General features: G+C 46.7%; 3 protein-coding genes across 5 annotated transcripts; 2 read left to right on the top strand and 1 right to left on the bottom strand.

Moving 5' to 3' along the window:
- Positions 1-40,790: 40,790 nt before the first annotated feature.
- On the top strand, positions 40,791-44,660 carry l(3)87Df (cytochrome c oxidase assembly factor COX20 lethal (3) 87Df). 2 transcript variants are annotated; one of them, XM_084584029.1, is made up of 5 exons: positions 40,791-40,992; positions 41,148-41,190; positions 41,299-41,407; positions 42,560-42,623; positions 44,463-44,660. In XM_084584029.1, exons 1-5 carry the CDS (start codon positions 40,973-40,975, stop codon positions 44,596-44,598), a joined length of 372 nt encoding a protein of 123 aa, XP_084440155.1. In that variant the 5' UTR covers positions 40,791-40,972; the 3' UTR covers positions 44,599-44,660. The 2 variants fall into 2 exon arrangements, with proteins under 2 accessions (XP_084440155.1, XP_084440156.1); XM_084584030.1 differs by lacking the exon at positions 41,148-41,190.
- A 65-nt stretch (positions 44,661-44,725) lies between these two features.
- On the bottom strand, positions 44,726-55,771 carry LOC146172941 (G patch domain-containing protein 11). 2 transcript variants are annotated; one of them, XM_084584027.1, is made up of 6 exons: positions 55,641-55,771; positions 54,596-54,831; positions 53,741-53,976; positions 51,258-51,461; positions 46,730-46,811; positions 44,726-44,854 (listed from the first exon to the last, which is right to left on the bottom strand). In XM_084584027.1, the coding sequence occupies exons 1-6, from the start codon at positions 55,658-55,660 to the stop codon at positions 44,793-44,795; spliced, it is 840 nt and encodes a 279-aa protein (XP_084440153.1). In that variant the 5' UTR covers positions 55,661-55,771; the 3' UTR covers positions 44,726-44,792. The 2 variants fall into 2 exon arrangements, with proteins under 2 accessions (XP_084440153.1, XP_084440152.1); XM_084584026.1 differs by lacking the exon at positions 55,641-55,771 and adding an exon at positions 55,370-55,585.
- Positions 55,772-55,830: 59 nt separating this feature from the next.
- Positions 55,831-57,614, top strand: LOC146172940 (proteasome assembly chaperone 1-like). Its single transcript, XM_084584028.1, has one exon. It carries the CDS (start codon positions 55,863-55,865, stop codon positions 56,682-56,684), a length of 822 nt encoding a protein of 273 aa, XP_084440154.1. The 5' UTR covers positions 55,831-55,862; the 3' UTR covers positions 56,685-57,614.
- Positions 57,615-69,075: the final 11,461 nt, after the last annotated feature.

Below are 69,075 nucleotides of genomic sequence, written 5' to 3'. Positions count from 1 at the left end.
AGAATTTGCAGCAAGGTGGTCATCTTCACATTAGAAGCGTAGGCAATAGCAGCAAAGCACCAAAAAAAGTGACCAGAGTGGCAGGCTTTTTAGGGCGGCCCTGCTTGTCCGTGCTTGCGCACACAGCATGTGTGGCCCAACTTTATTTTTCTTTCAACTGGCACGAAGGCACCGTGCGTGATCTCCAAACTTAAAAACCTCCATGTACAGCGTAGAAGGCCGCTGTGGTCATGTTTCCAGGAAGCCGACGCAAAAGAGACACAAAAGCACCTTTTATCCCGACCCTTGAAATCAAGATTATATAAAGACTGTTTCACTTTCTGTTTTAGTTTGACAACGCACTCATCGTATAAGCAGCGCAGTTCACGATATGATGCTTCGGCGTCTGCAGATAATCTCAAGAGTTGAGAATGACGTACTCGATGGCAACTAGTCGAAAGAAGGTTACAGTGCAATTAGTTTTTTATGGTCACAGCAAAACCATGGTCATTACTTGTTATCGCCATTGATGATTGCTTTTAAACATCTTACTAGCTAAAATGAGCCAGCAATGCTATGAACAACATGCCACGGGTTAAGCCGTGTTAAACGCTTAGTTAGCATTATGATCTCTTTGTGGAAACATTAATAAGACAAGCGGAGTGGCAGACGTTCGTTATACATTGGAGAAGCCGTTGCGGAAATTATCCTGCAATACTACCCAAGTGAAACACCTCAGAATGGTAGCTTTTATCGTGTCTGGTACCAAACTCTACTGTATTGGATCTACCCGGAAAAATCTTTCTCTCTTTCAAGGTCAAAATGTCAGCTTGTTTCATAGTACTGCTCCTGTGGCACCCGAATGTCTGCTTTCACACTGTTGTTTCTTTTTTTGCTGCTGAAATGCTGACGTACAGGACATTTATCCCATCTAGTCTGTGTATATCAGTTAAATGCATTGCAAAAACTTTTAGGCACGTGTTTGTTCTCCTTGCGGTTTTCCTGCTAATAACGTGTGTCATTATGCCAAGGTAGGCTCGGTGTAGCTTGTGGTAATGAGTTTATATACGACATAAACTACAGATTTTATTCACTGGACTCGATAATTTGTTCAGTTCTATATTGCTCTTGCTGTAAAGCCTTAGTAATTTTTCACAGACGACACATTTTGAGAGATTAGAGAGAAATGTATGGCCGTTAAAATGCCCGGTAATAAAAAAAGAACGTCCGACTTCGTATTCGAAATTATATCGCTATATTTGGGCTAGAAATTATGTCACTATATTTGGGCTATGAAATGACACTATCTGGTGTGCATTCTTTGACAGTGGGACAGCATACCATGGGCATCGAATATATACTAATATTGAACTTTATTGTGCAAGCAGGATTAGTCGCGTTAGGAAAACAAACTGTACAGAGATTTCGACGCGATAAAACCTCGCCAGAATCTAGTGATCGCGTCACGGAAATCAACAGATGATTACCAATATTCTACCCTATGGTTACCGCATCAATGCGAGATATTGTGAGTATGGTAAATATTTAGCTGCTCAATTGGGGCGTTAACAGCAAGCTTTCTGATTCGGCTTTCTGTCTGGAAAATGCGGAGAGCTTAGGTTCGTCCATGCTGCGAATTTGTACAGTTACACTTTTTTCCGCTCTCTTCAACCTCATGGTGCTTTTATTTTTGTTCCTGACTGTTATTTGTACGTTATTTCTCAGTGACCTTGAGTATACAGCTGCTAACGAATTAAAAACAAGATACTTTCGCTGATACCCTTGTAATCCATTTAGGCCTTCAGTGAGCATGCATCTGGTGTTCTCATCGTTTACTAAACGTGCTGAATGCTCTGTGAATCGTGTGAGACTTGAGCCCGTGTAAGGTTTTTTTTTTTTTTTTTTTTCTGTCCTCTCGTTTAAGCTTACAAAGTCTTGATCAACTTGACTTTAGCTGAAAAGAATGGACGTCACCCAAGCATTCTATCACAGCTATCATAGCGTTTAACAAAAGTGTTCAGCAGCCTGGTGTTCATCCATAAAAGCTATTATATCTAAGATAACATAATATAACTGAGCATAATCAACCCAAGAAGCTAGGCTGATATCATATTACCATAACTCTTGCACGACTTCATTTGCTCGATAGGAGAGGCTCCTCTGCGTCCTTGCACAGAAGTCACCTCTTTTTTATCTAAAACTAGCTATGTAACTAAACTTTCTGCAGCGAGCACATCGTCACCTCCCCCCCCCCCTCTCTTCCCCCCCCCCCCCCCCCCCAGATGAAGCCCACCGTTACTGTAGCCAGGACATCTTCATCTCAAACCTGCGGCCCCCACCCACGTATCCAATTGCGCAGTCGTATTTCGTAGTAAACCAGGTACTTCTTTCAGCTGCCACAGTGGTACAGACCTGGTACGGCCAGGACCTCCTCTGGCAACCAGGAACACTAAGAAGAATTATCGGCTTCTAGAAATGCTGGCGTCGGGATACACTGTCGCCCACTGCGATCTTCGGCAGTATTCCCTCCCTCTTCAGGGTCAAGTTCACTCACCTTGGTGTGCTTCGTGTGACTTGAAGTCCTCAGGACAGGGTAAAGGAGAACGTCCGAATGTCCTCGCGCGCGAGCGGGCACCGGACGAGCTGGTCGTAAGGGGGTGGGCTGGTGATCGACCCTGGAAGACCCAACGGCTGGAAGGATCGCTCCTGTTTCAGATGGTAGCTGTGGGTTGGTGGTCTTCAAGCCGTGCTGTGGGTGGCAGTAGTGCGGACCGGCGCCACTGGTCCGAATGCTTTTATAGGGCGAGAGGCAAAGAAGCGCAGCCTCCCTCTCTCCTCCGCATCCTCCTCCTCAGGCAACTCCCGGCCGTCCTCGAACTTGGCGCGTGCAGTCTCGACATCATCCACTGGGAGTGGGTAAAGGTTGGCGGGCGAGAGGCAGGCAGACGCTTCTCTTCTCGCCCTCAACGGGCCGCGCCAGACCCGGAAACCTACAAGTCAGGTCACGCCGAAAAGCTCGCCCGCCTCCTTCCCCCAGCGGTCGCTCTGGCGGATGCCAGCGCCAAGAGCACAGGGCGCACTTCTTTTCTTCCTAAGCGGCCCGCGAAACTACACGCGCTGCTGCTTTCAGTGCCAATAGAAACGTGCGTGCGTGCGTACGTCTGTGCGTGCGTCGAGCGTGTGAAAATGTTGAATACAAGTAGTCATGAGAGAGCCTCCGGCAACCTGGTGGTTTCTGGGCGGCATTGAAAAAGGTGAAGGTAGACGGATTAGACACGGTCCTCGGGTTTGGCCGATCACCGTTCAGGAATGAAGACAGGAAGGAGGACTTGTTTTCTGTGGCCTGGCGGTGTGATCTGGAGGGAATTAGACAAGCTGGAACGAGCACACTTATCCTAATGGAAAACTACTTAGTTGGAAGTGTAATGCTCGAGTTGGAATGCACGAATGAAGACATGGTTTACGCTCTTTATATTTAGGAACGCCAGGGGATCGGTGCGACCATCTCTGTATCACCGGTGTCTGCAAGGGTAGCGTCAGGGGTCGATAGACAGCGGCAGAAGGAGAGAGCAAAATAGATAGTTCCTTTTCGTATCGTCATGCACAGGAACTTAGCAGCTTCAATAGTACTCATCCAAGACGAAACAATGGCACAATATGGGACTATGTTTATGCACATGGATTATGCCCGGGCCTGTAGGGCCAGTCATTGCCAACACAGTTCCGGTAGTAGGCCATGATTTGTGTGCTGCCTGCGTACAGTTCAGCAGCCACTAAAGGGTTTTTCAGTAACACGAGTGCAGTTGAGTGTTTGGAGGGCTCGGAAACCTTATCTTACTGCCGTCTGTGGTAAGTGAGATTCAGGATTGAAGAGCCGTTTCGGAAAGCCCTGCAGACAAGGCACTGAGTAAATCTAGGGCACGTGCTAGTATGCAAATTCCTCTCAGTGGTTGCCGTTCGCACAGCAGTTTTTTTACGGCGGTGCCACAATCACCAAGCAGGCCGCCGCCAGCTTTGTGAATGCCTACCGTTTGCTTGCTAAAATATTACGAATCAAGCGACAAGGAGTCTTCTTGGCCCCGAAACGTTAATGAATGGACAGTGTATCCCGTGTTTGCCAGGAGTAACCAGGCAGCGGCGATTACTACTCAGCCGCACAGTGGAGCTCTTACGACACTTTAAATAACCATAAGCTTTGAAAGGAGGAGGTAAATGTCCTCCTTTCCTTGCTCAGATTTAGAGCTTATAAGATGTGCAATAGGTGTTGCGTTTATGGCTATGACACAAATGCATTTCTTTGATTGCTTTTGGCAAAGACGGCACGTTGGACTTAAAAGATATTTCTTCAATAACACACCTTTCAAACTTTATAAATATTTATCGTGATGTGTTCTGAGGGCGGCCGTACACTGCAAGTAATAGCAGTAGTTGAGAAATTCCTTCTCATACATTCAGTGAGCCATCGCCTGAACCTTTATGCAACAGAACGACTTTTCCAACCGTCGGAGCTCATTATTTACTCTACTAACAAGCGTTTAGTACAGAATGGGTCCGCGGACCGCCTTCGGTGTGGTAACAGTAAAGTGAACGTTTTCATAATGCAAGTACGTAAGGTGAAGACATGCACGACTGCCGTCAGCTTCACCGGTAATGGCAGATGCCACCAGCCACCACGAATGCACGCAAAGGTGACTCAGACAGAACATCTGCGCATGTGCTTTTCGTGGTTGGCGGCAGCAATATATACGGTAGCAATACATCATCATAATCCTTGTAGCTACCCAGTCTGAAAAGACTCCAGAAAATTTTCTGTTGTCACAACAGAATTGCTGGGCAGTTTTTGACAGTGAACCTGTTGTGACAAATGAAATTTTTCCTTCTAAAGTCAGATTTTCTGTATATGCAACAAAAATGTGCTACAGGCCACAGAAAAGTGCGACCTTAAAAACTACAAAACTACAGGAAAGTACTACAGAACTACAGTAAATTCTGACACTCTAGCTTCCTAATCTCACTCACCCACCTCACTTACTCCCGACACATGCTATGCTGGCCTTAACTTGGAATCCGTTCCGTTACTATGAGAAGTATTGTATTCGCATTAAATGAACTGCCCATGCTCATTTCTTGTTAAATGACCTGCCCACGACATAGGAATTCATAAGCTCGTCTTTGCTCCCTTATCCACACAGCTCTTTTCGTGCCTCTCAAAATCGCACCTTTTATTTTTCCCTCCATGGCTCGCTGTAATCACTTTAGGTTTAACTCTTTTCATCAGCCTCCAAGTTCCCGCTCCTTCTTGCAAGATACAGCCTGTGGCTGATTTTCACTACGACTTCTTCCCTTGACAGCAATACAAGGACAAAACTTCGAAAAGGACTATATTATAAACTGGCACACGCGATGGGTCTCTATGAGACGGACTACAATTCCCCCCCTCCCCCACTCCCCCCCCCCCCTCGGGTCAACTCTTGAGGGCCTTTTCCTTTCTTTCCCTCTTGCCTTCGGCGCTCCAGCCTCCAGCTCCGATCGTCTGGCACCAGGGCAGAGATTTCACATTAGTTACGGACGTCCCTTGCACGGTCGAATGGGGGTTGATGTAGGGTCTTTAAGGGTCACGATTCTGATCACTCCATGTATTTCTCCATGTTATAGATTCCACGTTAGGCGACGCGAATGTTCTGCACGCTGTCATCGAGTGAAAGTGAGGCGATGCGCCATCTAAACCTGCCGTTTTCGCTTTGTTCCACTGCACAAGCATTTTTTCCTCGCATTCCTTTTGGAGGATACTGACCGGCTGCTGTTCATGGTTTGAGAGCTCTTTCCAAATGCCTCAGTCCAATTCTTTATTCTTGCGAAATAATTATATGTATCATTAGCACAAATGTAGACGACCATATTTATACAGAACGCAAATATAGAGCCTGCCTCTGGCATGTTCTGCATGACCGGTGACAGGAGTTGGAGGCATGCAGGTATTAATGCGAAAGCACAATCCGTACCTTTAGTACGAAGCCGGTGACGGCGGCGTCCATGGCACATTATCGAATGACGTCACAAGACAATGTACTGTGCAGCAACATATCTAAGAGGACATGCAGTCGCAAATGATGAACCGTAACGCAATATATTGCTCGGATGTTCACGAATAATAGTCATTATGCAACACAGCATGACCGAGCACTTCAAACACTAATCAACTGCCAGGTGTAGAGTCTGTAGTAACATTAAACGTTGTCACGACACATATATGCATAATCATGACTATGGAATGTTGCATGACTCAGCATTCTACGAGGTAACGTAATTTAATGTAGATTGTATAAACATTACACATAGTCACGACTCATGACGCATAGCCGTTGCAAATGGACGTGTAATGTAAGGTCTGGACTTTATTATTGTAGAAACTTGGGCTTGTTGGTTCTGACATTTGAAAGTCATTGTAGCGCAACGTACATACAGGGACACACACACACACGCACACAAGCGCGCGCGTGCGCGTGCGCGCTCTTCCAGCACTTTTATTATTCAGAAACACAACTACACGCTGCGTTGCCTTGATTCCACCAGACATAAGTGATATCATCGGATCCGAAGCTAACCTAATTATTTTTTCCGACAAATTAGCAAAAGAGGTGCTAAAATAGGTACTTCCTGATAAATCTATCTGTTCTCCAATTATTTCCCGTGTGCGCTTATACTTGTTTTTATCGATTATAGAGCAGCCCTGTCATAAAAATGTGTGCACCCTACTCAGTGGAATGCACTACGAGCAAACATCTTGTTCATTTTTGGTCTTTACACTGCGCTTGGGCTCTGGAAGGCGATCATTTACACACCAATCAGTTTGCCCTACATACGGTTTAGGACACGAAAGGGGTGTGGGCTGTCATGGTTATCTGCTGATATCTGTTGCAGAATCATTGTTGAGAAAGTTAAACGCGAATAAGCAAGCAGCTGCTCGTGCTGTCGGTAAAGAAGGGAAAAATCAACAACTTCCAGTTGTTCCGCATATCAAATCAAATCTTTTCGTTTCTCCGGATGTTTGCTGGTTCGAGCGCACTGTGCTCCATAACATTAAGCGCAATGCAAAGTGTGTAGATGTACGCATTGTTTTTAAGCCATTGAAACGTTAGACAGACTATACTGGGTAAACAAACAAGAAATTCACGTTCCCATGGTGTGCAAGAAAAGCACATAGTTCCCTTTGTTGAAAGTATCAGTATGGTGTACCAGATTCCGATTTCGTATGAAGCATGTCGGGCGAACTGGTCGATGTGTAAATCATCGCCTTTGAGAGCACGAGCGCAATATTAAGAACAAAAATGAACAAGATGGTTTTCTCGCTATGCATTGTAGTAAGTGCAAAGGGTGTACAGCTTTTTATGATAAGATTGTTCTAGTCGGTAAGAACAAGGAAAGCGCACCAATTGAAACAGAAAAAATAGATCGATTAGGAAGTGCCTGCATTAGCACCCTTTCTGGTAATCCGTCCAAAAAGTTTGCTTACCTTCGGGCCCGATGATGTATCGTATATTTGTTGATATCAAGGTAATTCTGCAGATGTGTTCTTTCACAGTGAAGTTGTTGGAAGTTAGCCGTATGCGTGTGTTTGTCCTCTCGTTCTCTGTTCCTGCCGTGTGTTGCGCTACAACGATGTTGAAATGTCTACACTTTGAATAGATATTACGCATAGTTATGGCTTAGAGTCATAGTCATGACCAATGACGTGTAGTTATTATGCAAAGTAGCAAGACTTATCATTTTACAATTTAACGTAATGTTATAAAGTTTGCACGAATATTACGCAGAGCCATATCTCATTTATAGACATCTGCAACGTAGCATGACTCAGCACTTTACTGTGTAACGGAATCTTTTCACATTCTCACATGTTAGCAGTCTCAAGTACCTTTTGATTTTTTTTTTCTAGTTATTTCTCTCTCGTGGACGGTTCACCAGTTACAGCCTGGGCTTCGTAGGTGTATTCCTTGCCAATTTCCAACGCTTCCCTGCCGGTTGCAAAATCCGCGAACTGTATGCTGTGAATCTATAAATCACAGGAAATAAATTGATCACAATAAGCGCATGAGAAAGCAAGATTAATGCAAACGTGCAAGTACATTTATTGGACAAGAATTGGGAGGTATGGCCAAGCAAATAAGGCAGCTAGTTACTGTAAAACCCTAACGATGATACAGAAAATAAAACTACCTTGAATGTTTACGCACCGTGTTAAAAACTGAAGTGAAAAACAGCGTTTAACATCCGATTCCTTCACATCGACCATGATATTTACACTATATACGTTATGTAACTGTGCACTTGCAGCGAGTACATAAATACACTCGTTTATAGTTTAGGTGAATCCCCCAAAGGGCAGAAAATTTGTATTAAGGAAGCAATTATTCATCAGCATTCACCAATGTGCTGCCATACAACTTCAAAAAAAAAAAAACTATACATCTTTCCCAGAAGCTTCGTAGTTGACCGAAAACTCGTCCTGGTTCGGGCTCCAACCTGATACCACAGCCTGTCCAGTGCAGTCTCTCCAGCAACTGGGCTAACTAGAATGACCAGCAGGTCAAATTGTAGGGCGAGAGCTAATTGATAAGCAACTCGTAGTGAGAACTGTGTTTGTCTTATGTTTACAAAGGAATCCCGCAAGAAGGAGTATATTTGTAACAATGGAGTAATTGCCTCTTTATCACCTACCCAAATAAATCCATGCGGCTATAAAGGATCGCTATGCAAGTACACTGTGCTCAGGTGGATGCTATTGAGTAATTACTCCTTCATTGCATAAAGATGCTTAAAACACATCACGCATACGTTATGTCAAAACCTGCTCTGTCCAGTGCCCATTCCCGCCGAAAATACGTTTGGGCCACGCAAAACATTATTCTGCGTATGCACATCTCTGTGCATTATCTGCAAGTATAGATGAATATCATTTGGAGAGGATATGCAACCGAGTTGCAGCACGAAGAAGCCCAGCTCCGAGGTCGCCTGTAGTGTGCTGTCAATGGGCTGGCCAGTTATGTTCTTTTTGCCATCTTAGAAGGATTGACCTTGAACAGAAAGCGTGTACAATGAGTGAGAAAACTTGCTCCCAACATGTAATCAAGTATGCTAGAAATAGTGTCGATGCCAATGTGCTAACCAGAACCATATTGGCTTTGAAAGCACTCACGACGGTTCAGGCTGCCCGGTTTTCCCTCCGTGACAACGTCCGTTGGAATCGTAATCTGGGGTAGACTAAAAATATTTTTCAAAGGAAAAACAAACAAACGATGTGTTATATCTCTACAAGCGCCAACTTCCCGCTACATTGTTGAGTAAGGAATTTCTATAAGCTTAGTCGAGCTATCGGATATCAAAACTTCGAATGTCGCTGAGGGCACGGAAATGTGATCAGAACTATTTCGTGTTAACCTTTCCGACGTTCAATCATCCTGATGTTAGTAACAAGCTAAGGCACAACATCATTGTAACCGCAAATCTCCTTTCTCCTTGCAGGCACATTGAAAAAGATCGAGAAGCGCTGTCGACAGCACAATAAGTTTTAATGTTGAAGGAGTTTTGTCTCAAAAGATATTCAAAGTATCTTTAATTATGCCTCAGTCATGTTCTGACACATGTGTGACAGAAGCTTCTACAACGGGATCATTCGCATTCTTTCTTCCGGTGACATCGCTACTGCTACATTGGCCGAATATACTCTGTCGAAGCCTCAAGAAGATAAGTCTCGTCAGAGAAATATATCTGCATGACCGGGGGGTAATATGGCATGGCCTAACAATCGTATTAATTCATTTATGCCACCTGCTGCAAATGGCTGGAAACACCTCCCTGTCTACAACACTACCGTCACCGACACTGACACATTCAAGTGAAAGGCGTCGATTTTATATGAGCCTCCTCTCTGTGAGGCCTCCGGGTCCTGAAAGCCCCGAAAGTAAATAAAAATAAATTTAGGATAATAAGGTTAATCATTCACTGACTCACTCTCTGCCTCACTGGCTCCAGCCTCCTTCACAAGCCGTTATCCTTGTGTAAATTTTCTCAATCTTCTTCTTTAAGCCATGCTCATGTGTATAGCTTTTCGACACATTGATTGCAGCCAAAAAAATTTCATCAACCTCCTACCTCTGCGTACAATTTTGCAACTTGTTGTTTAAGAACAGAAAATTTGTAAAGTTTGCAGAAGTTACTCTGTTCTTTGGTCTCGTTCCGTTTCCCTGAGAAGTAACAAAATGAGGTGTATTTATTGACCTTAATTATCTCAAGCGAAAAAAATAAAAATGCGAGCAATAATACACAGCGCGCCGACAACACGGCAACGCTCTCATTGTTTCATCGCCTTCTTCGGTGCACCTTGGAAGAAAAACTGAAGAAAAACTGGCTTAAGAGAACAGTGCCCCCTCGCTTTTCAACAGTGACGAGCACACCTCGCGAATACTGGTCACGAGTTTATACTTCAGGCTAGCGCTGGCAACGCCACCTATGTGTACCTAAACAGAGAGGGTATACAGTGTACGTCTCCGCTTTCTATTTCTTCTTCGTCTTTCTGGCGGACGACACACTGAGCCCGACAAAGCGACACGGTCTTGCAGACGTGGTGAGCTCAACTCTCCAGACAGGGCGTCACCAGCACACCTCCACATAAAAACCGTGCAACGCTGCAAAGGCTGCGTACGGGGGGCGGTCGAGTCGGTGGTTGCGCTGCAAGAGGTAGCGCTGCAAGAGATAGCAGCGGCGGGCAGGCCTTGTATACGGTTTATGCTGCAATCGCGACACTTCGCAAAGCCCGACAAAGAAAATAAAACAGAAGCATCGAGTTGCATTTCATACCTGTACGCCTCTATCTGTCGGTGAATACGCAACAATGTCATATTAAAATTTTTGTTATTTGCTTCCTCCCTCCAAGTTTTAGGCCGAACGTTTGAAGAACTGCCGCCAGTCCCTTCGTCAGATGAATCACTGCAGTTTCGGCCGATCAGGTCAACCGTCTTCACGACATCCCGGTCAGTCCTGTCAGGCCATCTCGAAGACATTCTTCCCATGACGAGGTCAGTATACTCTCGTTCATTCTTTAGAGAATTGACTAAGGCAATGCTTCGCACAGTGCTGTAACAAAACATTTACTCGTCCACAACAGTAAAATAACCAAGCATATATCCGCTACGTTCAAACAATTCGTAGCGCAGCTATGCGACGGTTAACAAAGAATGTATTCACGTGCGTAACCTCGAATCGAAGTCTGGGCATGCCTTACAACCACGGTAAAGAAGACGTAGGCGTGGTATGATCATAGCTGTAAGTATCGGCGGCACCTGCAGCTTGCAATAAAAGTGTAAGCTGTTAATGCCAATGCTATAGGTGGCGTGGCAATCAACTAGCCTCCTGAATTCTGAACCAAACCGACTAGGTTGAATTCTCAAATAAAGACTAACGCGATCGAGTTTCACGATCGGTATGATAATGATTACAAACGGCAGCTGAAGTAGGTGCCAGACCAAACTCTCTGAAGAATATTGACGGCAGCCGATAGCCGCATTGTCCTTAGAGTAAATCGGGATCGACGACCGCGAATGCACAAAGATTGGAGATAAGGAAGGGGCATCATTGCACCTATATGTTTTCGTATTCTCAATCGAAACCTGCTAAAGCCCAAATTGCTACCTAATCTGTCTAAACAGCCTGATTTATACAGGCTATGATGTTAGTGCACCACCAGCGAAATAGTTATTCTTGCCTTCTGGATAAAGCAGAATGCATATAAGACTGGATGCCCACGCCTGATTTTGTCCTGTAGACACAGATGACACTGGGCGACAGTATACAGGATAGATGCAGACGTAGACACAGACAGGCCGCACTTATTACAGATCTCGAAGGTGCGCTGCGCACGTAATGCTTCTCTTTAGATGTATCTTGTATATGTCTCTTCCCTGAACAAGCCACGTGTGTAGCCTTGGTTCCCCTGCACGCTTTTGGGGAGACGCAACCGCAGCTCCATCTGTGCGCACGTTAGTACGTGCCTGGGTACGCGCATCAGTGCAGGGGTCTTCACAACACGCCCGCCGCTTTGTGGTTCGAGAAAGGCCCCTGTTTCACCGGGCCTCCTAAGAGAACCTGCGCTGCTCTGGTTCTCTCAGCGCGTTCGCCTTCAACGCTCAGGACGACGCGACTGTATCCACCTCCCTCGTTAACAATGAAGTCTCGGCCTTAATGCCTCTTACCTGGACGGCCCAGATTAAGGTTATCTACACTCCACCTCTCCTGGCACCCTTACGCCTTCAAAAACGGTTGACGACGTGGAGGAATGACGCTTGAAGAAGAAGCGCTCAGAGGGTGCGTGCGATGCTTGCAGTGAGATGGCAGGAGCAAGACGCTCCGCACCGACGCCCCAGGAGAATCTTGTTGCGCGGGAAACAGAACAAGAAAGCGACTCCTCTGTGCTGAACACTGTGTGCGAAAAACGTGAGCTCGAAAGACGTGACAACATCGGCTGGAGCGATGCTTCGCTTTGCGAACGATGTTTAAAAAGAAACAGCAAGAAAAAATTCCCTCAGTTTGCTTGTCTTGATGCGAGGAGAAGTGACAACGATGTCTCTACCATCTTCAGGCTAGCCGAACGCAAACCAGTCCTTATTCCTTCATTCTGCACGTTGACAGGCTCCGGTGGCTGCCACTGACAACGGGAGCTGTGGGTACGGGCTTAACTTCTCACCTTGTTTGAAGCAGTAGCGTTTCCTCTTACATTCGTCATTCCACTAAAAATGTAGATCAGAAATCCTTCCTAATACAGGCTGCGGCTGTGAAATACATAAGTACAGAAAATATAACCTCCTCTCAGTTTGCTTGTCTTGGTGCGAGAAGTGACAACAATGTCTCTACCATCTTCAGGCTAGCCGAACGCAGACCAGTCCTTATTCCTTCGATCTGCACGTTGACAGGATCCGGTAGCCGCCACTGGTGTGGGTATACGGGCTTAACTTCTCACCTTGCTTGAAGCAGTAGCGTTTCCTCTTACACTCGTCATTCCACTAAAAATGTAGATCAGAAATCCTTCCTAATACAGGCTGCGGCTGTGAAATGCGTAAGTGTATAAATACAACTGTACCCTGATGCGGCGTATATTACTATGCTTTTTTTTCATGCAAGCATAAATGCAGGTAGTAGATGTGGCTGCAAAGAGCATTTTACACTGTCCAAACATTTTAATCGTGCGTATCATGGTCTATGTGGCGAGAGCCTTGATCCCGTTAAATAATAACAAAATAGCTGAAATAACGAAATAAAGAATAAGAAAGGAAAGTGAACGATGAACGAAGAAAGTTTTTCCTTGACACCTTGGTTTCCTGGTCTCAAAAGCACCTACTCCTGAAACCAATTTCAAGTTCTTGACTGTAAAGTACATCGTCAGCGGCGGGTAAGTCAAAGGCGTTAAAAGTCAGGAGGACAAATTCAAAGAAAATTCTCTTTTATGCACGACATATGTCTCATCTACCGAGACCGACTGTGTGCAGATCTTGCTGGGAGGTCCTGAGACTGCAGCAAACATTAAGTGACCAAGAAAAAAAAAAATGTACATACATCCTAACTCTTCTGACGATGGTCTTATGAAGAATCCAGTGCCGAGGCATCGTAAGAAAAGAAAAAAAAAAGAAAAAAGGAATCGCATTAATCCTCATGACGAGGACGAAGACACACACAAACCAGGGTGGCGCTGCCCCAAAGAAAAAAGAGAACAGTCTCCAGGAGATGCGACCTTGGTCCGCTCATTACCTTTTCTCTTCTTTTTTTGCTCATTCTTGCCCCTTCCTTCTTCCTCGGAAATGGCGCGGCTGACCCAGACTCGCGGCGAGTGCTGTTACAGCAGCAGTTGCAACGGCGGACGTGTTTCCCGTCCGTGAATCTGGAAAGGGGGCAAGGGGGCGAGCGAGGAGAGGAGGGGAGAAGGAAAGAGGAGGATGAGGCACTCCTTCTTCCGCCGTTTGTGGTGGGAGGCCCCGGATCTGCCGCTCTAGCGCCGCACGGGAGACGTGAGAGCAAACGTGACAGTAGAAAAGATGCCGCGCTTTCACGCTGCGCGAGCCCAGGAGGTCCCGTACCGCCACGAGGGAACAAGAAATCCGGCTGTACGCCTTGTGTATGTGTATTTTCACTGCATGAGAAGCGTATGCTTGCTTGCTATGAGTAGCTAGCCTAGTAAAGACGAAGTAAGCACTGGAAGTAAAACACGCAGGCCAACCAGACATGTCCGGTTGGCTACCATGGAGTTGCAAGGAACAAGAAACACGACATTACTTCCACGTGTGTTTCCATAGGAGAGATACGTATGCATACTTTCACTATAGATTAATACTGAAAGACGTCCGTTGAAGACATAGAGAGTAGAAGCATGTGCGTTGCAGTGAGGCTTATCATGAGACATGATGAGGCTTATGATGCGATATAAATGATATGATGCGAAAAAAGCGCGCAACCAGAACGAAAATATAGAAGTACTGGACAATACCTACTGAAGCTGCGCAACTGCCAGAGACATCCGCAAACAAAAAAGGATCAGGAAGGAAAGGGATGTGATGAAGGAAACCCGATCTTCCCGCCAGCATACTTGGCGTATTTTACGGTGGGTATTGATAGAAACAAACGGAAAAGGTTGAGACCAAAAGGTAATGCAAGCAATCTCCGATTTGCTGATGGTATTGTCGGGCTGATTCGAAACGGTTTGACAACTTATAGAAAAACAAACAAGAACAGAGTTTATCAAGTTATGAAGAAAACTAAGGTAATGTTCGGCTGCTCTTGAAGGCAACTGCAATTAACGACAGGCAGTGAAGCACTAGAACTGGTAAGGAAACTACACTGGGGCCGGTAGTGATAGCAGGTCCGGACCCTGTGAGTGAAATAATTTCAAAAAGAATGGATCGCCGACCTAACGGTAGTTGTTAATATGTCAGGCGTCTTCCTGTCCGTACTGAGGTGGAATAGAATGAGGTGTATGGAATTAGAAAGTTTGCTGGGATCCGCGAGTTGGCCTTGCTTAATATGCTCTTAGGCTAATGGTGATGCCTCTGCTGTGAGGGGCCCCGCCGGGGTGGTGCAGTGGTTACGGCGCTCGACTACTGGACCCAAGGACGCGGGATTGAATCCCGGCCTCGGCGGCCGCTCTTCGATGGAGGTGAAGAGCATGGTGCCCGTGTGCTGTGCGATGTCAGTGCACGTTAAAGAACCCCAGGTGGTCGAAATTTCTGGAGTCCTCCACTACGGCGTCTCTCTTAGCCTGAATCGCTTTGGGACGTTAAACCCTACAAACCAAACCAAACAATCTGCTGTGAGGGAACCCCCCCCCCCTTCCCCCTTGGGCGGTGGGGCAATGGTTAGGGTGCTCGACTTTTGTGCCCAAGGATGTGGGATCGAATCCAAGACGCGGCGGCCGCTTTTCGATGGAGGCGAAAAGCACGGCGCCCATGTGCAGTGCGATGTCAGTGCACGTTCAAAAACCCCAGGTGATCGAAATTTCTGGAGCCCTCCACTACACCGATTCTCATAGCCTGTGTTGCTTTGGGACCCCACAAACCAAACCAAACCTCCTGTGAGGAAAGTCTGCTTGCCTTCGACGCAAGTAAAGAACAAATCCGTGGAAATCCATGTAGTCAGGAAATTCATAGAGATTAGCGAGACCTACACAGATCTGGTTGGCTGACCTCCGCTTAGGATAAAGGTTAAAGCAACGAAACGACTTGAGAACAGCACATGCATCTCAATTAGAAAAGAATCCATAAACGGTCCTCGAGGCCCGCGGACCTCATGGACAGCGACAGGAATAGATGAGTTCTGTGCACTACATACATGATGCATGGGGGCCACGGTTAAAGTATGTGAGAAATTGAGCGGCAATCATTTAGCTCTTACCCTGACAACGTTCTACTCATAAGCCAGCACACATTCTCCAATATGTCATGAACGTCAAGGTCAGTACCAATGAGCGCGTTCATAAGAATCGTTTCTCTAGAACTAATAATCCAGTCCCCCTTCCACCACTGTTTACAAGATAACAAGAAAGAATTTATCGGCGCGCGTGTACTCAGCAAGAATAACGGCGAATAAGCAACTTACAAGTCACTTAGAAATGTTACAATAGTGCATGAAGGTTGTTGCGGTCTGAAGTCCGGGCTCTTGCGGTCGACAAGAAAACGAGAAACGAGAAATCAGTGACACATTTAAGACGACTAAAACCAAGGAGCGATATATTGGCTTCCTCTGCACCATTGTGCCGTTCCAAATATCACCAAGGTTTTTTTTAGTCATAATCAAGACATAGAATTATGTTAACATCAAAGTCAAGGCTTGAAAGTTGAAACTAAAGCACTAACAAACCTGTGGAGAGGATAATATGTGAAGTTGTAGTCACCAGTATCGAAGAATATAGTATTGCCATTGAGTATCCTATTCATATTTTTGTCGTAAAATTCCATTCCAAAGTGTGTGAAGAGATTGCAAAATCCAAGTTCATCCACCTTTCGCGGTATTTTTGTCGAAGCTACACAATATTCCTTGTCAGAATGATACTTTACATTCAAATGCAATATAATGAAGTCTAAGTCCGCCACTATAGCGAATGTAATGAGACTACAGCTACCTTCACACCACCATTACCGCCCGCAGCGGCGCCCCATGCTACCAACTAGTGTCGAGACATCCTAGTCGCGTGTCACATGCACTAAACACGCAAATTCAGGCGATAAAGTCTGGAAACCACCTTATGGCTTGAGTTAGCCCTGATCGCGAGTTTCTACTCAGCACTTGAGATGCAGGATTCAAAGCTTGAAAACACCTGCTCTAGATCGTGCTTTGGCGCTACGCAAAAAAAAAAAAAATGTAAAAAACAATCAACACACCTCACGCCCAACTTAGCAAAGATGTCGTTGCAACTATCGCCCTTTTCATCTCACATTAACCCATCGCTTGCAGCACCCGAAAGCCACCCAAATCCTCGGCACCTCCTGGTCGTGACGTCACGTTACGTGTCGCAGAGTACCCTCTCCCTTCAGCATTCGAGGACAGCAGAGGATATGGAGGAGAAGAAGGAAGTGTACTTCCGGACCTCCAGCCGGACCTACCCGCGTCCAACGCCCGCGGGGAGGACGACACGCAATGGATGCCCTTCACGCAAACGCGTTCCGCATACGGAACATCCATCGCCAACGAAGAGGACGACCAAGAAATGCGAGCGGCAATTCCTGGTCGTGTTTATGCGCGCCGAGTCGGCGAAGGCGGCGGCGGCAGGAGGATCAGCATTTACCCCCCGACTTCCTCTCATTACTATAAGAGAACGCGCGCACGTCCCAAGAGGCCGTCGTTGTGGCGTCGATTCCGCGCAGTCTATCCCGCGGGCTTGGGCGGAGAAGAGATGCGTCCTTGCTGAGGTCGGCTCTCTGCTCGATCCCCCTCCCCTTCTTGCCCCAAACGCATCTACACGCTGCTGGCTCTCACACGCCTGCGGCTGGAAGCCGAACAGCAAGGAATTGGGCGCCGCCGCCGCCATGTTCCCTCCTCCGATCGCTGCGGCGGTGGCTGCCGCTGCGGACGCACTTAGAAACCCAGCGGCGGCGGCGGAGACGAAGCGGCGACGTCTTTCTGGGTCAGACCGATGATCGACCGACCTTGGCCCTCGCCACAGAGGCGGCGTCGGCGGCTTGCTTCAAGGCGGCGCTAGCCCCTTTAACGTTTCCTCCGTGCTCTTCTGTTTCCTCGGCTTGCTTTTTCTTTTTTGTTCGTTTGTCGTGCTTTGGTTTAGACCTTTTGTCCCCATCTGTCTCTCCACTTCACTGTAGTGTATTTTTCTCTGTAGCTTTTGTTTCTCGTAATCGTCTTTCTTGACTGGTCCGAGAGGTCGTGCGCTCCGGTGCGCTCTGTGAGTCCGGCACCCATGGGAGGTGCTTACCGGGAACACATTGTTGTTCCCGGGCTTTATGATGACAGTTCAAATAGGGCGCCAGCCTTGAACTATCTTCTCAGTCATTCGACGCTATATATACACGTTGTTGCCTAATGAATGACCACGTGCAATGTTTATCCCTTCTCTCTCTCTCTCTCTCTCTCTCTCTCTATATATATATATATATATATATATATATATATATATATATATATATATATATATATATATATATATATATATATATATATATATATATATATTGATACAAAACTGGATTATGTAGAGCTGCCCTGACAAAGGGAATACCATTCCCGTAACTTTCGGCGAAATAAACACTGAAAACGAACAGTCGCGTTTTACGTTCTGCGTCATGCTCTGAAAGAGGCTGACGCCACTGAAGACTATGGCACAGGTCACCACTGCGACTACTTAACCGGCCGAAGAACTGAGAATTACTTATCAGACGCGCCGATTGGCCAAAGCCTAACTATTACCCCGCACAACAATGTGTCTGCCATGTCCCTCCAGTTGATCATGTCCTGTGCCAGCGGCGGCCATTGTATCGCCGTAAGTTTCCTAAATCAACCGCCCAGCTGGCTTTTTGCCGGCCCCTTTGCTTTCTCTTGGAATCCGGTCCCTTATACTCCAAATGAAGAGCGGTTGCCCTGCACCTTTACATTACGTGTCCTGTCTATGCCCATTTCTTCGTCGTGATTTGGACTAGAATGCTATTAGCTAGAGTTTCTTCCTTGACTCATTCTGCCCTCTTTCTTTTCGTTTCATCATCATCATCAGTCTGATTATACCCACTGCAGGGCGAAGGCCTCTCCCATATTTCTCCACTTAACCCGGTTCTGTGCTAGCTGCATCCACTTGACCCCTCCGAACTTCTTAATCTCATCCGCCCACCTAACTTTCTGCCGCCCCCTGCTACGCTTTCCTTCCCTTGGAATCCAGTTTGTTACCCTCAGCGACCATTGGTTATCCTCTCTTCGCACTACATGTCCTGCCCATGCCCATTTCTTCTTCTCAATTTCCACTAGAATGTCGGTAACTTGAGTTATTTCTCTGCCCCACTCTGCACGCTTTCTATCTCTTAATGTTACCCCTGCCATTTTTCGTTCCATAGCCCTCTGGGTTGTCCTCAACTTAAGTAGAACTCTCTTGGTTAGCCTCCACGTTTCAGCCCCATAGGTGAGTACTGGCAAGATGCAACAGTTGTATACGTCTTTTCGTTTACGTCACACCTATTATCTTCGTTTCGATAGCTTGCTGCGTTGTCCTTGTCGTTGTCCGCCACGTTTCCGTCCTTCAGATGAATGCCGGCAAGAAACATTTGTTATCAACTGGCCTCTTGAGGTATACTGCTAAAAAAAAAAAAAAAAATCATTCATGACTTCAGCATAATGTCTACTAAACCCATTACACATGAAATGGACACCGTTCATGTTCTCCAAGTAACAACCCTCTGCCTATCGCAAGAGACACTGATTCCTTTTTGAGCGCGACTGGACAAATAATCCTGGTTTGACTCCTCAAGTTATCGGATAAGGCGACCGAGGCCTCAATTGCTAACACAAGGGGTGAATTCCATCTTAGTGCAGTATGTTTCGTATACTTTTCTGCTGAGTTTAGACGCGAACTTCTTCAAGATTGTCGTTTCATGGAATCGAGTCGCACGCCTCGGTTCTGATGCAGTGGCGGCAATAGACGTCCAGTTGCACAAAACTGGAAAGTTCAGATTTGCGAATTCTCCAAAGAACCACTTCCCTGTAAACCTCGATGTATACCAGCCTTTTTCTAGAGGGATGGAAAATTCAGCGATATTTTCTCCTAGTGCTTCAGGTTTTCTCCAGTCCGAACGCTGTTTGTCAGGCTTTTTTGGTTCCCGCGAAGAAATATGCCCTATCCAATTACGTGCACAAAAAAAAAAAAACCGTGTGCTGTACAGCCCGAGCATGATTAAGACATGTCACTGAGGCCTTCGCTCCCTTCGGTTTAGCTCAGGTTCTGTAGACCCAACAAAGTGAAATGAACACGTTTTCTCTCCCGTTTTACCGGAACCCGCGCATATGACGCGTTGCTAAGGTGAAGACGACAAGAAGAAAAATTCACCAGCACGTTCAAAATATTGCCTAGAACCTAACCTAACCTAACCTAACCTAACCTAGCCTAACCTAACCTAACCTAACCTAACCTAACCTAACCTAACCTAACCTAACCTAGCCTAACCTAACCTAACCTAGCCTAACCTAGCCTCATTTTGATTTACTATACCTACCTACCCTATTAATTTAATCTAATCGAACTTAGCCTAACCTAAGGTCTTTAGTTGTCGTACATCAGAGTACAATCAAACGGTGTAAACCCTTTTATCTGCCGTGAAAGGTACGCACGACACACACCCGTAACTATGGAGCCACATAACGAGTCGATTGGAGGCATAAAATAGCAACGCATCTTTCAAAGGAAGCGGTAAGCAGAAAACTGAATTTTTGAGAAAAAACCATGGACAAAGGCAAATACTTATTAAGGAGAGCAATGAAACGATCCATTTCTCATTTCCAACACACGCAAATATGGAGGCATTTTGCGTATTATTTTAAGCCCTACTGTATACTTGCATTTAGAATAAGCATGCATTTGTGATAGATAAACGAAATGTTTTTAAACTGTGAAGGCGCATACGTGCAGTTCCGTGGCGAAAAAAAAAAAAAAAGTTTAACGCCCGCTTAGCTAGCCTCTGCCGCCAAATGTTCCCCATCAGCTTTCCAGGACACTTTGTTCAGCTATGAGCTTGCGCAAAAAAAAAAAAAAAAAAAAAAAAAAAAAAATGCCCCGCCATCAGCGATGAACTGCGATCAAACAGATGAAAATGCGCCAACGACGACGAAGCTATCAATTCAATTCAAGCACATTTATTGTGTGAATGGCTCGAGACTACGGGGAATTATAATCCAAATATTTTAATATAGCTTAAGGTGTTAAAAGGCCGCTCGGGTGTCTCAAGGCTAATACCCTACGTGATAAAGAACGAGGAAGGGACAAGACAAGGTGGTTAACCAACGGCGTGTTCCAGTTAACTACCCTGCGTTGTCTAAAATAGAGGAGGGTCGATAAAAGGCGAAAGAAAGAAGTGTGGTCTTAAAGTGACAGACCACAGTAGCAGTGTCCTGAGCACTCTGAGTGCTGCAGTGTGCTGCGGCCTCAATAGAGCGCAGCAGCATGCCTTTCGACTCAAACACAGGGCATTTGCACAGCGAAGGATGTTTCACCATGAAGCAGTGTTGACAACGCATAGGTTTTAGCCTAGAGACAGCGTTGCACATTTAAGCGTGTAAAACGGTTTAGAGTGCAGGATTGAGAAAACAGAGGATCAGTAGTGTCCTGCCATTGCCACATCGTACATAAAGAGCCATAACACGTCCATAGTGTCTTCGTCCATGTGTCATCACCAGGTTTAAATTTCTGCATTGAAATCTAGTCAATCCACCACGGTGGGTACATGCCATGCCATCTGGGGCAACAATGACGTTAACAAGTGCTGGCGGCTACCGCACCCGTTTAGACTGTTTTCTTTAGACCCGGTCTTGCAATGCGTACACCATCACTAGGTCGCCTTACGTAAAGGTTCTTGTCTCCTGCCCTTCCAGCGTCTCAATAAACCACTCTCCATTACATTTTAGTGAGAAAGCCCTATATCAAACATGGTCCAATCCAAATAATATGCTTGTGGCTTGCATGACCTTGAGAGAAGCCGAGCTTAAGAAGAAAAATGAAAATGGCGGAGCGCAGTGAATTCGAATCCAGGAAATTCTCATGGAAAACGAGTACGGAGCCTTTAAGTCATCGCCGCTTTTTTTTTTTCCTTTACTGCCGGTCAACAAAGTACATAAGGCATTAAATTAACTAGCCTACCTTTGGCTTAAGCGATGTATTAAAACTTTTTCACATCCATCCACTGAGTCTGCTCAGGCTGACTGCGGAGAACATCTCTGAGAAATGTAACACTTTCAATGAAGTTATCCCTGACCTATCGTATATTTTCTTCGGCGTGCCTAAATGCCATCCGCGTTTTCCAAATGCTGTGGAGGCCCAGCACCGTAATCATGTCGTATGGGACCTCGTCCCTTTGTAGGGCTAGAAACCGGATGCCGTAAGGATTAGTGGGTAATTCCTTTTTTTAAAGTTCCCTGTAATATATCCGCAGTCGGCCATCCCGCTTGCTTTACTGCCACACTCTGTCGCGCTGTGCATTACATGTTATCATTTTCATCAAATTTATCCGTGCGCTATGGAGTCAAACACACCGCCATCGCACTGACTTCTTGATGTGCGATTAAAGGGAAATAAGGCCTCGCTAACAGACTTGGGCTGTTCCCACAATTTTTTGGCAACCTACCATTAAACTTGACATTGAGAGAGAGAGAGAGAGAGAGAACATTATTTGTCAGCGATTTAGATGGCTTTGCCTTGGGTTACATTCAGCTGCTCCAAGTGGCTGGCAGCTTAAGTCTGTCAGCGACCTCTTGCGCTCTTACCGAGTCTTATTGGCCTCCTTCCCTCACAATACTAGGTGGAGCCCCTATACCGAGGCCCCATTGGTCAGCAACGCCGCCAGCGTCCATTGAACCAAAGCCTTTTGAGCCCTGAGGACTTGACAGCCGAGCAGGGCCGCCTCCCGGTCCTCTCTAGTTGGATTGGGGTTAGGGGGAATAAATGGGTTTGATTGGCACGCCCAGATCATCTGGAAAGTGTCAGCCACCTCCCCACAGTACTGGCACGCGCCTTCAAAGGATGTATTGAAATGTTTAAGCACTGCCGGGCACAGTACACTATTAATGAAAATTTTGATGAGGAGGCACTCGTCAGCGCGATCCAGTCCCTTACAAGGGGCCGGGTAGCGCCTGTGCTCCTCTTTGTAATAATTGGTGATGTATTTGAATGTAAGGGCCACATTGTTTGACTGGGAGTAAGCTTCCAAGGACAGGGTGATAGCCCGGGGTGAGAGTGCGCGGGCGGCCTGATCGGCCTGTTCGTTTCCCTTGAGTCCCTGGTGACCGGGTGCCCGAATGAGGTTATGCGGAGTTGGGTATATGTATCGGCAGCTAGATTGCAGTATATGCCGGGCAAGCGGGGAGTTCCGATAGACCCCTCGCGAGTCGGTGATGATGTGTTTCGACTTGGGAATACTGAAAGCCAGAGCGATAGCAATCTCCTCCGCGTGAGTTGTGCGGTAGGCTTTCAAAGTTAGCCCGTTAACCGTGTTTGTGTTGTGTACAACTGCAGCCGTATACCACCCCCCATGGTATGGGCGGCAACATCCACATAATACGCGTGTTGCTGGTGACCATAGTATCGCTCCAACGTTTCCCCGCGCGCGCTTGGTGACGACCGTTATGGTCTTCTTTGGACATGTTGCGGGGAAGGGGTCGGACCCGGAGGGCGCGTCTCCAGACTTCTGGCACTCTCGCTCTTTCCTCAATGATCGGATCCTCCGCGCAGTCCCGGAGTATATGGTCTAAGGTGACAGGCTCGCCGCACAGTTGGCAGTACGGATTTACTATGTCGGGAAAGGCTTTGGCATATGTCCAGGAGTTAGGGGGCGCGCGCATCGAGGCACCCTAGGCTGAGCGAAGCGTGCCGAGGAGGCAGGCTCGCCCTGAACTCCTTGTAAGAAGTGGTAATGGCCTGATACGTATACATTGACTTACCCCGTCGGGCACCCGCGTCCGAAATCCCCTCACCAGCTCGGCTGACAAAACCTCGAGAATATTGGTCAGCAGCTTCGTTCCCCGGGACGCCCGAGTGAGCCGGGACCCATACGAGATCCACTACGTTTCTATATTTTGGCAACGCGCTAAGAATTTTGAATGCAGTGGTGGAGATACGACCCCCGGTGAAGTTGCGAAGGGCCGTTTTGGAATCACTGAGAATGGTGCTGGTTTCGTTTTGAACAATTCCTAGGGCTATAGCGGCCTCTTCTGCCTCTTCTACTCGGCCCGTGACCACCGCAGCTGCTACCCTGCGGGAGATGCTCACTGCGCTCACAGCGAAAGCCTCCTTTCCTGTAACGTTGTATTTTGCCGCATCAACATACACGGCACTATCATCTCCTGGATACTTTTTGCCAACGTCTTCGCCCTGGCCCTTCTCTGATTTTTGTGGCGATCTGCTTGCATGTTCTTGGGGAGTGGTTTGACCCGAATGCGTTCACGCATCTTTACCAGCAAGATCACCTCGCTTGATGGATCCTCGCCCCTTATACCTAAGCCTCTCAGGATGCACAGCCCCGCCTCAGTCTGCCTGAGCCGCTGCTCTTGCGATGTCAATTGGTCCTCAATGAGCTCTTCGAGGGTGTTGTGGACGCCTAGTGACAGAAGTCTCGCAGCGGACGTGTTTCTGGGGAGACCGAGAGCCGTTTTGTATGCCTGCCTTATCAGGCAACTCAATATTTCACTATCAGTCTTTTTGAGGTCCAGGTAGGGGGTAGCATACAAGCGACGACTGAGAAATTCGATAATTTAGTTGACCTGAATGCAAAACCGACTTGGCGCACCTCCGAACTTCGGGTGGCTCCCTCTCAATATTAGAACCGAAAGTCTTCAACTGTAGTTTGACAGTCGAGGTTTGGACGCTTCGCGCGATTCCATGTTAATTGGTGGAGAGAAGCCGTCTCTCATTTTTTGTAGCGAAAGCTACATTACTGTAGGTTTTCAAGCCGTCGACGTGGCACCGTGGCACCGTGGAAGACGAAGAAAATAAAAAGAAGACGAAGAAGAACAAGAAGAAAAAGAAGTAAAACAAGAAGAAGGAAAAGAAGAGGAAGAAAATGAAGAAGAAAAAGAAAAAGAGGAAGAAAAGAAGAAGAAAATGAAGAGAAGAAGAAAAAGAAGAAGGAGAAGTAGTAGAAGGAGAAGACAGATACCTCGCTAGCTGTAGAGGCGGACGACAACAGCGAGTTGCTAGGACAGAAGGTTCGTTCGAACGTTGTGATGGTACTAACGGCGGCACATTAAATCCAGGTGTTCGCAAAACATTTCGCTGCAACACTCATATCTTTCGCCCTATCACTAGGTTCAAGCCATGCTTAAATCCCAGAATTTTTTTTAATCTACTAAACTATCACTTGTGAGACACGCGTGTGATGTCTTCCTCCTCCTTGCATGTCTCGTCCAGTTCGCGTTGTCTATACATCCCCATGAATTTCTACTGTCAAGCCTGTTTATCAGCGCTAAGCCTCTGCGGCAGTAACCCATGTTCCATTACCCTTAAGGGCCGGAAGGGAGGCGAAATCGGATGTCGCCACGGCTCAATCAGCGTTGTCAGTGTACTACTCCACGTTTTCCACGGTAAATTTTAAATTGATTTATATTAAAGGAAAGTTGAGGTATCTGTCACACTCCTCGACGGACACCTGTACCGCGCCGTAACTCCACGGTAGTGGTGCAGGTTACGGTTCTCGACTGCTACCCCCAAAAATGCGAGATCAAATCTTGGCTGCGGCAGCCGCTTTTCGATGGAGGTGAAGTGCAAGGTGTCCGTGTGCTCTGCGATGCACTTCAGCGCACGTTAAAGAACCCCACGTGGTCAAAATTGCCGGAGCCCTCCACTACGGCGTCTCTCATGGCCTGAGTCGCTTTGGGACGTTAAACCACGTAAACCAAACCAAGAAAAAAAGGAAGGTGGGATATATTGAAAGAAGGAAGAGACAAAGACGAAGTGAGAGGGCTGCAAAGTAATTTCGACCCCTTGGAGATTTTCAACGTGTACTGGCACGCACAGCACACGGGCGCCTTCTGCGTTCAGCCTCTATCGAAACGCCGGCGCAGCGGTCGGATTCGTTCCCGGGAACTTCGGTTGATTAGCCGAGCGTCATAACCATGGCCATAACCAATTTTCGTGGGTGACTCGATGGCACCTCACCTCCCCGCCCGGTTTTTAATTTTAGCGTTGTTTTTCATTTTCGTCTTTAATCAAACAATGCGTGTGCGGAGTGGTCTGGCCTCTACAAACGTAAGCTCAAAAGGCAACCCGTAACTAGTACTGTGTAGATCAGTCCTATGTCGATTTGTACTGTGTAGAAACTCGCACTGTGTATAAACGGTACTGTGTAGAAACTCGCTCACTACTTTCTGGCCGTCCCGATTCACTCAGGGATGGGCGCGCGTCTAAATTCAAACGCACGTCGGAGGAGGACCTGCCACTCCCGTCATCGGCTACCGACGACTCCGAAGACACGCATGGCAGAACCCACGCGCTAGAAGGCTCGCCACCCTGAAAGCGCTTCCACCTCTTCAGTTCCTCGCGATCACATGCGTTCGCTTCAAGCAGCCTAGCTGTAGGTATTTCGGGACATACGCCACACGGAAAACCACAAGACTCCACTGACTCCATGGCACGGACGACCTGGCAGCGCAGGCGACTAAGAAGACGTCAAAAAAAAAAAAAAAAAACTAGAAAAGAAAAATATAACAAAAACCCCACAAACAGAACAGGCGAGGACAGGCTTCGCTTTTAAGGAACACTCCCGTCTCATTTTTTGCTTCCTTCGTTTCATCTTTCCGCGGTTCAGTGGTGGTTGACCTCAAAGGCACCGCGCATTAAATAACAAGCAGCAAAGGCGGGCAGGGATGTACGGCTATCGAAAGAGGAAGAGGAGAGGGGCCCTCCTTCTCCGTCGATAGGAATCGTGTCATGTTTGGCGACGAGGCCTTTGTGGGGTGCACGTGCTCGAGCACTCGCGCACATACACACACTGCCGGGAGCCTTCCTCGCCTTTGGACCGCAGCTTCTTCCCGAGCAGGCGTTGTGTGCGCACGGCTTTCACCCGACGCAAGTAGAGTCGCCATGGTTCCAAGCGAAGGAGCTAGCGCAATGAAGAAGTGTTGCTTTCACTACTGGGGGTCCCACTTCTAACGCTCAGTGAGAGTGAACTCGGATGAGAGATGACGGAGAGTCACTTCTGCTCGCATCCACGGATAAATGACCGATGTGGCATCGTTAAACGTGAAGCAATATAGTTTCTTAAAAGTATTTGATGTTCATATATCTCAGCCAGCTATATTTACTTATTATATAAGTACCAGTATTGGTATTAACGTACTTGTAAATGCCTCTTACACAAAGTTTTACGCTCGGAAATAAATCATTTTGTGTTCAGTTGTATAACAAGACGTTTCGACTAAGTGCGACCAATTCATTTTCCCTCACAACCGCGCGTCTTTTATGTCCTCTGGTGTACCGCAAGGTATACCGTCTTAGGCCCGCCATTGTTTTTAATCTGCATTAATGATCTTCCTATGTTTCCTGGCCACTGCATCATCTACTAGAACATCATTAACAGAAGCGACTCATACCCCAGGGGTCCCGCCGGCGTGGTTCAGCATTTAAGGCGCTCGAATGCTGAACCCACCCGCCGGGGTGGCGCAGTGGTTACGGCGCTCGACTACTGTTCCCAAGGATGCGGGATCGAATCCCGGCCTCGGCGGCCGCTTTTCGATGGAGGCGAAAAGCAAGGCGCCCGTGTGCTGTGCGATGTCAGCGCAAGTTAAAGAACCCCAGATGGTCGAAACTTCCGGAGCCCTCCACTACGGCGTCTATCATAGCCTGAGTTGCTTTGGGACGTTTAACCCCACAAACCACCAACCAACCAGTGACGCAGGATCGAATCCCGGTTGCGACGGCAGCTTTTCGATGCAGGCGAAAAGCAAGGCGCCCGTGTGCTTTGCAATGTCAGTGCACGCTAAATAATCCCAGGTGGTCGAAATTTCTGGAGCCCTCCACTACGGCGTCGCTCATAGCCTGAGTCACGATCGTGGTCACGTCAAATGCCGAACAAATCATCCCACCATTTAAGTAACTTAGCGCTCATTGTAAAATGGTGCTCCAACTGGTTGATGTCCTTGAATGCAAATAAAATAAAAAAAATAAATAGTGCCTCATTCTGTCGTCATCAGTCGCATCGTCCAGAAGATCAATATATGTGGCGGCACGAAAGCGCTCGCCATCATACAAATACCTAAGAGTCAGCCTGATGCACGCTCTAATTTGTGCATTCCACGTGATCACTATAACTGTGTCCATTAGCTATGTTCATGTTATAGCTGTATCCATGATTGGCCACCTAAAACACACATACGACTTACACTGCTTTCAGTAAAACTAACCGCATCTTTAACTTTGTTCAGGCCGAACATGCATCTGGCATCTGTGACTCCCATCAAGTCAACGTTAACAAAGACCTGGAATCCGTCCATAATCACTCTGTTCGTTCCATATACTAGACTATTATTCTTGCCACACTAGCATTAGGTTTCTGAAATTTCGAGCAAACCTACTTTGTCTCGAATAGTGCCAAAGAATAACTATAGACGTTGCCTTTATCGTGAATTTTATCATTCACCCCTAAGTGCTTTCGTCGTCACCCCCTCCACCATAGCGTGCACCTAATGAACCGCACGAAATCCGTGCATTGATCACCTCGAGCCTTCGCTCCCGCACATTTCAAGTCCTTCTTTACACAGACTGTCGGATAGTGGAACAACCTGCCGACGAAAACTGTATTATGTCTCATGCCCGTGACTACTTCAAGACACCAATCGGAAAACTAATGCCTTAATAGTTATGTTAGCCCACCCTTCATGTAATAATCGCGACGTACTACCACGGGAACAACCAAGATGACTTGTCATCTTGGTTGTCACTAATTGTCCACTAATTGTCAAACTTTCTGAAGTATACGAAATAATGTGATCTTGTTAGGTGAGTGCGCTTACGTCACTCATCGCTATCTTACAGAATGCTGGGCTGACAAAATTAGCAATGTTAGGAGTGAGAGGAGAAATTTCGGAACATTATGAGGCGAAAAGAGTAAAACAAGCGTTTGTAAACAATGACTACTGTGTGGCATGAACGGCCCCTCATGATCCAAGTACGGACAGGAATATTTGAGGAGAGAATACTGAGATGAGTAACTGAAGGTTCTGATGATCCAGAGGCCAGTAGAGGGGCAGTAAATTAGATACTGAGGGGCGGAATAGCTGGTTGTACTTCAGTCAGTCAATTTGATCAAAGGAAGGGAAAGGAGCAGATATATCTGTCACACTTGTTTCTGTGGACACCTGAACCGCACCGTAAGAAAGGAAGGTGGGAGTGAAAGTGGAAAGAGAGAAGGATGAGCCGTAGTGGAGGGCTTCGGAGTAATTTCGACCGCTTGGGGATCTTTAACGTGCGCTGACATCGCACAGTACACGGACACCTTTTCGTTTCGCCTCCATCGAAACGCAGCCGCCGAGGTCGGGATCGAACCCGGGTACTCCGGTGCAGTAATCGGGCTTATTACCACTGCACCACCCCGGCGGAGACTGGATGTATTGGAAACCGAGATTCGTGTAGGTGAAAAAATTATGTGAGCTGACTTGTGAGACATTCGAATGCACTGCTAACTCAAGCGCTGCATGAAGTGGAAAAGAAAACTAGTGGTAGATATGAGCATCACCAGGCCGCCAGAGTCACTATTGGTAACGACTTTGCAGGGTGAGCAAGCTAATGTACTAGAGCGCAACATGCTGGAGCGACTCAGAACGACTCTAAAATACTTTGATAGAGCAAAGCATATTTGCATAGACATACGAACGAGCTTACAATTAGCCACTGAGAATGTGTAGAATTGTGTTGTTGGACATGTGATCCAGCATCGTCCACCCAACTAAATTCACTGCAGGACACAGGCGCTCCAAAAACTGTGTTCTGTGTCAGCAGTATCCACCTCAAAAGCAGCATCCAGCATAAAATCCATGCCTTCACCCGCTGACCCGAATCTAAATGGCACACCGATGTGCTTCCCTTCTCTAGAAATTACCACTAGCGATTACCGATTACCTTACCTTCACTATACGCGCCCTGCAAGTGTACATACTTTTCTTCTCACATGGTACATTGGCCGCCTATATTAGTAAAATATTTTGAAGTTCGAAACTTGCTTAGTCGCCTGTAAAGAGCTTTGATCAATTTCCAATCTAGAGAAGGCTCGTTGGTTATATTGTAGGAGCTCAGTGCTCGTAGGCGCCTCGCTGGATATGCAACGTTATTCAGTTGAAACAAAGCTTTACCTCCCCTATCAAACCTGTGTTCGTTTCATCCTACCCTTATTTGCTCCATTTTCCTCGCATCGTGGTGCACCAATCAGCACAATCCAATATTCCGAGTGCCAGCAATTTAACTCACCAAAATGTTCCAGCAGCAAGCGAGCTGGTTTCGAAAGGAGCCCCAACCTCTACCACCTTGTGACCACCTAGACGTAAAGACAAACCTCCACATTCCATCTGAGGCAAAGAACCCCGAATTCCGCTCTAAACGCCCATCGCCATCCTTCGCGTCGACACCCGCAATGCCCGTCGGCTGCTGCTCATACGTGCCGGCGATGCCGATCGGGAACGTGAATTACCCGCACCCCTTTTTCGAGACCATCGGGTACATTGGTCACGCATGTCTTATCGCTGTGTCATCGGGAGCGCGTAGGGCTCACATGTCCTCCTGGCTCGCACAGTTCAGGCGCAATACGAGTTCGAGCACGCCCCTGTTTTGCATGTGCTCACTTAGAAGAGCGCGTGCACCATGCAGTAGCGGGAAGCCAGGCAGAAAAGTAAAAAAATAATTATCTTGGATCGTATACTGTTCCTGGTGCACGTAGTATGAACGAGGCTTCAGGAACTCGAGAGCAGCTTCTCCTCTAGCGGTTGCTGCTGAGGAGGAGTGGCGCCAGTCGCTTCGAGGAAGCCACAAGCGATGCCAGAGGACGCGGATTTATATACGATCCCAGAGGAAAATGACGGCTACGACCGTGTGTGCACGGTCCGTGCGCTGGCTTGAGATGATTTCGCTGTGTCCGCGTAAAAACGCACCTGATCAGAAAACATCCCTGTCGTCGTGTTTACCGCCGCTCTGGGATGTGGGATTTTTGAAACGAAACATTGCTCACAAAACGTCGATATTGCGAGCACAAGGCCCTCCCAACCATGAAATGTGTACTTCCGGATAGCGTCTCCATTAAGCACAGGTGGACGACAGCCGTGCCACTTGTCGCGACGCTTATTCGTCAAAACAGGTGGAAGTGACGGCCTCGCCACTTGCCGCGACGCTTATTTGTCGAAAGCCCCGCCGTGGTGGTGCGATGGTTAGGGCGCTCGACTATACTGTTTCCAAGGGTGCGGGATCGAATCTCGGTCGCGGCGGCCGCTTTTCGATGTAGGCGAAAAGCAAGGAACCTGTGTACTGTGCGGTGTCTCTGGAAGTCTAAATTTCCGGAGCCCTCCATTATGGCGTTTTTCATAGCCTGATTCGCTTTGGGACTTAAACTCCACAAACCAAGCCAGTATTTGCCGAAACTCACGGCTTCGGCATGGAACTCTACCACGAAACCTGTGCCTACGAACTAAAGTTAGTGATTGGAGATATATCGGTGGCCAAACATGATACAGAGAAACGATACACTAATTTTCAGACTCTAGTTCGAACTCGATACGCCAACCACAGAGAAAAGGTGTACAATGTACGCATAGAAGATTCTGCGAGCATTTATGGCATTAAAGAGTTTTGCTCGCTTAAAAGAACTTGCGCCAGCATCAGTAAAACTCATATGCGTTGCTTGGAATCCCAGTGTAGAGGGCATTATGTTGTAGCGATTATTCGCTCATGTAAAAAGCACGACTTCTTGTCTAAATCCACACAGTAAAGAGTGTCCTGCACTAACTGCCTGTTTATGTATGTCTCTTATATCTTGCATGTAAGGGTATAAACTGTATACCTGTATTATTCCCTTTTAATTAGTGTATGGCATAGGTGGATCATTCTACTGTGGTGTGACAGCGCTAAATTAGTCGGCGACAGTGTGAACTGCAGCCTCAAGAGTAGACAAACCTGGAAACTCAATTTGAACTCCACTGTCTTTGAACTCTGAATACAATAAATATTTCATATGCACCCTCCCACTTTTTATAGTGCAACTTGTTGGCTATCATTAATGGTACACTGACGTGAAGTAGCATCGACTCCAGCACTTGCAACGGGGAAGCTCGTGCTCAAAAGCTTGCCACATCCAGCGGATCCTAGTTTTTGCACATCATCTTGGTTTTCCAGTGTTATTATATGGAACAACCCAGCATTTAGACTTAAAGCAATCCTGCAGCATCATGTGACCCATGTGGGCAGGTAAGCTCCGTTATTAAGGGCATGACACAACAGAGTTAATGACTCCCGTTTGCCAGCTGGCGTTGCAGAATTTGTTTGCGCACAAGCACGTGCTGTGCTACTCGCTTAATAACTATTCCATAATGTGTGCCTCTATTATCCCACACATACTTATACAATTGTAAGATACCCATTACATGAATTAATACCACCTGGCTTAGATATAGAGGGGCGCTTTAACCATGCCAAACTTATGAGCCTGGCCCAGGCAGCAGAAGCCATTGACCCAGTATTGGGGATGTGTTGGCAATGTACTTATTTTATGTAGGGCCGGCCATTACCAGCACATTGGGCGCCAAGGTTTGTGCTGCCTGTAGCATGACCTTAGGGGCAGCTTGTCTAAAAAGGGATCCAAGGTTCCTGGAAGGTTCGATTCTGTTCTCGCCCTCCCGTATAAAAGGATGAAACCTGATTAGGCAGTGCCTGTCTCATGTGGGCTCGTGATATCACACCTCCTGATGAGCAGTCTGTGTGCGGCCGTCTCACCTGGCATCTACCACCTGCCCGTGATTATTGGCTCACAATGCCGATGCCAACTGTCCCAACGCCGGATTTTGAAGAAAAGGGGCCATTGAAGTTATCGCGTTATTGAATATCTGACTTTGCATTAAGATAGCAAGGGCAAAGTACCTAACGCATTCCATAACTCTGTCGAAAGGGCATCACAGGGAACTCATGCAGTAAGCACTAACATAACTTGGTGGTGATCGCAGTTTCAAACAAATATGATATGGTCTGGAATCTATATCTGCAGCAGAGCTGTTCTGTGCGATATCTGTAATAATAAAAAGATAACAAGGCATGACAGCTAACAGCGCGACTCAACAGTGTCTTACCAAAAATACCATTTGTGCCCGCATATGCTTCCGTACCGGTTTTGTGGAGCTCTCAATTGTTTGGCCGCAGCACGTTCCCCGGTGCCAAACGGGCGCTACTTGTTTTCAGTTCTCTTGTAGCGGTGCTTGTGTGTAAGAAATACGTAATTCCACTGGTACCAACTGCAAGCATTTGAAGCATACAAAGATAATGCACACTGCTGTACTTAAAGCATATGTCACTACTCTCTCGAATGTGCAAGAAGTGGGATTGTATTCATTGATTTAGCGTTGCTTATCGCCTTATTTTTGTCTTGGAAAGAAGCCCAGTGTCCCACAGATAATGAAGTTTATGCAGATGTGCACTTTTGCAAGCTAATCCTGCCATTCTCAGCAAACGCATTCTTGTCACCCTTTCGCATGGCTGATCTCTAGGAAAAGTGAGACGTCTTCCAATGGGCACAGTGAATAAATTGTAATTTCAACATTAACATTTCTTTATTCCGAAGTAGAAACATGTTTTCATGTGACCTTGGGAGTGCGGATTTGAACGCCCCTCTGATCAGGCGGTTGACAAGTTGTGTTTCTGCTGCGCTAAGTCTGAGGTATGTTAGTGTGTAGACCATCTCCTGCGAAAATGGGACTACTTTTGGTGCCATCACCTCTTCCGTTTCGTAACCACAAGATAACGGCGCCCTTTGTGCCCACTGCTGCATAATGTAATTTTAGGAACGTAACACATAAATCGAACAGACAAAGGCGCTACCACAAATTTTATGAGGGGGGGGGGGGGGGGGGGGGGCTTTTAAGCTCCGCCTTAGGCGGAGCTTAAAACCCGACATTTAAAGTCCCGCTTTAACCAAACCATGAACGTGCTTGCGTAGCCTATGAGTAGCGTGCCGGTCTGGTAATCCAAGAGTACTGGAAGGTTGATTCTCATTCCACTTTCCCACGTCAAATGAGCGACCCGAATTTGCAGCTCTTCCCAACTAATACGATGTGGTCTTGTTGAGTCCCACGAACAATCGAAAAATCAGTGTCAGGCCAGCGCCATTGCAGCGTTTTTTCGCTCGCAAGAACATCAATGCCGATGTCGCAGTTTTCTAGTAACGGTACCTTTAACTCGATCGCTTTAAAAGCAATAATTATATAGTATGACGGAATTACGGCCTGGGGGGTGAGTTGGTGCATGATGGAATTGAACGGCGACACAACACGGAAACGGATACAGACAAGAAAGGGACACCACATGCGTCCTTTCTTGTCTGTGTCCGTTTCCGTATTGCGCCGCCGTTCAATTCCATCTATAGTATGACTTATTCTAAAGCAAACATATGCCCCAAATGAAGCTAATCTCCACATTAATACGCTATCATGTAATTACACTTTTCCTAACCGCCCTGGCACCTCGGTATTTGCAACTGTGTGCACTGTGCAGCAGCCATGTAGTACAATGCAAAGAAATGTGGAGCATGGATGAACTTACAGGGGGTCTTAAAAGGGGGTGTGCTTCTAACCTCCATCTCCTATGCATCCGTCCTTGATCGTCTTCTCCAGCTAAACGAGGTGAAAATCTGAGCGATTCGATATCTACCGTCACGGCGCAAACCTCACATATTCGCCCAAGAGTACCATCATTGCAACAAAACTGGATGAGCACATGGTATTACGCACTAGACACGAAAATAGCTTCCATGCGGCTCTCTGCTCTTGCATGGCTGTGCCAAGTTTACTCACGACTCGGACTGAAGAACAAAAGCCACACAACAAACAAAATAAGCGCGCTCTTCACAAAAGAAATGGGGCGCGGAGGAGGCAAGGCCCACTGGTCAGCATCTTGGACACTTCCATCTTTCTTTCTTTCTTTCTTTCTTTCTTTCTTTCTTTCTTTCTTTCTTTCTTTCTTTCTTTCTTTCTTTCTTTCTTTCTTTCTTTCTTTCCTTCCTTCTTTCTTTCTTTCTTTCTTTCTTTCTTCAATCGTCACACATGCCGCTCAGGCACGCTCGAGTGCAATTCAAGTGCAGGCGTTGCATTCGATTCGGTGCGTTTGGCACTGGCGTGGTTGTAATGGTATCGTCGCCTCCTCACGATCGCATACATACGTTCGCACGCATGTGCACACTACACGATTAAACACACACGCACGCACACAAACACACGCGCAGAAAATACACAAAACACCAACACAACCCAGGCTACAAGCCTTGGGACGATACTGCACTACGCCCGAAACCGTGCTTTGTGTCTGGGCACGATTCTACTCCCTTTAGTTCTGTAGTTTTCTTTCTGTTTCTGGCGGGGCAGGGTTGCCCTTTATCTCCGGCGTGCTCTTGCGATACACGGGGTGCATGCGATCACGTGCATGACCTCGATTTCTTGATGACGCGGCGGGATGAGGAGCCTCTCGAACCATTTCTTTCTTTTTGTTGGTCTAGGCCTCCAAGCGCATACACACCCCTCGGAGCGGTGAGTCCATGCGACTCGCGAGAAGCATGGCATTGTTGTGCGTCTAGTCGACGCGTCTCTCACCGGGAATCCCCTCCTCGGTCATTTGCCCAACCTGTATCAGTCTGTTCTAGTGCAAAAGGGAGTATAATATGTTTACGTTCAAGGGCCATTGCTGCGTTCACTTTTGAGTCGAATTAGCTGTCGAGGACACGAGGCTTGCTCTAATAAGCATGTTTGATAACTTAGCTCGTGTCAGTATTGACACGAAACAGCCGAAGAGTGTCAGTCTCTGCTGCGGCTCTCCGGGGAAGCAATGTAGAGGCTGCTGAGGAAGTGGCGATCGCTTTAGCTTCCGCATGAACAAAAGCAAAATTCATCATAAGCGACAGTAATCTGCCATTCACAACTGTGGAAAAGGCAGGATCTCGAAGGAGGCGACAAAGATCCTTAGCCAAGAACCGCTCAACAGATGATAAATTCAGATAATCTGGACACTCGCGCACGCTGCCGCACCTGGCAACAAGGCGCCCCATGAGCTAGCTCGAACACACTACTTCCGAGATGCCATGGACCCTCTAATGAACACAAACCCCTCGCAACAACTCAGGAGCATTCCTCAAGAAAGGAAGTTCTTTTTCTGCGTAAAGACAGTGAGGCTTCACTAACACATGAGCTATCTTTGTTTTGTATCCAAAACGCCTCTCAAATTTCGCGGGCAATCTTGTGCCTACTCTTACCTAAAATCCTGAGCTTACTCAGCAATGGCTGACACTTGCACTTTTGACAATGAAGGGGTAAATTTTACCCCTTCCCATTTTCTAGAGATTTCTCACGCTCTCTTGTTCTATCATTAATACATCTCCCAGTCTGGTCTGTATATGCTTTTCCACACGTCAGTGGCAACTCATAAACGATTCCCACCACACAGCCTATAAAAAGCTTGACATGCCTCTTATCACATTGTGCTATCTATTGCATACAAACCACCCAGCTTCTTTGGCGCAGAAAACACAACTGGTACATTATACACCTTTTTCAGGCAATGCGTCACTCTATGAATGAAAAGAATTACTTGTGGGCGTTTATTAAGGCGAAAGCCTTTAATGGCTCATGCTGTCGTGGACAAAGTGTGCTCCGCTTTTGCGGCGTTCTGATTGGCCGAGGCGAGATGCGTTGTTGTTGTTGTGGCTGTAGGAAGAAGGAAAAGAAAATGCACGGGCCTGCTACTGGCTCTGCAGCTGAGCCACCCGCTGCCTCGTGCGGACAGAAGAGAAAATAGAGAATAAAGGAAAAAGAAGAGGGAGAGAAAGACGCGCGCCGCAACAACAGCCGTCGTCCACCACTGAAGCAGTGACGGGTGCAATGACGGCCTACAACAGATAAAATTCGGTGGCTGGCTAGCCCCCGCCACAAGCGGCGTTGACCTACCGTCCCAGCCCCTTAGGGCCAGGAACTTCCACCCTTCACCACCTCCCGCGGGATGCGTTCCTGCCATCTGCAATGCCACACTTGAACGCGAACCAGGGAACGCCACGCGACAGGAGCGATGGTGTACCGTCCAAACACACGCCGGAGAAAGTGCATGTGATAGATACTGCGCCCTTCCTTCCCCGTAAACCAATTATAATTATATGTAGCACTGCAAGAAGGAGAAAACATTTATTGTGACACTGAAATGATTTGGGAAAGGGAAGTGGGGATGGTTTGACCACCATGGTTATGACGCCTGGTGACAGACCCTATTCCGGAACCCCATTGGCCGCCGTCGCTGCCCGAGCTCTCTGGACCAGGACCCGCTGGGCTTCCAGGTCCGAGCTGGACAGGGCCGCCTCCTGGCCCTCCCTAGTTGGCTTTCTTATAAATTCTATATTTGTGCTTTGCTGGTAGGCCCACACCATGTGGTATAGGTACTGCCCACACGATTTGCGCCTACCCGTGAATGTCGGGTCCACGTGTTTTAGTATGGCGGAATTTAGAAAACACCCGGTTCGGAGCCGTCTAAGGTGGCACTCCTCAGATCTATCGAGACCCTTGGCGGGTCCTGGGAGTTCCCACCTGCAGACGCGTAAATGATTTGTAATCTCCCCTTGCGTTATGAGCGGTACTGGTATGGTTGCTGCGATAGATCCGGAGGATTGAGCGTAACGGAACCCTAAGGGGAGAACGCTCGGGCAGCCGAGTGAGCAGTCTCGTTCCCCTCCACCCTTGGTGATACGCCCGGTAAACGGACACCCATATAATTAGTTTCTTATTTTTTACGAACCCGACCACGGCGGCTGCGTTTCGATGGAGGCGAAACGAAGTGTCGTCTGTGTGCTGTGCGATGTCAGTTCACGCTAAAGATCCCCACGTGGTCGAAATTACTCCTCAGTCCTCCACTACGGCTCCCCTTTTTCTCTTTCCACTTTCACTCCCACCTTCATCCCTTCCCTTACGGCTCGGTTCAGGTGTCCACATAGCAACTGTGACAGATACTGCGCCTTTCCCTTCCTGTGAACCAATTATTATTATTATTATTATTATTATTATTATTATTATTATTATTATTATTATTATTATTATTATTATTATTATTATTATTATTATTATTATTATTATTATTATTATTATTATTATTATTATTATTATTACTAAGTAACCGAATCTGAATTGCTCGCATGTGCCAATAATATTCTGCAGGCGGGTGGCGCTATCCTACCCCGCACGTAATTTCGGCAGGCCTGTTGCGGGTCTGAAATTATGTACGCTGTGTCGGAGTGGGTGGCGGCCAGCGCAATCGCCCCTTCCTCCAACATTAGCGCGTCGTTAGTTTTTACCGAGAGCCCGTTCACCTGTCTTCCTTCGTGCACAACAGCAATGGTACAGATGCCGTCCTCGGTAGGATCCGCTACATCCACGTAATATGTGCCTGTCTTACTGCCATAGTTACTTTGTATAAATTTTGCCCTCGTTTCACGCCTCCCCTGATTATACTCCCAATCCATGTTTTGGAGGAAAACAGAGTGCACATCCCGGAAGTGTAGAAGATACTTTGATGGTTAAGCCGCTCGCCTTCATCGAAACGCTGCCGGAACACGCATGTATTAAAAATTTGAAATTGATTTATAGGAAATAGGAAATGTCACTGTTTCCCTGTGGACTCCACGCCTTAAGGGAAGGTAGGAAGTGGTAATGAAATCGGAAAGAGAGGAATAGGTGCCGTAGTGAAGGGCAGAGGAGTTATTTCGACGGCCTGGACATCTTTAACATGCTCCTGGTCCTGATGGGGCTGGGACAGGTAGGTCACCGCCGCTTGCGGCGGGGGCTAACCTGCAACCGAATTTTCATCTGTTGTAGGCCGTCATTGCACCAGCCACAGCTTCGGTGGTGGACGACGGCTGCTGCGGCGCGTGTCTTTCTCTCCATCTTCTTTTCTTTCTCCTCTATTTTCTCTTCTGTCCGAACGAGGCAGCGGAGGTGGCTCAGCTGTTGTTGTTGTTGTCCAAATAACTTATGGCACATACCCACAGAGGGGGATCGGCCAAGAATTGGGTAGCAAAGAAAATTTTTGAAGTATACTTGCATTAAAAAGTGATTTGAGGGGTAGAGGAAAGGAAACAGCTACAGAGGCTCAGCTACAGAGCCAGTAGCAGGCCCGTGCATTTTCTTTTCTTTCTTTCTACAGTCACAACAACATGCACTGACATCGCACAGCACATGGACGCCTCCCGTGTATTGCGGTTCGACGGAGGCGAGGCGCAGGAGGAGGAGGAGAAGGACAAAACGTCTTTATTTTATGCTGTTAGCGGGGGGGGGGGGGGGGGGGGGGACCAGTCCAGGATCCCGTTGGCCGAGGCTGCAGTAACTGCGCGGCGGACCAGCAATTGCTGAAGCACTGGCAGGGATCCTGCAGGGTGGCCTTCCAACCTGATTTAAACTGATTTATTTATAGGAAGGGAAAGGCGCGGTAACTGTCTCACTTGTTTTTCTGTGGACACCGCAACCGCGCCGTAAGGGAAGGGAGGAAGATGGGAGTGAAAGTGGAAAGAGAGAAAGAGGAGCCGTAGTGGAGGGCTACGGCGTAATTTCGACCACCTGAGGATCTTTAACGTCCGCTGACATCGCACAGCACACGACGCCTCTTCGTTTCGCCTCCATCGAAATTGTTGTTGTGGCTGTAGGAAGAAAGAACAGAAAATGCACGGGCCTGCTACTGGCTCTGTAGCTGAGCCACCTCCGCTGCCTCGTGCAGATAGAAGAGAATATAGATAAGAAAGAAAAGGAAGAGGGAAAGAAAGACGCGCGCCGCAACAACAGCCGTCGTCCACCACCAGCGGTGGCGTGTGCAATGACGGCCTAGAACAGATAAAAATTCGGTGCCAGGCTGGCCCCCGCCTCAAGCGGCGGTGACCCACCTGTACCAGCCCCATCAGGGGAGACCATCTCGCTCACCCGAAGGCCGTCTATCGAAACGCAGCCGCCGAGGTCGGGTGGCCTTCCAACCTTCTATGCAGAGACGAGAGAGTGGATAAAGAGAAGGATAACCTGGCACGCCCATACCATGTGGTAGAGAGTTGTCCGCTGCCAGCAATGAGCAATCAGGGTAATAAGGGAGGTGTGCCAGAGCTTGAGGAGAAATGGTGAAAGAAAGGCATCAGATTGTAGGAGGCGGTAAGTTGCTGCCTTTTGGGTAGACAGGGTGAGAGAAGGGGATTGTAGTGGTACGGCGAGAGCCTGTAGTGTTCAAGCAGTTCTGTGTATATAAGGATTGGAGAGGCATACGGGTGATCCGGAAGATGAGAAGCTAGGGAAAGGCGCACTCGGGTACCCCAGAAATTGTATTGCGGTCAGTATCCAAATTCTGAGATAGTTCCAAACCGACAGCACACGGACTTTTTTGCCTCGCCTTTGTCGAAACGCTTTCGCCGCAGTTGGGTTATAACCCGGGTATTCCGGCAAGTAATCGAGTTTCCAGAATACCCTGGTTCGAAACCGACAGCACATGGAGGCCTTCGGGTCGGGTCCAAACCCGGGTATTCCGATCTGTAGCCGAGTCTCTGTACCTGGGTTCGAATCTGACTACGGACACATTCAAAGATCCCTAGGTGGTCGAAATAATTCCGAAGCCAAATTTTGAATTTAGCGCCTTTATTCGATTATTGCCATTGAGGATTAAACACAAAATTATTGCTGCACTCTCAACATAAAATCGGTGCACAATCGTTTAGTAGACTTAATTTGTCAGCGGTCTAAGTAAGTATTATAATTTCAGTAATAATTGGTACTAAGCTATCCACTAAGTAGCGTTTATTACAAGACAGCTACCGCAACCGGCCAAGCCTCGCCAAGCTGAAGTCGATTGGGCCAATTGCGTGCGCTTATAGTTGGGTCATTCGCTTAGTGCGTGTATCTAATGTAGCGTATAAAACTAATTGAAGTCCAAGCACTCTATTATTGACATAGGCCTCTCACTGTGTCGCTACTAGTAGCGGCAGTGGGCAAAACAAGCGCACACTGATGGCTGAAAATACAAACGACAGTGATGATGCGCCTCGCAAACGGGTAAGAGCAACTTTGCTGCTGAAGACAATTGGTAATAGTTTACAAAATCGATTATTTTTGGTCCAGTTGGTTCATAATTAAGCAATTAAACGGCGCTGTGTTTGTCGCTTCTTGTCTTCCTGTCCCGTTTTTCACACCGTTTCCTTGCCTTATAGTTTGCAGTGTTGGGATGCAGGCCGTCCAGGTGCTGGTAGCCAAGTAAATAAGAAATACTACCAAGATGTGCTAATCAGTTGATTAATGCATCGAATGACTGACTGATTGTCGACAATCCTGATTTTTGGTCCCATCTTTCACCACACCCAGGTCAAGCTGATGGGCCGCTACATAGACGAAATCCCGTGCTTCAGACAGGTGTTTATGGCTGGTATACTTGGTGGCCTCGGCGTCGGTCTGGGCACGTTTATGTTGACCAGTAAGTTGTAGCCGAGCCTGCGAATTCCATCTCTTAGTTCTAAACAACGAAATAATTGAAAGTGAATGATGCAATAGACTGTGTACAAAATAAAAAAGAAATGCTGTAGTTAAGGTTATACGATATTTGAGACATTTTTCTGCTGTATAAAAGGAGTGTTTATTCCATTTTCATTTCTTCTCTCTAAATGTATGGACGTACCAGTACTGGTTCTAATCACAGGTGTGTCTGTGGATCCAGTTGCGACGTAAGCACTTCACCCAGCAGTGCCAGTTACGGCATGTAAAGGTAGAAAGCTGGATTTCTGTGAACATAATAAAGGTAACAAGCAATGCAATTTAATAGGAGCTGTCAAAACTGTTCTCGAGGTGAGCAACTCTGAAATACCTTCTACAAAATTTGTGGAATTCAAGTTGAAACGCCATTGATTTCAGTAGGTTATGCAGTTCTAGCATGATGGCAAGTTAGCGTATTGTTTATAGCCGTGGCTTGAACAGTTGGGTAACTGGCTAGTATGTGTTTTAACTTGTGTGTTGTGGAAATAGCGCAAGAATGGTTTTGTTTTGTTTATGGCGTTTTAACATCGCAAAGCCACTCGGGCTATGAAGGACGCCTTAGTTCGATCGCCTGGAGTTTTTTAACGTGCACTGGCTTTTAACTGTACACGGGCCTATCTTTTCCCTTGCATTGAAAAGCGGTCACTGCAGCTGAGACATTTCACCGATTTTTCAGGTCTAACCTAGCTTCAGAATTGACAGAATTAAGAATTGACTGTACAATAACAGAATCTGCTATGGAGCACTTGAACCAGCTTAAACGTCTACTAGTACATATGTAATCTAAAAAAGCCAGCCTAATGAAACTTGGTGTTTCTTGATTGAGGTGCCCAACACTTTAAACATTTCTAGCGTATTCTGTCGCAGTAAAGTTGTCCTGCTTGAAGAAACGTAACAACAAACTCAACTTCTTATCAGTAACCAGTTACAGCACTCTACTCACCGAATGCTATAGAGGCAAGCTGTTGTATAGATTGTTTGTGCAGCAGTCCATTTGCACAAACTTGCTATTCCTTAATGTGTAGGAGTCATAGGGACTGTCGAGAAGCACTGTTCTGGAGTTGACACATTTTGCCTATTCTTCCTTTTCTCTCAGGTAGACCTCGGCGAGCTTCAGACATGGCCATGGTCTCTTTCGTAGCCATCACATGGAGCTATTGGTAAGTGTGCTAGATTACTTTGCACCTACCTTTACCTTGGCATAGTTGGAGAAGCATGTTAAAAGTGTACAGACACAACTTTTTTTTCTTTGTTCGAACAGTGTTCAAGGCATTCATATGCATGGATAACCAAGTCTAATTTACATCCATCCAGCAAATAATTTGCAGCTGAATTTCTTCTCTCATGCAGTTTCTTTTACTTATAACTGGCAAACAGTGGCACGACATCAACATGTACTTCAGATCACATGAGGCATAATAATACTGTGATAGTGAAGCTGCTCCACCATCTTCTTAGTTGTGTAACTGAGAACAAGCTCCTTGTTGAAGCTTTTGTAGCAAAAAAATTACAATTTGTAGCAGGAAAAATGCAGTTTCGAAACTGGCATTCCAGTTTATGTGGCAGTAAAAAATTTTCTTTAAAACATTTCAGCTCTTGCACCACATAAAGATAGAGAGTTGTAGCAAACTTTTGGCTTTCAGAGCCGGCAAGTTCACTTTGTCATGATCACAGCATAACTCCTGTGCAATATCTCATTATAGTGCTTTCAAAAACACCATATGGTAAAATGACAAACTAGTATTTTGATGAACACTAACTTTTATGTAGAGTGAGAACTGTGACATATTGAAAAAAAATAATCTACAGAGCAGGCTGAAGTGATATCCTTCAATCTAAAGCCTCGCAGTAATATTTTCCTTTTTCAGTGATTTTTTCTGAGAAAAATTTGAGTATGCCGCAGCTTTATTCCCCCAACAGACAGAGAAACTGGAGCACTATCGTCTGTTCACAATTGACACAGCACTTCTGCCAGTGTTTCCTCTCCAACTATTTATTACACCACCCTGCTCCAAGAGCCGGAATGAGAAAAATTGAGCAAGCCGCTATAATACTGTATTCTTATGCTTGACACCATCCGAGGTCAACGTCATGGCCGTCGTTTGGTTGATAAAACTGAAACCAAACCAACATGAAAAAACAAATTCAGTCATAGATATCTATGTAACAAATGGATTCAAAGCAAACTTCATTTCACCTCTTAAGGAAACGAGCCAAGTGGTAAAAGCCATAAATGTGCAGGTTGGGAAGGCCCAGTTGCCTCATCAGTGTAGCGAGTGATGTTTACCAATCTCTCGCGTATCACTAGAAAGTAAAAACACACAACCGAACTTTGGTATTTGCACCCCTTTAGAGGGGTTCACACAATGGACCACAGACCTCTGGAGAGGGCGCCACATGACATCGCTCTTCTGCTCCGGGACGTTCATACCTCACCCATGTTATTTGCAAATGCAGCATGGTGAAAGATTATCTGCATGCCTAATCCGATCTCATGCCTGCAGGAGCAAAGACGAGGGAGTAATTAAGTAGATTAAACCTGTGTAATTTTTCTCCTTACACGGGGTAGATGCAAACCGCACAGCATTGAGCAGAAGGGGGGCGATGTCGTGTGACGCTCGGTCACCGGGAAAATGGTCAGTCACGTGAATCCACATTTAAAAACAGCAGCGCCACCTAGAGCAGTTAACAGAAACTTGGAACACTATAACATGCGGCGATAACTACTCATATAACCAGTCAATCACATTTGTGAAGGGTAGTGGGTGGGTGAGTGATGGTTGGGTACAGGAATTCAAAATAACACGCTATTGTTGATGATTATGAAACCAAGGTGCACTTTGCCTAACACACTGACTTCAAGGTGAAGGAAGAGTATTTTTTGTTTGTTTGTTTGTTTCCATTCTAAACCGAAACGCTCAAGTTGAGAGCAGGATGGGTAGCACGGTAATGCATGGAAATCAGCTCTAACAAGAGGCCAAACTTTTCTCTCTACACAGGTTTTACTGCCGATACCAGTATTCAAAAATAAACTTTGAGTTCCGGAAGCTACAAAAGCACATGCAAATAGGCGTAGTAATGCAAGGGACAGATCAGAAGCCCGACGTTGAAGAAAGGAAGCTGGACGAAGCATAGCGCAGCCAAATTTGCTGCGACCTGTAAATTTGTACGAAACTAGTAAAATGTTTTCTCTCGCAGTTGTGTTCCTTATCATTTGTTTACACACCACTCAATGAAATCATTGCAAAGCATACTAATTCGCTTGTAAGTTTGTTTTTTTTAGTGCTATATACAGTGTACAATGGTTTTGCCACGTCTTCTTCATATGCCTATTCATCATCGTGGTCTTCTCTTGTTGGTCCAGGGCAATTTGTTGCCATATCTTCATCATCTGTGGAAGGAGGAAATTCATTATGAGCCATATGACTATACTCGCTGCAGGGCAAAGACCTCTCCGATATCTCTACAATTAACTCAGTCCTATGTCATCTACAACCATCTTATCACCACAGACCTGCTAATTTCATTTGTTGCGTTACTTGCTGCCCCCAGCTGTAGCTACCTTTTTCGGAATCCAGTCCACTCCATTATTGACCATCAGTGATCTTGTCTCTGCATTACATGCATTCTCGATTTCAGCTAAAAAGATCACTAACTCACGTTTGTTTCCTGACCCACTCTTTTTTTTTTGCCTCTTGACGTTACATCGATCATTATCCTTTTGGCACACCTCAGTCTGAGTTAACCTTCTTCGTTAGCACTAGGTGCATACTAGTAAGATACTGCTACTGGTGAACCAGGTTTAATGTCATAAAGCAACTCTGGCTACAATGGATGAACAGCTAATTATAGACTTTTCTTCCAAAGGGTATTAGTAAACAGTCAAATGCATTCCATCACTTTCTTAGCCCTCTAGTTATTTCTCTGTTGTGATTCGGAGCTGCCATCACTGCCTGCCTTAAGTAGATTTGTCGTCTCTCAATAAACTGCTGGTCCAATCTGAAACTCTTAAACATTAGTTTTCAGACCAACTGTTCTACTTTGCCTTTCTTGGTCATCAACCATGTTTTGCATATGAATTGCTCCTCACATATGAATTAACACACATTAATCACTGTTTCGTCTGTAGTGCGCCACAAAAAGCACTAACAAATAAAGGCTACAAGTTTTAAACAGCTGCCGTTTGCTTAAAAACTACTCTAGCTGGCTAACTACTTTAGTCTAAGTCTAAATACAGTAACCCCTTGTTGATACATACTTTCAAAATGCAGAGGGAAGAACCGTATTATCCGAGAAAAGGTACGATTCGCACCGCTTAATTTTGACAAATGCTGCTCTTGAATGAGTTACAAAGGCATTCAATGACATTTTCAAGTCGAGAAAATCTTAGCTACATTCCTTGGAACAAGGTCTCAACAGCCCCCTTTCTAGTGCTTACGAAATACAGCGCACATTTACATTGTCCCTGGCAGGTAGAATTCGCGACTCGACCAGTCCATTGGCCACAATGGCTGAATTAGAGGAGTATGCTTCTCGGTTAATAATTCTCCAAAGGAACTCCTGCATTTCTCCTCATCGAGTTGAGTCTTTGCTCATGCATTAATACACTGCTGCCGTAATTGGATGCTTCGCCCTTCTGCATCTAGACTCCACAGAGAAGCCACCATGCCAGGTGACTGCTACTTCATACCACATCTCCATGGATTGTGTGCTCCCCGCATCGACCCATACCTGCAATCTGTGAATGAGCAGTTGATTGCTAAATATTATCCGGCCAGACTGTATCCAAACCTTCATCATAGACACCTGGGTAATACGGGCTTCTAAACTGGACGAAAAAAGAAACTGTCGGCTTTGAACCTCCATGCTTTTAACACTGCAAAAATGCGTCTATACAAGCCAAAGCTATCACGCGATCATTTGTGTACGTGTGTAGCAGGTACAAGCTAGTAGACGCAAAGCGGTTTGACCGTGACATTACAGCAATTGAATGACGCTATCGACTGAAGGGCTCCTCTGAGAGGCAACCGCTTTTCATTCTCAAATTGCGTCCGACCATTGTTGAAAATTGTTGCATGATAGTACAAGCTTTCTGCACGAAAAGCTAATTAAGCACAACCAGATCACAACACCGTGTACAGGTTCACTAATGTTTGGGAAGTTGCTACCACAGCTGACTATTAGTCCTGGCTACACCTAGACGACTGCAGTGGGGAATATCCTGGAACGCTTTCGCTGATCCAAGCAAAAGAAGTGAAGCACGTACCGTCAAAGCGTATTGCACACCATATGCAATAGTGGTGGTGCTGACGGAGATGCTCTGTCAGGATCCTTAGCCTCTCAAATGGCTGCAACAAAAGAGGTAAGATTGGTAAAAAATACCCCAGGCATGGCTGAAAAGCCACTTCAAGAAGATATTACGTCCTTCAGTATTATACTATACGCTTCCTAGTAACCAATGTTGCCTGTGTAGAACAATTTAATGAGTTCCAAACTCCACACTAATAGCACTTATTGCTAACATTTCAACAACCAAGAGCTTGACTTTCAGTGTATAAAGGTCAAACAAAGCTTCATGCAAGTGTTAAAGCTGAAGTCCAGCTCCAAGATTTGACCGGTCGCATTCAAACGCTTACGCTCTATTGCTTCTGCACAAAAATGTGCATTTGGTCAAAAACTTATTCGTGAAATCTGCCGACTTGTGTCAGTTTCAGTACCTATAATTTTGTGCAGAGGATGGACACAGCTCTCATGCTTCGTCACAAAAAAGAATCCGCATAAACAAGTACGATTCTTGAGTCCAATGGAATGAAATCCGCACGCGTGGCCTCCAAGCAGCAAAAGCCAACGGCCCAATGTTGAGAGTGTGGCGGCCATGCAAGGCTCAACATATTACCAATGTATTGTCAACAAAGTGCCAATAACGGGCCTCTGGTTTGTGCTGCATGCGTGGTGCGCTTTTCACGGTGGCGTCATTGGTGCCCGTGTGCTGTGCGGCGTCTGTGCATGCTGAAGAACCGCAGGTTGCCAGACCTTAAAGGATTATAGACACCAAATGTTGGTGTCATTTTTCTTCTTGTTAATGATGCGTAAGTCATATTGATAGACTGTATATCTATCCACACGCAGTTTTCGTTCACGACAACAAAATAATTTATAACTGAATTTTCTTTTCTCACCAGTTTCGGTTTCAATATCCAAGAGATTGCTGTGACGTCACAATCATGTCTTGATGCATGGAATAAAAAAACAGCAATATAATCGCTCTCTTCACTTGTAATGATTCCTGTTCTTGAGGCAGGCTGGCTTTATCATTGTAGTGAATTCAAATGACACAGCAATGATTACATCGCTGTATTTTCATCCCTCGCGTGACCTAGACTTGACTGTGACGTCACAGCCACCGCTTGGCTGTTAAAACCGAAACTGGTGAGAAACGAAATTCGATTATAAATTATTCAGCAGTCGTAGGCGAATGTGACGTGGTGGTCTGTGCACAGCAATGTCCTAGGCGTCATTAAAAATGATAAAACACGAATCCAAAAAATGAGGTGTCTATAGTCCTTTAAAGGGACAGAACAGTGACCACAATACGTAATGGAGCTATGGTGGAAATGAAAACATCTTGCCTCGCATAAATAGATTGAACACTACAATGTCATAGAAACAAGGATATATATATAATCTTAGTTTGGCACTGAAAATCGAATTCGAAACGAGTGAAGTGGCCTCTTGCAATGAAGCGCTGTCATTATCACTGTAGTGCCCTGTGTGACCACATCTCGGGGAATTGTCACTGGTTTCCATAACTGCAATGTGTTCTCTATTCTTTGAACAGAGCTCCCCTTGTTTTATTACCTATTTACTCGAATGTAATGTGAGGACTGGCTTTACATGCTGCCCAGTGGAAAAAAATAAAACCATGAATGTAACGCAAAGCTTACGGACGCAAAACAAAGTACAGAACACTGGAATTTAGGTCAGATTTTTTTTCGCCGCAATGGAAAGATTGAAGTCTAAACTGTTCGATTCCATAACGGTTTTGTTAGAAACACTGTAGAAAATTTTTAACGGGAATTTTTCGATCAATGCATGCGCTCGTTTTTATGTAGTCCGATGCTGGAAACCATGAGCAGTGACCGCGATGACAACTGGTGGTCGACAAAAAAGACGTACCGAAAACAACTTTCACTCGCCAGACAGTAATCAGACATTTTTTGCGTAGAGTAACGTCCTTTTCAGTTTCACACTGAATGCTGTTACGGCACAATAATGCACGCCCTCGTCGATGGAAGTTTTAGTGGGCACTGTCATTGCTTCATTCACGAAATTGCAAACATTGTGGCGCCATCTAGTGGCAAAACCTGAAAGCATACCTCTCGCGGTGCAAAAGCAGAGATGGTTTTTATTTAAGGACGCACTGGAAAGAGCGCAAAATATAATAAATTATGGCAAGCACTCCTAGAAGAAAAAAGAACAATATGCAGTTACGAAAATCAGCTATATTTTGCTGACATGTAGTCCTGTGGGGGGCTACACTGAAAGTACTATGGTTTCTCTGCTAGATAGCGCCTCGGTTGTTTTTATGCGACTTTCAATGGCAAATTAAAATTGTAAAGCCTCTTTTCTTTGATATTGTAATGCTCGATCTGTACTATATGAGGCAAAATATTTTCATCTCCACCAATCTCGGGACACATTTTGGCCAGTGTTCTGTCCCTTTAATAGACATTGTGGCCAACATGTTTATTCATCTTCCGCTCTTGCGGATTCTGAGTTCTCAGAAATAGAGTCCTCTTTTTCACTGTCGACTTCCCAGACGATGCCATCCTCTGTGCCATCGAGGTCATTTGACAAGCAGCACTTCTTAAACGAACGAACAGCCATCTCGTGAGGCAGGCTGTACCACACGATCCGGATCCGGAAAGATCGGAAAGAAAGTGGGTGTCTGCCACGCGGCAGACACCCACTCAGCAATCTGAGAAGCGCACGGTCGCTTGATTCTGCCGGAGGGCGCCAGAGCCCGATCTTTCCAGATCCAATCACTGTACAACTTCCGCACCCTGTCCTTGAATGGTTTATTCAGACAGATGTCCAGTGGTAGCAGCACAGAAGTCATGCCTCCGGGAATAACGACGCGAGTTTTTGTATTCTCCAGCTTCTTCATATCTGGAGTCAGGTGTCCGCGAAATGAGTGCAACACCAGGATTGATGCTGGGTGAAGAAGCGCGCCTGGTTGACGGCGCCACATGGTTTTTATCCAGTTGAGTACCGCGATGCCTCCATTCACCCCTTGTCCTGGCAACGAACGATTGCATTTTTCAGGAACACCTCCTTCGGCATAGTCTTGCGCCGAAAAGTAATGTATGGCGGCAGCTTGTGGCCATCTGCTAGGCACGCCAGCATCACCGTCGATCTCATTTTTTCGTTCCCAGTGGTCATAATACGGACTTCTGGGGCACCTACACTGTGAACTGTCGTGGCCATTAGCATGTCCAGATACACCGCTGTCTGGTCGGCGTTACCAACATGCCCCAATGGCATATTCGACGAACAGCGCAAATTGTGTGGTGTTGCATCGCTTGACTGCCGTGCACATTTCTCACCTAGTGCCTTTTAAAAGACAGAAACAGTGGAAGATGAAGCCATGTTCATGCTGAGCTGTGGTCTTCACATGAAATCAAACACGATTGTATTCGCAGCCACGTTGCCCTCGTGCTTAAGAAGTACCGTACTCTCACAAGATGTAAACAAAAAAATCTTATAACTGAAAAAAAGGAAAATGGCATGAAGAGACCATAAGAGAGAAATGGAAGGTACTTGAGAGTTTTTGTCATTAAGCAACAAGATGCGTTGAGTATGTAGTCATTTAATTAGCAGTCAGCATCTTCCGGACTATGTCATTCACCAGCAACTGATATAGTAAAGACAGTAATGTACTAAAGATTTGTGCCGGTCCCAGTGACCCTATCATCGATGGGTTCTACTGTAATTTTCGAGTGTGTAACCTGTGCTTTAAAAACAGCTGAATATTTGATATAGTCGGCCTCGACAGTACTAATAGGAGTCCACTCGGACGTCACCTGAATGACTGGGGCCGCACGCTAGAAGGAAGCGGCAACAGGGGTATGTGAACAAGACCATTGGTGGAACTGAAAACAGGCCTCTTGCGGTAGCTTTTTAGCAGAATAAAACGCATTCTTTAGCAGGCATCCTTGCTTCTATAGCAGAAGAAATGTTTCAAAGCATGTTTTGCCTTTGGAGCACATAAAAAATGAGGGAGACTTTAGGAAAATTTTGCTATTGGAGCTAGCAAGTTGCGGTTCTCATTTTGATTCCAATGCAAAAACAAAATCATTAACCTTACATAAAAGTTTCGTCTTTACAGCAGTCCTAAAACCTTCAGTGTGAAAAATAATCATATATAGAGGAACAAAAATCTGCACAAGAAGAAAGAATCATATTTTTAACATTGAAGCCTCCAGGTGGTTCTATGCGTCTAGGACCAACTGTACAGCTTACTCAAGTGTTCTTCAAACAGCAAAAGGTAAAATTTGCCCACAAGACAAAAAGGCAGCGATGTCTGAAGTCATTCTTAATAAAGGTCAGTGATCTCGCTCCAGACAGACATGAGTACCACCAACCGACGGCATAGTCATAGAAGGCATACGAACTTTCAAAGTTCACCCACAACACTACAAGTAAGTTTTACAATTGGTAGGGAATTAACAAAAAAACCCTAGCAGCTGCCATTTAATGCAGCTGTTCCAGTAAATGGCTACAGGGCTACTCACATCCACGTCCTCTTCCTCCTCTTCCTCGTCTTCATCACTCTCATCTGGATTTGTTTTCCACGTCCGTAGTGCATCGTCCGAGGAAACAACGTCACCATCCGCGACATCTTCATCTAGGCACACCACATTCCGCACATCGCCATCCGCATCTACCTTAGCCTTAGTAGGGGGCCAAAACCATGGCTGCTCAGGTTCTGACACGTCCTGCAGCAAAGAAAGAAAGAAAAAAAAAAGGCATGCTCAGTTGTATGCTTACTGCGAGATTCAGCACTAGTTTAGGCTTTGCAAAGAACTTCACGTTTACCACTGGAAATCAAAAGAAAATGCTTTTTCTTTCCCAAGAGGACTGCTTTTGCAATGTATGAGGAGGCCCACAGCGGCAAAAAAATACAGTTCCACACAAGCAATTGGAAAAACCATTCTTAGTCACTGCTGGAAACATCTGCATGAATTGCAGTGTTACGTAGAGGAGCAACAGAAAGAAATGCAAACTGCTCTGATTTTCTTCTCTGATGCCAGGAACCCAGCAAAAATTGAAGAGAGCAAGCCTGACATTGTGACACCAACATCCTTGTTATAGCTCTCATGCCTGCCAGCCATGACAGGTTATTTGATCAGCCGTGAATTTAGATATTGGCGATTAGTAATCAGCTACACGAGAAAACATGGGTCATCAGACACTTCGTCACTTTCTCTACCTTCCATAGTTCTCCCACTCAATTCGGAAAAGGGCCACTGGGGACAACAGTGTCCAGTTTCCATAAGCAGTTCTTCGTGGCTGTGTTTCTCGGCAGCAAACGATGCACTTACTGACAAGAAAAAAATTACAGCCGATTCGCATAGTTAACCAAATGTGAAGCAGGTGCGTAGCACCGAAGGGCCTGGTGAGCGGCTCGGAGCCGAGGTTGAGAGAGCATCGCGAGTACACGTTTTCTGGAAGAAAGCCAAGGAGCGACCGATGCCAGGGGAGGGGGTCCTAATTTGATCTACTAAGTCCAGAGCAACACACGCTGGTACTGCATTGGCCAGTGACGGCCCTGACGGCCACAACTGTGATATGCACCACTCTCTCATTAGCTCAGACGCGCGATGCAGCTATCATGAGCCAAAGAAAAGATTTATAATGTGTTTTCTATGTGGAAACAACTAAAATGCCTTTGGGATAGAATAGCTTGTTTAAGAGCATTGCTTCGTTGAAGAAATTAAAAGCACATGAAATCGTATCAACAGAGGCATTCCCTGCTAGGGACAACATAGGATACAATGGGATCTGTTTGGTGTAAAACTGTGTAAATAATTTTTCCTCAGTTTTTCGAGTTTTGTACATAAGATGTGGCTTATATGGCAAGCTAATCTTTGCACCCTTCACATATCAATTTATCTTCTTTCTTGAGAACGGAGTTGTGTGTCAGTTGTGGTTGTCCAATGTGAAGGTGACATAAAATTACCTACTTCGAAGAAGTGTTTGATGACTGCATGATTTCCATTCCTCCATGATTGGTTTGGCAAGGCATTCATTTGTTTCTTTCCTTTTTTTCAGAAGGCACGCAATTTCAATCTCAATTTTCTTTGCACAAACTTTATGGTATAATTATGCAATATATTCCCTAATGTATTTTAGCATTGCGGGCTGCAGCGACACCTGCAACAGCTCTTTCGTTACTGCCAATGCTTGCATGGCTAGCTACACAGCAGACCTTAACTACACATTCGTAAGTTTCGACTATCAATATACCATGCAATTATGTCTCCAACTATTTGTTTCGAAGTGTTCCTTTACTATTTTTTCCTACAGGACTGCATAACATATGACAGTGAAAACTGATGTACACTGAGGCAACCTTGCTATATTTTCCTATTTGTCTTCCTCTACAGCCCTGCCAACTTAAAAGTTGTGGGGCTCCTACACCCCTCTTAGCCTTTTAAACTAACGCACTCTTTTCCTTCAGTCTTGGTGCACGCAGAAGCAGCAGAACTGTGCATGCACAATGTTTATATCGACACGACACATGTATTCGATGCGGCAGCGAGTCCAGATAGGGGCATATATTGGAAGAACCAGCACGGTCATGCTGTCGGTGAGCGGTGTGAAGCATCCTCACGTACACAGATGGCGAAGCGAAGCCTTACCAGAATGAAGATGGGTGATGCCCCCTGAGTTTGTTTTTTTGCACGAGTTGTGGCCACGCAGGAAGCGATGTATTTTGTACCGCTCACAATAGCCATTTTGCTGTGTCGCATTGCCCTATCTGCACCCCATTGTGTTTTGTCTTGCCGTATAAAAGCATCGACCTCCTTATTTTTGTAAGCAAAGCAATGCTCTGTTGTAAGCCTCGACCACATGCTTTGCATTGCAGTAGCATCCGAGGTTGTATAGTTGCACAGTGCTGTTCTGTTGACTCAGAATAAACTGGCGTTTTTAAACATACTGTGAATTTGTAAGGAGCCGCCGTGGGACCAAAAGGTTAAATAACTACCATTACCTTCACAACGTCAAGGTTGTAGCACGCCCGTTGGCTTTTCCGCAGGTCTGCTTCAGCTTGCCGTGACAGGGCTTTGCTCCGTTTGTCATTCCTAAACTTTTCGGCCATACGGTTGCACTCTGCCTCTGATGTGGTCTTCAGCCTGGCCTCGATTCTCTCTCGCGCTTCAGCTTCCTGGCCGAGGCCACCACGATTTGTTCGGACAACAATGGGAATGGGCTCCTTGAGAGAGCTTCCTGCAGAAAGAGAATCTCATCTTAATGCTTTAGTGCACAGTAATTTTGTAACCACAATCCATTTCCTGGTAATATAGTTGCAGGTAAATTTAACAACAAATCTTTAAATAGTTCCTATGTGGTTTTGGCTTTTTTTTTTTTTTTGCATGATCTCAAAAGCACGTTGTTATGACAAGTAAATGAGGCTATAGTGTGACAAGCAACTATATCTTCATTTAGTGCCAGATACGGTTTCCTTAGATGCTACAGAAGATATTCTGAGCATGTTTCCTGAATAAAAACCCATTTCCATTGGAAAGAACTTATCACGAAAGATATACTAAAAACCTACATTTGCTAATTAACTCTACTGGACACTACAGCTGACACTTATTCCTTCAGAAGTGAAGAGAACCAATAATCTGAAGCATTGTGCCAAGTTTCAAATGAAGAGCAGTCTTTACAACTCATCTAACTAAATCCAAAGCGTCGGACCTAAAAGGTTTGGATAATGCAAGTTCAAATTAACAAGAGTTCATCATACTGGCTAACATAACGATGCTCAATTAAAGAGTGGAAAACAACAGATATTCTGTGCAGGCATGCATAATTTAGAAAGCCTCAGTGCGAGACACCCAACCTGCACTTGCGGCCTTGCCGAGAGTCATGCCAGGTTTGAATCCCATCATCTTTAGGAGGTTGAATCCTTTGTTTTCTTCGCCCAGTGGCTTGCTAAGGGCTTCAGTACGAGTGTCTTCCATCAGCTGCTTAGTAGACTTCGTGCGACTCATTTTGTTTGCTTCATGATGCTTCTTTTCGGCCTCGAAGCGCCGCTTGGTGGTACGGCTGTGGACCAACCCTGGCCGCAAGTCCTCGCTTGAAAGTGAAAGAAAACGCAAAACTCGTGTAAATCAGCTGAATAGAAAATGATATGATGGTATACGGAGTTTAATGTACAGAGGTTTGGCACTTTCGGAATAGTTTCAACCGCCTAGCGTTCGTTCAAGTATGCTGACACCGCACAAAACTACACGGGCGCTTTCGCTTTTCGCTTTCATCCGAGTGCGGTCGCCTGGATACAGTCTAGGTATGACAGCTATCACCTCGACGGCCCTTCTGCAACCAGCACGACGAAAACTTTTTATTTTTTTGCTGAACTTGGAAGTTTGCTCATTAAGAACGTATGCAAAACATGAGAGTTTGTGCCTCTTAGGTCACACGCGCACCGATGGTTAAAATTAATGTACGAATGAAATCCATGCGACATGAAGTGATATATCACGCCGTTTTGCGCAATAGTCTGATTCACCTTTTAAACAGACGTTATCCTGTCAACAAGTTCTGCACACCTATCAAACAGCTAAGCATTCTCTTACGTGCCGATGCAAAAACGTAGATATGTTACGGATGCTACCTTTCAGCGAGGAAGTTCGCAGACATGTAGTCATCCTCGTCGCCGGACATGTTCACACTGCCTGGAGCTCTTTTTGGAAACGACAGCAGAAGATCCGTAACCTTTTTTATCGCCAAACTAGGGTGAAGACGAAGAAACCCTAGGAGCTGAAAATTTCATCGCCCGCCGTAACTTAGGAAACCGCGCACTGTATGCGTTATTACGACGGTGCATGTGAAAACTACTTCTACCATGAAAACTACACTTACTTCATTTTCCCGTCCAAACTCACCTTTTTTGTATTTTTCTCATAATCGGCACAAGTATATTTTCTATCAGTGGTGCTGGATTAATAGTTTGTTAGTTAAGCTAGCGCTGAAGCCCGAATTCTGGCAAAAAACAAAAACATGTTATTTGAATGAAATATCTCTGTCGCTGAAGGATTCCGCAGCAGCCGCAGCGCAGGTGACACCGGCGTAAAAAAAGAATTAAAAAAAAGTAACGCCGAGCAAACATGGCGACGTTTTTCGGAGAGGTTCTGCCGATTCATTCGCGGGCAGTAGACGACAACGAGGACGAGAATGCCGAGTCCACCAGCGTCTACTTCGACCTCGATCAGAGATACCAGGACGTTCCGTCGCTGCCGGCTTATGACCTGGTCTGTGTGGCGACCGGAGTGGCGCCCAGCATATTCGTCCAGTGCTACCTGGTGCCTGACTCGCACCAAGTACTGGGCACCATCCGGATGAACGCGGCCGAGCGGGACGCCACGGACCCGTCGGGCACGTGGGGTTTGGACTACAGACGGCGAGCTGACGTGCTCGGCAAACTGCTGCACTTCTCGGGCCACGGCGGCGGCGTGCTCTACTGCCTGTGCGAGAAGGAAATCCCACTCGAGAACTGCGCGCCCATTGCCAGGCACTTCGTCGAGCTGTCAAAGTCGCCGCGCATCACGTCGGTGTCGTTCGCGGCGCTGCCGGCGAGCGAGTACAAGTCAAAAGGCAGGCCCGAGTTCCCGATTCTTCGGCAGCTTCGCACCTACGGCTCAGCCAAGAACGGCACGGAAGACGCGGTACCGGACCTGGAGACACCCAACACGGTGTCCGGCATGTGCGCAGCTATGCTGACCGAATGCGAAGTCGGGGATATGTCTGGTACCCTGTTCGTGCTGTACTACGATTCTCCGGAGGTGGATTCGTCAGTTGTGAGGGCGCTGGAGCCAGCGCTGAAGGTGAACTGTCTGCAAGCCCTTAAGCAGCCGTTGGACACTTGCCGGAACGAGTTGTTGAGGCGCGTCCGAGATGCCAAAATCGACAGGGGAAACCTCTACTTTTGAAAAGCGTCTTGAGAGCGAGGGCCTGGATGTTACCCGATATGCTACAGATAACAGTGTTGGAAGCACAGTTTAGCCGACTACACATGTTGCCATTGCAGCCGTAGATTTGAGTAATGTGACCAAGAGTGGGCGACACTGAATGCAGTATTGCCAGTCGTGAGCTTTATGACGGTGAGAACTACCTGCTGTTCGACAAGGTCAGAGCAGGCAATGCAGTAAATCAGTTTGTTGCAAAAGGTTTGTCCAGTGCTTTGTTAATCAGCTGCAATCTTTACTGGCAACTCTGCAACAAGTGCTCCTCCTGTATTGAGCAGTGCATTCTCCCCTGTTCTCTGTCATATAGCTTATGACTGACTGTACTCTGGAAGTGCATTCACAAAATGGGAGTCAGTTGCTTCAAAATTTTGTTCTGATTACACATTGTTATGCGAGAATCTTGGGAAAAGTTGTACACTCATCTCCAGAGTTTGTCCAAAACAGTGTACATGATGCTGTTATTAGTAGCCCATGGCAATAATACTGATGACTTCACTTGCAAGGCGTTCAGTGTCCTCTTTGTAGGGCACCAAATCAAATCACTGATCTCCTGTACAGAAACACATTGTAACAGTGCCCTTTGGAGCACCTTGTAGCAAACTCGAGGCAGCAGTGAGCGTCACCGGGTCTCTGCAGCCCTCTTTGGCAGCAGGGTTACACATGCATTACTATTTTCACAAGCACAGGTTCCTGCGTGACTTGTATCATTTATATTTGACTTTATTTCATTGTCCCAGAGCCCCTTATGGTTGAGGACCATCATGGCACAATGTCTACAATTTTCGTTGCACTTTGTCAGATGGCCTTGTCGCATTTCTTGTTACTACTTGCCTCATACAGTGTTTTCGAAGAGCATTAAATGGCAGTGCCATTTGTACACTTGCCAAACTTAGACCTATCTTGTCATGCAACCTATTAACCTGGCTGCAAGCAGATGCAACAAAACTGTCTATTCATTAGCTTTCAGCATGCTATAATTAGGCATTGTATGCCTGCATAGTTTGGTAAACATGTAACTTGTGTTACTGGATCTCCATTGCCACAAAAAAGGCTACTTGCAGGAGACTGCATTTTATGTGGTACATACGTAAGGGCCCCACTTCACAGAAAAGCCAGTGTCAGCGTTTTTCTCCGTTGTAGCGTGAAAATCAGTGCCAGCATGTGGCGACCTCCATGAAACCCCGCGATCGTACTTCGCTGCCGCAGTATGTGGCACGCGAGCAATATAAAAGGTGCGCTTTGAATATGCTTTGTGGCTACTGTTCCTGGCCTTTTAGGGCTGGGAACCTAGGGACCTTGGCCTTTTCGGCGGAGGCTGCCTTCCACCGGTGCAGTTTTATCTGTTGTGCATGATGTCATTTCATTCACTGCCGCTTCGGTGGCTAACGACGGCTGTTGCGACGCCTGTCTTTCTCTATCAATTCTATGTCCGTGCAAGGCAGCGGTGGTAGCTCAGCTAGAGCCAGTTGGCAGGCCCGTCCATTTTCTCTCCCTTCTACAGTCGCGACAAAAACAAAACTGCTTTGTCAGGTGATCGGTGGCTACTCCCGGCCCTCCGTGGATGCGAACCCAGGGGAAGCACATAATAATAATTGGTTCACAGGAAGGGAAATTTGCGCAGTATCTGTCACACTTGTTCTGTGGGCACCTGAGCCGCGCCGTAAGGGAAGGGAGGAAGGTGGGAGATGTCTTCCAAATTTTAAGGCTGCCGCCGATCTGAGGCAAGCATCTCAGCTCCTGGCCACCAGGGTCTACTAAGCAATTAAGGCCGCTGTGCGAGCGTTTGCTTACACACCAGGCTCCTGTTGTTGCGACTGTAGAAAGAAGAAAAAGCAAATACACGGGTCTGCTACTGGCTCTGTAGCTGAGCCACCTCCGCTGCCTCGTGCGGTCAGAAAGGAAAATAAAGAAAAAAAAGAGGGAGAGAAAGACGCGTGTCGCAACAGCCGTCGTCCACCACCGAAGCGGTGGCGGGTGGAATGACGGCCTAAAACGTACAAATTCGGTGGCAGGCTAGCCCCCACCGCAGTTAAGCGGCGGGGATCACCAGGCTCCTCATCCTGACTCGGAGGCTATTATATAATGGCTCACAGACTATGTCGGGATGGTGGTTGCTCCTGGCCTACGGAGCTTGGACTGTCACTGCCGCTCGCGGCGGGGGCTAGCCTGCCACCATGTTATCTGTTGTAGGCCGTCATTGCAACCGCTACCGTTTCGGTGATGGACGGCAGCTGCTGCGACGCGCGTCTTAGGCCGGTTGCAGGCCCTCATTGCACCCATATTTCTTTTCTATTTTCTCTTCTCTCCGCACGAGGCAGCGGAGGTAGCTCAAATGGGGCTGAGACAGGTAGGTCACCGCCGCTTGCGGGGGGGCTAGCCTGTCGCCGAATTTTTATCTGTTGCAAGCCGTCATTGCACCCGCCACCGCTTCGGTGGTGGACGACGGCTGTTGTTGCGGCGCGCGCCTTTCTCTCCCTCTTCCTTTTCTTTCTTCTCTATTTTGGAGGGCTGCGGAGTAATTTCGACCACCTGGGGATCTTTAACGTGCGCTGACATCGCACAGCACACGAAGAGGCGTCGTGTGCTGTGCGATGTCAGCGCACGTTAAAGATCCCCATGTGGTCCAAATTACTCCGCAGCCCTCCACTACGGCTCCTCTTTCTCTCTTTCCACTTTCACTCCCATCTTCCTCCCTTCCCTTACGGCGCGGTTGCGGTGTCCACAGAAAAACAAGTGAGACAGTACTGCGCCTTTCCCTTCCTATAAATAAATCAGTTTAAATCAATTCTGTCTGCACGAGGCAGCGTAGGTGGCTCAGCTACAGAGCAAGTAGCAGGCCCGTGCATTTTCTTTTCCTTCTTCCTACAGCCACAACACCTTCTTCTTCTTTTGCCTTGATATTTGGCATATACCCACGAAGGGGGATTGGCCAGGGTTCAGAGCCAGTAGCAGGCTCGTCATTTTCTTTTCCTTCTTCCTTCAGTCGCAACAACAGCTCACAGACTATAATTATTCCAGCCACTGTACTGTAATGAAAAGAAAGACACCTTATATGTCACACTTTTCCGCGCCGCAGGGAAGAGGGAGGGGAGCTGTAGTGGTTGCAGAGTAATTTCGGCTGCCTGGGTATCATAGTGTTTTCCTTCTTCCTTCAGTCGCAGCAACACTGACATCGCACAGCACACGGACGCCTCTCTGTTTCCCCTCCATCGAACGAAGCAGCCCGGCGGTCGGGTTCGAACTCTGCCACTTCACAGCTAGTAGTCGCGCATCTTAAAGGCCCACTGTCCACCCTCCGGTCGAAAATATTTTCTTCCCCGGTGACTGTGAGACTTCGCCCCTAGAACGCAAGGCCGCAAAATGTTTTTGAAAATAGTAACTAATAACGCAGTTACAGCCACCGCAATCACCCGATTCTGTCATGTCTCTCTCCTTCCGTTCCCTCGCGAAGGTTTTTCACTCTCCTGCCCGAGGTCGTCTAGCCTCCGCAATACAAATTCCCCTTTCTCCTCCGCGTTTGGCGGGAGGTGGGGCGTGGCTCTCCGCGAGCGCGAAAAAAAAAAAAAAAACACGGTCGAGGGAGCGCGCGCCGCTGGATTCACTCTGGCCGTGGCGAGGGAAAAGCGCGCTGTGAGCGGTAGACACCCATCCTTCTCCCGTCAGTCAGCGAGACAGAGCAATGGACATCGTTCGCGGTACGTACGTCATTTCTGTGGCCCGTCGGGCCAGCGCAGGATACGGGGAAGCTGGCTTCCCGGAGGAGAGCATGAGAGAGCTTTGAATTGTATTTTCGATGCTTTGCGGCGCGCGTGTCACTGTAGCATTTTACACAGACTATCTCCGGTACCTGATCGAAACACTGGGCTCCTTTGCTTAAAAGGGTCTTCCCTGGACAGTGGCCCTTTAACCACGGCGCGGCAAATGCGAAAGATTTGGTTTATGGGGTTGAACGTCCCAAGCGACTCAGGCTGACTCAGGCTATGAGCGACACCATAGTGGAGGGCTCCGGAAATTTCAGCCACCCGGAGTTCATTAACGTGCACTGATATCGCACAGCACATGAACGTCTTGCTTTTCATGTAAATGGTTGGTTGATTTGTGGGGTTTAACGTCCCAAAGCGACTCAGGCTATGAGAGACGCCGTAGTGGAGGACTCCGGAAATTTCGACCACCTGGGGTTCTTTAACGTGCACTGACATCGCACAGCACACGGACGCCACTCCGTTACGCCCCCATCGAAACGCAGCCGCCGAGGCCGCGATTCGATCCCGCTTCCTTGGGCACAGTAGAGTTTTCAGGTACATCAAATGCGGCCGCTGCGGCCAGGATTCGATCCCGTGTCCTTGGGCAGAGCATTCGAACGCCTTAACCACTGCACTACCGCGGCGGGTAATTCGAAAGCATTACCAGGGTTTGTAAGAAATAATGATTAGTGATGAAGCAATAATAAAATTATTAATTATAGTGGTAAATAAAAAATAAGATATAAAATAACACATAAGCACACTGCAAAGTAAAATTACAAAAACGTCCCAAATTTCTTTCAATGCAGTTTCTACAGTGGTCCCAAATTTCTTTTATTTGTTTACAGGAAAGGAGCAGCATCTGTCTTTATCCCTGGAAACCTAAACAGCGCCGTAAGGGGAGAAGGGAAGGTGGGAGTGAAAGCGGGAAAAGGGAGAGAGGTTAAAGGGCCACTGTCCAGGGAAGGCCCTTTTAAGCAAAGGAGCCCAGTGTTTCGATCAGGTGCCGGAGATAGTCTGTGCAAAATGCTACAGTGACACGCGCGCCGCAAAGCATCGAAAATACAATTCAAAGCTCTCTCATGTTCTCCTTTGGGAAGCCAGCTTCCCCGTTTCCTGCGCTGGCCCGACGGGCCATGGTAATGACGTACGTACCGCGAACGACGTCCATTGGTCCGTCTCGCTGACTGACGGGAGAAGATTGGGTGTCCACCGCTCGCTGCGCGCTTTTCCCTCGCCACGGTCAGACTGAATCCAGCGGCGCGCGCTCCCTCTGCGGTTTTTTCTTTTTTTTTTTTCGCGCTCGCGGAGTGCCACGCCCCACCTCCCGCCAAACGCGGAGGAGGAAGGGGAAATTGTCTTGCGGAGGCTAGACGACCTCGGGCAGAAGAGTGAAAAACCTTTTGAAGGGAATGGAAGGAGAGAAGCATGACAGAATCGGGTGATTGCGATGGCTGTAACTGCGTTATTAGTTAATGTTTTCAAAAACATTTTATGTCCTTGCGTTCTAGGGGCGAAGTCTCACAGTCACCGGGGAAGAAATATTTTCGACCGGAGGGTGGACAGTGGGCCTTTAACGGCGTGGTTCAGGTGTCCACAGAAACAAGTGTGGCAAATACAGCGCCTTTCCCTTCCTGTGAACCAAGTAATTTCGACCTTCTAAATCCGGCGGTACTTGCCCTGATGTACCCAGGCCTGTACAACCCAAACTCCAACAAATGCGGCGAAAGAGCGACATACGACCACATTCTGTGGAACTGTGCAAATGATCCGCCGTAGGCTGAATTTATACAGCTCCCTTCTCCCGAGCAGTGGGAAGCCGTGCTGGTCAGCTCTGACCCGAAGATTCAACTACGGGCCATCGAGCGGGCTAATGAGGTCGCCGCCAGCAATGGACTAGCGGCCATCTAGTACGTCCCTCCTATAGACCTGCTTGTGCGACGAAATAAATGTTTTGCAATCCAATCGACCACCTGGGGTTTTTCACGTGCAATGACATCGCTAAGCACACTGACGTCTGTTTCGCCTCCATCGAAACGCAGCCGCCGGCAGTCGGATTCGAACCCGGGTACTCCGGTAAAGTATAGGCAGGTGCCAACCACTGCAAGTTAAAGGCGTGATATCTATCACACTTATTTCTGTGAACACCTGACCCGTGCCGTAAGGGAATGGAGGAAGGTGGGAGTGAAAGCGGAATGAGATAAAATAGTAGTAGTAGTAGTAACTATTACAAAAAAAGGAGTTTGGGGCATGCATACCCCTGGGCCCCCGCGCGGCCCCAAACGTTCATGCTTCTATGATTCATGACGTCAGCAACCCAGTCTGTGGCGATCTTTTCAGCCGGACCGAAATCCTCAGAATGCAACAGGGTCTCCCAGTCCTCTCAGGTTGGAGGTTCTCCAGACCCTGCGGGGGCATTAGAACAGGATGTGGGCGAGGGTGGCGGTTGGGTGGTTGCAAAGGGTGCAAGAGGGATCGGTGAGGGTCTGGTGGTAATGGGACGTACTGCAACGGGACGGGAGGATGCGCGTCTGGAGTCTTCGTTAAGCAGATAGTTAAGCAGATGCCCATATGAACCCATGCATTTGGAGGTAATCGTAACTATCACTAACCATGCATCACGTTCGCCCTAAAAAAATTTGACGTAACGACCTCTCATGAATTCTTTCCTTCCTTCATGCCCTGGCTGAATTATTCGCTGCCGATAGTCGCTATCGCCGGAGCCTGGTAGCGAAACTCACAAAACAAAACCATGGTCCCCACAAGTAGCGAACTTGCGCAGCGACCAGCGCTCTGTCATTGCCGCTCGTGTAGAGACACAAATCAAGAGATTAGTGATTACGCGAGTGAGAAAGTGCGCTAACAGTCGACCGGGAGTCGAACAAGCGGCTCACACACGCGAATGTGTCATTGTCGGCAACACAAGCGACACGATCGAGGTCAGGCCGTCAGGCCTCAAAGGGGCTCTATATCCTACAGCATAAAATAATACGTCATGCTTCCTGTTTAAAATGATCGACGCTGATTCAGAGAAGCGTAGCGTGCAGAGCCTGTAGGAGACACAGTCGTTGCTCGTAGCTAAAGACGGTCGCTGCTAAAAGCGCACGACTTCTGCCCGTGAAGGAAGGGAAGCTAATTTTTCCTTCTCCCATGCATGGTGCTTCCGTTAACTCTTGCTGTCTCAATGGCCTCAAGCCAACGACCCCTTGCGGAGAATGGAAAAAAAAAAAATATGGTACGCATATAAATTTCACATCAACGTAATAAATTCTCCTTTTAGATCAAAATATGACTAAAAAAATATCTAGCGAAATTAAGAACACATAATTGCATCATACGTTATTGGATTACGTGGACTGTCATTTGTTTTTATTCTTTCTTTCGTCCATTAATTTTGTGAGGACAGTCCGGTCCGATAAAGCGTGCCACCTACATCCATCCTCTCCAGCGGCAGAACGTTATACGCACACGTGCAGTACGTACACGGAAACAGCGGGCGGTTTGCAATTGCGCAATCAACGCGAATAATTTGTCGGACACGGTTGCCGACAGAGCGACGAGGAAAAAAGAACTGATATTATGGCCAACCTTTTATACGCGCCCTCCAGGAACTTCCCGCTCTTGCCAGGTTCGCATTCCTATATATTTTCTTCATTGCTTCTGCGTTTGCTTTTTACTCCCGTTTCGGTGAACGAATCCGGCCCGTTCTAGAGGAGGTTCTCTCATTAAGTTTGGACACGTTCAATGTGACGCACTTGGTGACATTAGTCGAACCAAAGCATGTGTGTCGCACACGGAACTTGCGAAAGCGTTTGGAAAATAATGCTGTACCGCACGTTTATGTATGTCTACTTTTTTGCAGTGAAGTGCGCGCAAGCTGCAGGAGAGAGGCGACTGTTTCAAGATATACGTGGCAGGCTTACAAATGCGTGGAGATGTAGCACACATTTGCGGCATCTTGACTCACCTTCGTGAAGAATGGCTAGCTTTCACCGATTCTTCGCATAGAAGTAGAGTCCCGGCCATAATACGTACGGGGCACGCCTCGACGATAAAATCTGTTGCTATACGTAGCCTAACGAATATCAGGAAGTTTAAACATATGTTAGCACATGCAGCTGGAGCTCTGGCATATGAACCCAAATGACCATCATATCTTATCTACGGAACACTTGAGAAATTTCTAACACCAGAAATGCGCTCAGCAATATTTTGACCGGAGATGGGCCTTATGTATTATTTTTTATTTCAGCATTAAAACTTAGAAATAAGTAACGTGGGGCATTCTTCTAGAAAGTGAAAGTATATATATGCATAAAAATGCCTACATTATTCCACAGTAGTTATAAGTCGTGGCTATAATTAAGCGTGTTCTTTTGATTGCTTCTGCATGACTCTCAGATATGAGACGGAGCGAAGTGTGAGCAATGAATTAAAAATTAATCCATAACTGTGTGCCAAGGACGAGTTTTCATCTTGCGATATAATTTATAAGTCGTTTTGAACTTTTGTAGGAAAAAAATCGTATTTTTTGTGAAAACCAGGTTTTCTCTTCTATGTTGGTGGGACTGGCTATAATATACTCTGAATGTTAGTTGCTTGTTAATTAGTCAGAAAACTGTCCAAGCACAGCCTTAAAGGGGTCATGACAGCTAATATTTGAGCATAAACTGTTTACTGCTTTTCACTCCACTCACGTTAAATTATAAATCCTCGAAATTTGAACTCATTCGGTTCAGTAGGTAATTTTAAAATGAATTTTTATTAATATTCTGGGCACTATAGTTCCACCGCGCCAGCCCCGTAATGCCTCTAATGCATCATGCTGTCGTTAGCAAACATGTCCGCGTTTCGGGCGCATGCCTTATATGGGCATATGCCAATCTCCATTGAATCTATACTTAATCAATATCGATCAGATGATATCGGAACATCATTTAAGGCATTTTCAAGATAATTTCATGATGATTTGATATGTTTTGTGGGGTTTAACGTCTCAAAGCAACTCGGGCTATGAGAGACGCTGTAGTGGAGGACTCCGGAAATTTCGACCACCTGGAGTTCTATAACGTGCACTGACATCGCACAGCACACGGGCTGTGCAATGTCAGTGCACGTTAAAGAACCCCACAACTAATAATAAAATAGCTAAGCAGATTCCCATAAGAACTCACGCATTTCGAGGTCATCGTAACTATCACTAACCATCACTTATTAGTAAAGGGGTGTTTAACCAATCAGACATTAACTAGTACTAAGAAAGTGCGTCGTGGTTAGCTAACAATAAGCAATAGTAATGGTTAGCGTCCATAGCCGTCACATGGTGACGTCATGACCGAATGTAACGTCATCACGACCGTTCATGTCTAATAACCGGAAGTGATAACGTCACATCCAATCATGACGTCATCAGGATATTCACGCATATACGAAATCTTGGGGTTTAAGCAAGCTTCTTTCCTTCAGGCCTCGTCCTTTCAACATGATCCTTTTAAATATGTTAATGGCTTGAGTGGCGAATCCCTCTAGCTTTTTTATTGTCCCATCATTATATCCATTCTCCTGAATGAATAGTCCTAAGATTCTGATTTGATCTAGCTTTGGAACTGGTTTCCCTTCTACTTTAATGTCAAATTCCCCTTCTACTTTAATGTCAAATTCCCAGCTGCGCTTGCATAGGAGTGACTTTGGGTTATAGATGAATAATTGCAATTTTTGCTGCGCGCATGATAGACCCCTACTGGCAGCTTAGTCTACGACAGTGTCCGCCGCTGCCTGCAGGCGCTCCTCAATGCTCGCATCACTACCGTGGTAAATCCAGAGATTGATGTCGTCCGCATAAATACTGAAATTTAGCCCCTTTATGCTCCTCAGAGCTTCTGGAAGGTCCCTCATCGCCACGTTGAAAAGGAACGGGGAGCTAGAAAACCGACCCCTGCGGTGTCCCCCTGCTCCCTAACTTCACTGTGGGGGACTGAATGCCTTGAAACTTCATACAGGCAGTTCTGTTTGACAAAAAGTCCTTGATGTACTCGCATGTTCGTGCACCTACTCCAATTGCTTGGAGACCGTGGAGGATCGCTTCATGTTTAACTTTATCAAAAGCCTTTGTCAAGTCCAGGCCGAGGATCACTTTGGCGTCTCTAGAACGCGAGTCGATTATGTCGTATTTGAGTCTGAGCATCACGTCCCGCGTGCAGAAACCATCTCGTGCGGCCACAGGTCGTTTTTCTCCATAAAGTGCATCAGTCGTGTCTGGGCTACATGCTGCATCAATTTTCCCATGCATGAGGTTAGAGAAATAGGTCTTAGATTTGCTAGTTTCAGGGGTTTGCCCGGCTTTGGGATTAGAATTATGTTTGCCGAGTTCCACTGCTGAGGCAGGTGGCCTTTAGTCCAAATTTCTTGCATACACTCAGTAAGAGCGCTGATGGAGTCATCATCCAGGTTTCTTAAACTTTTATTAGTTATCCCGCCAGGGCCCATGGCCTCCGCCTCCGTTATGGGTGCGTCCAGCTCCTCATACTCTGGGAGGGGGGCCCTAAGTATTGCCAATGCACATGTTGATTAGTGCGTCCATAAATTCCGCATCTGTTCCCTTAAACGCGTGCCTGGCTTTTGATAATCTAATTCCTAACTGGGATTTTGAGTTGGTCGGATCTAATAGGCGTCTCAGCTGACCCCACATTGTGGAAAGGCCCACGCCCCCTTCAATCTCGTCGCATCTGCTGCACCAACTGTGTTCGCATAATTTGACCGCATAATTTTCAATTTCTTTGTCTAGCTATCCTCCTTCAAGCTTAAGTAATAAGTCGCGTGAGCTATGCCACGCCGTTCTTAAATATCAGGTCGGAGGAGAAGAGGAGATTAGACTCTCTCATTCGACGGTGCATAAAGAGGGTCTTGGGGTTACCAATTACCACATCCATAGAGAAGCTCTTTTCTATGGGAGTGCACAATACAGGGTCTTGAATATTTGGGGGCTGGGATTTAAAAAATTCCTATGCAAAATCTACTGCCCCATTCGAGCGAGGCAAGCGCGCCAACGGCCGGGATGGAGCTTGTCTCAATGCTCGACAGATGACGTATCATGTCAAAATAGCTTTTCGACTTTCTTCTGCGAAAATTGTGCACGCCACCGAGAGCAGTTTTTTCTCGATTTCGGAAAATCTAGGCAAGTACCGATGCTGAATCACTTATCAGATAACGTAGACTATATTTTGCTACTTTGTGAACGTTATCTCAGCTCGAATGGGGTAGTAGATTTTGCATACGAATTTTTAAAATCACAGCCCCCAAATATTTAAGACCCTGTGGATGGGACGAAATAGCGAAGGCTGTCAGAGTTTCGCAGCTGGAAAGATTAAGTCGAACGACCACGGGTAGAACTATACTAGAAATGGTAGGCCTGCAGACAGATGGGGGACTACGAGAAAATCTAATCCCCTCCCCTCCCTCGTTGTTGTGGCTGTAGGAAGGAAAAGAAAATGCACGGGCCTGCTACTGGCTCTGTAGCTGAGCCACCTCCGCAGCCTGATTTAAAAACTGATTTATTTATAGGAAGGGAAAGGCGCGCTAACTGTCTCACTTGTTTTCTGTGCACACCTCAACCGCGCCGTGAGGGAAGGGAGGAAGATGGGAGTGAAGGTGGAAAGAGAGAAAGAGGAGCCGTAGTGGAGGGCTACGGAGTAATTTCGACCACCTGGGGATCTTTAACGTGCGCTGACATCGCACAGCACACGGACGCCTCTTCGTTTCGCCTCCATCGAAACGCAGCCGCCGAGGCACTGCACCGCCCCGGCGAGGCCACCTCCGTTGCCTCGCGCATACAGAAGATTGATTTATAGGAAGGGAAAGGGCAGACAGAAGAGAAAATAAAGAAAAGGGAGAGGGAGAGAAAGACGCGCGCCGCTGTCGTGGCTGTAGGAAGAAGGAAAAGATGAGAGAGAGAGAGAGAGAGAGAGAGAGAGAGAGAGAGAGAGAAAGAAACAACTTTATTTGCTCCAGATGTGAATTAGGGCAGATGAGTCCTGTGTGGCCAAACAACTTTATTTGCTCCAGATGTGAATTAGGGCAGATGAGTCCTGTGTGGCCCCCAAGTGGGGGCGACATCCTGGGCCCACGAAATGAGTGAAAGTTGTGTGTTCCTGTCTGGCTTGGTAAGGAGTTGGTGCCAGCTTTCCGCAGAGGGAGCTGGCAGGAGGGCCCTTGGAGGTGGGTTATTTACGCATCCCCAGAGGATGTGCGCCTAAGTGACGGGCCTGCTACTGGCTCTGTAGCTGAGCCACCTCCGCTGCTTCGTGTAGACAGAAGAGAAAATAGAGAAGAAAAGGAAGAGGGAGAGAAAGAAGCACCGCCAACAGCTGTCGTCCACTACCGAAGCGGTGGCGGGTGCAATGACGGCCTACAACAGATAAAAATTCGGTGGCAGGCCAGCCCCCGCCGCAAGCAGCGGTGACCCACAGCTGTCCCAGCCCCATCAGGGGAGAACCAAGCGCGCCGCAAACATGCACCCCATTCAACAAGAGAGGAAAGAGAAGAGTGCAGAAGCACTAATCAGACGCTTCGATTCGATGGACAGCAAGTCGGTTTGCGTACGTGGACGCGGCAAG

The sequence above is a fragment of the Amblyomma maculatum genome, chromosome 11, assembly GCF_055883805.1.
Source record: "Amblyomma maculatum isolate TAMU_Amacu chromosome 11, ASM5588380v1, whole genome shotgun sequence".
NCBI classification, from domain to species: Eukaryota; Metazoa; Arthropoda; class Arachnida; order Ixodida; family Ixodidae; genus Amblyomma; species Amblyomma maculatum.
This window is presented reverse-complemented; position numbering and strand designations above follow the sequence as displayed.

Coding starts and splice junctions, on each gene's coding strand:
- LOC146172941 (XM_084584026.1), bottom strand. CDS start 55,419: ATGTCCGGCGACGAGGATGACTACATGTCTGCGAACTTCCTCGCTGAA. Junction 53,977..54,595: donor CGGCAAGGCCGCAAGTGCAG/GTTGGGTGTCTC, acceptor CTCTTTCTGCAG/GAAGCTCTCTCAAGGAGCCC. Junction 51,462..53,740: donor ACAACCTTGACGTTGTGAAG/GTAATGGTAGTT, acceptor TCTTTGCTGCAG/GACGTGTCAGAACCTGAGCA.
- LOC146172940 (XM_084584028.1), top strand. CDS start 55,863: ATGGCGACGTTTTTCGGAGAGGTTCTGCCGATTCATTCGCGGGCAGTA.